The 72089-nt window shown below is 43.2% G+C and overlaps 2 protein-coding genes across 6 annotated transcripts in view; both read right to left on the bottom strand.

Moving 5' to 3' along the window:
* Positions 1–22722: 22722 nt before the first annotated feature.
* On the bottom strand, positions 22723–49964 carry LOC109680550 (peptidoglycan recognition protein 3-like). 5 transcript variants are annotated; one of them, XM_074048074.1, is made up of 9 exons: positions 42736–42970; positions 38822–38932; positions 36688–36795; positions 35262–35463; positions 33269–33387; positions 32058–32210; positions 30524–30722; positions 28078–28196; positions 22723–27418 (listed from the first exon to the last, which is right to left on the bottom strand). In XM_074048074.1, the coding sequence occupies exons 1-9, from the start codon at positions 42806–42808 to the stop codon at positions 27240–27242; spliced, it is 1263 nt and encodes a 420-aa protein (XP_073904175.1). In that variant the 5' UTR covers positions 42809–42970; the 3' UTR covers positions 22723–27239. The 5 variants fall into 5 exon arrangements, with proteins under 5 accessions (XP_073904175.1, XP_073904177.1, XP_073904174.1 ...); XM_074048076.1 differs by lacking the exons at positions 22723–27418; positions 42736–42970 and adding an exon at positions 49669–49964 and having other exon boundaries at positions 27446–28196; XM_074048073.1 differs by lacking the exon at positions 22723–27418 and having other exon boundaries at positions 27446–28196.
* A 21614-nt stretch (positions 49965–71578) lies between these two features.
* Positions 71579–72089, bottom strand: part of Pglyrp4 (peptidoglycan recognition protein 4) — a 13627-nt gene continuing 13116 nt past the window's right edge. Inside the window, exon 9 of the mRNA XM_020179314.2 lies at positions 71579–72089. This exon is cut by the window's right edge and continues 742 nt beyond it. The gene's annotated coding sequence lies outside the window, so the exon portion shown is untranslated.

The following is a 72089-nucleotide window of genomic DNA, read 5'->3' as shown; positions in this document are numbered from 1 at the left end:
GCAGTTCCCAATCTCCCACCTCAGAGACTGCTGTACTGTGCTCTGGGTTTGTTGCTGCTTCCCCTGTCACATTGTAGATCTGCACTACCAAGAATTTCTGGATAAAGCTGTGACTAATAGCAAATCTCTGCCATCCCTCAGGATTCTAACTTTTCTCTCAGGAGGTCTCTGTGAAATGATTGATGTGGTTTTCTCAGTTTCCACCTAGGGTCTTGCCTGACTGGACTAGCAATCTCTGCCACTTGCAGTTTCTCTCACTCAGCTCTGTCTCTACTGCTTTTGGAGTCCCACTGGGCACAGGTCTATGCCCACTACACCACAGCTGGAAGCTCATAGGATACTGATGAAATGAAATCCACTGTACTACAAGCACTTACTTTGTTAGCAATTCTGTAGGGAGTTTGGTGTGAGAATAGCAGTTCAATAAGATATATACCTTGAAAGATATGCTGGGTGATATCACTTAGCTGCCATCTTTCTTCCAACTTTTACATTTTAAATTTTGCATCTTTTTATTTTGTATTTCCATTAACAAATTATTGTAGCAATTTTAATAACTTCATCTTTTTTTCTTTGGTGTTACTAGGGTTTGAACTCTGGGCCTCATGCTTGCTAAGCAAGTGTTAAGCAAGTGTTAAGCAGGTGCTGTAACACTTCAGACATGCCCCCAGCCCTAGTTTCAAACTTTAACCTTCAAAGCAAAGATTTGAAATATTTACCTACAGCCATTACAGTTATAGTGTGCTGAATTCCACTATGTATTTTCTTTCACCAGTGTATTTTATTCTTTCATATTTTTTGTTAATAATTGGCATCCTTCTTTCAGCTTGAAGAATTTCCTTTATTTTCAAAAGTTTCCTTTAATGTTTCTTGTGAGATAAGTCTGGGTCTGTTGGTGATGAACTTCTCTCACCATTTTTATTGTCTGGAAAAGTCTTTATCTCACCTTCATTTTGGAAGGACAGCTTTGCTGGATACAATATTCTTGGTTGGCAGATTTGTCTCTTTACCACTCAAATGTATTATACCACATTCTCATGGTCTATAGGGTCCCTGCTGAGAAATCTGTTGTTAGACTAATGTTATTTGCTTCTTTTCTCTTGCTACTTTCAGGATCATATCTTGGTCCTTGACACTTTGGCTACAATATGTCTTAGCACATTCTTGTTTGAATTGAATGTGACTAGACCCACTGAGTGGACCCATTATTTTTGATGGGGTCTGCTGAGACAGGGGTGGGAGGGGTGGGATTCTTTATCTGTGGGGACTGATCTAGAGCCTAATTCCACAGGAATTTACCTGGCACTAAAGGATCTGTCCAAGCTGACTAGGCTCTAGGATGGGTATGGCACTTGAGTTCACACCTGTGTCCATGGGGGCTAGCCTAGAACTTGCATCTGCAGCAGTAGCCTTGAGTCCTCAACCTACAGACAATGACCCTGAAGCCTCATCTGCAGGAGCAGGCCTGGATTGTGGATCCTCTGAATACAGGAACCACATGTATTGGCCAACATACTGTAGCATTCCTGGTGTTGGAGCCACCATAATGCCTGGGTTTTCAGGGACTAGTCTGGAGTCTAAGATCATGGGTGCTTCTCTGGTGCCTAGAGACGCTAGGGATGGCATAGAGTATGGGGCCATGGGAACTATCCTGGAGCCTGTCTGTGTCTGCTGGGGAACACTAGAGAGTCCTATTTCTCCATCTTACTAATGTCCACCCTTGACTATATTGAATGTGCTTTATTATGGCTGGCTTCTTTTTTCTCTGTATTACAGTTATAAAATTAATTCTTGTACTTTCTTTGAGCAGTTGTGTTTTATTTTTCACTCGTATATAGTTTACCAACATATTAATGTACCATAGTTTTTCTATTGTTACTTGACATTTGGGTTGCTGTTTCAAGTTGTTTGCTATTACAAAATTTGTAACTTCTAATAACTGTCATATTTCCAAAGTGAACTCCAAATCATTGTTTCTAAAGATGATAGTTTAATCTCACCAACACTTGGTTTGTCTGTTTTTGTTATAGTCTTAGTCAATATTTAGTTACGAATCAAATACTGATATGTCATTTCCATTATCATTCATCTAAGGTATATTATTATGTTTTGTGATGTTTTCTTCAACCCATAATTATTAGAAGTATCTCAGCTCATTTCTAAATACTTGGGGATTTTTTCCTAAATATTATAATGCTGTCAATCTCTAAGTGAATTCCATGGTGGTTAGTCTTTGCCTGTTTTCTGTTATTATAACCAAATGTCAGAGACTGAGTAATTTATGAAGAAAAGAGATTTATTTTGGCTCACAGCTGTGGAGAATGGGAAGTCAAAAGCACGGCAGGAGCATCAGCTTGGTTTGTGACAAGAGCCTCATGCTGCTTCCACTCCTGACAGAAAGCAGAAGGACAGGTAGGCACATGCTGAAGACCAAGAGCACAGGAGTGGTCCTGATTCATAAGTACCCATTCCAATGGTAACCAATGTGAAAAGAACTGACCCATTCCTGTGAGAAGGTTTTATCCCACTCATGAAGACTCTTCCCCAGGAATCAAACACCTCCCAAGAGGCTCTTCTTCTGACATTGCCACATTGATGAATGAAGCCTCAACATGGCTGGATATAGGAGCATAAGTCTGCAATCCCAGTACTCATGAGTCTGAGGCAGAAGGATTGAGAATTCAAGCCCAGCTTGGGCTAAATATCAAGACCTTGTCTTTAAAAAAAAGCCTCAAGATGAGTTTTTGTAGAAACAAATCATATTCAAACCATAGGATAGTCAGAGAACACATCTATACAATCTTAATTCTTTAAAATTTAGATGTGTTTTGTGGCCTAGCATATGGTCTGTCTTAGACAGTGTATTATATGTATTTAGAAGGAAAGTGTATTCAATAGTTTATGGGTTTAAGTCAAGTTGCTTATTTGTTAGTTGTATTATTCAGTTTTTCTAAATTTTTACCTACTAAATTCTATTATTTCCTGGGGAAGAGTATTCAAAACCACCAAGTATGATTGTTATTCAGTGTATGTACATTTAAAATTATTGTACTTCCAGATGAAACGTTTTGAAATGTTCCCCTTCATCTATCAATAATATATCTATGTATCTTGACTTGAATTCTGCTTTCTCTGATAGAAATATAGTCACTCCAGTTTTTTTATGCTTACTTTATGCGTGGTGTCTTTTTTGGCAATGCTAGGGTTTGAACTCAAGGTCTTGCACTTGCTAAGCAACCACTGTACCAATTGAGCCACACTCTCAGCCCTTTTTGTTTTTAGGTTATTTTTCAGATAGGGTTTTATGATGCTTTTCACATAGACCAGCCTTGGACTACAATCCTCCTATGTATGCCTCCTGTGTAGCTGGGTTTACAAGTGTGATGCACCATGTCAGGCTTGTTTGTTGAGGTTGGGCCTTGCTAAATGTTTACCCAGGCTGACCTTGAACCACAATCCTCCCAATCTGTGTTTCCCAAGTAGCCAGGATTACAGGTGTGAACCACTGTGCTTGGTAACGTGGTGTCTTCTCTCAGGTTATTGTTTTTTGTGATCTTTATATTGATAATGTATCCCTTGTAAATATCACATAATGGGATCATATTTTACTTCATTCTGAAGATTTCTGCTTATGGTCCTTCCAATGAATGTCATGTGTCACTTTTCTTCAATTGACTTTTAAGTTTTTTCTCCCCATCTTTGGTTTTCTGCACTTTTACTAAAGCAGGCTTAGAAATCCAAAGTATATTCATAGAAGCAGACAGGAGAATGATGGTTGCCAAGGGGTGGAGGGAAGCAGGGAGATGAGGTTTGAAGGGCAGACAGCTTTAGTTATGCAAGATAACTAAGTTTTGCAGACCTGCTATAGAGCATGGTGGTAGAAGATAGTACTAGGGATTGAATGTAGGGCTTTGCACTTGCTAAGGAAACACTCTACCACTGGAGCCACAAACCCCCCAGCCCTTTCTAATTTATCTTTCAGACAGGGTCTCATGCTTTTTGACCAGGGCCAGCCCCAGACCAAGATTCTCCTGAGTAGCTGAGACTGTAGGCATCACCACTACACCAACATGTCCTTTGAGATAGGGCTTTGCTAACTTTTTCCCAGGCTGACCTTGTACCCACAATCCTCCCATTTCTACCTCCTGAGTAGCTGGGATTATAGTTGTGCATGAACATACCCAGCCCAAGAGTCTAGATCTTATGTTAAGTGTTCTTGCCACAATAATAATAGTAATAATAATAAAGGTAACAGGAAGAAATTTGGGGAAGTAGTGGATATGTTTATGGTCTCAACAGTGGTGGTGGTTTCATAGGTGTACACTTACCTTTAAATTCATCTATCTATCTATCTATCTATGCACAGTTTTTATATGTCAGTCAGCCTCAATAGAAATAGAGCCAGGCCTGGTGGTGCATTCCTATAATCCCAGCACTCATGAAGATGGAGGCCAAAGGATTATGAGTTTGAGGTCAGTCTGGGCTACATAGCAAGTTCTAGGCCAGCCTTGGCTAGATAGTAAGACCCTGTCTCAAAAATCAAAGTATTTTTAAAATATGAGTAGATTTTTATATCCTTTGTATTTACCCTGCTGCATTCTCTGAGTTTATCTGGGATTTTACAAGTTTAATCAATTTTTTTTAATCTTTAAGTATGTATCTTCTCAAGTATGAGTTTCATTCCCTGCCCCCATACTTTTATGCTTCTTTCTTTCTGGAACTCCAATTATACTTTTGTTAAATAATTTTATATTGTCCCATGAGTCTTGGACACTCAGTCTACTTTGTTCACTCACTCTCCCTTTCTACTTCAGGCTTGAGTAATTTCCACAGACCTTTTGACTTGACCCATTTTCTGCCAAATAGTTGAGACTATAGCCTAAAGTTAAGTGCCCACACATGGCAAGGGCCTTGTGCTGCATCATAACATTGTGGGAAAGTGGAAGGGCAAGCACTTAGATACAAAAAGATTGAAAACTACATGAATGCCTAAACCTTTTTGCACAAAGGAAAATTTCCTGTATACAGGAATTGCAGATTTCCATATTTTACCTCTGAAGTAAAATCAAGAAATTAACATTTTAATGATTACCAAAGGCATACAGGTAATTGAAGGTCTAGACATTTTGTCTAAGAATACCTCCAGCTCTGACAATCAAAGGTTCTATGATTTTGATCACCATGGGACAGAAGTATTAATCGTTCAAGTGTCTTGTAACTTGGTGGCCAAGGCACAGTGAGATAGCAAAAAGTGCAGTGACTAGGTATCAGAGGATTGGACACATCACTTCATTTTGCTGAAGTTTCTCTTTTATTTAGAAAATGCAGATAATAATTCTTATATAAAAAGATATAAAACTTAAGTGAAATAACTTAGGTACAAAATAGTAAATTACATCATTGATGTCAAAAAATAGTAATTTAAACTAGGCATTGTGGTGCATACCTGTAGTCCTAGAACCGAGGAGGCTAAGGCAGAAGAATTACAAGTTCAAGACAAGGCTGGGCTACAGAGTGAATTTCAGGTCAATCTGTGCTGCCTAATGAGACCCTGTCTCAAAAAAAAAAAACTGTGTGTGTGTGTGTGTGTGTGTGTGTGTGTGTACATTGATTTATCAGAAGACTCTGAAATTTACCATGGGTTACCCTTACCTTTAATCCCAACTTTTCAGCTTGTCACAGGCCCTGTGAAGACCCTCATCGATTTGCCTCTGCTTCCCAACATCCCCATTCACATTCTGTGGCAGCTGTGTTGCATGCTTCCCATTCTATAAAGCTTGATGTTTCCTGCTTCGATGATTAATCTTGCTCCCAAAATACCATCTTTCATCCTCCACCCCTCCACCTAGTTACTTCTTACTACCTCCTCAGCGAGTGGCTTCTAGGAAGCTTTTGCCAATCCCGACCCATCACCTGTGCTCCCTAAGGGCTTCATGTATCTCCATGCTGGTACTCATCAGGCCACGTTGTGTGCCCACTTACATGTCTGCCTTATTCACCAGTTACATATTAAAATTGCAGTATAACTTAGAATGAGAAAACCTGGATTTCCAAGTGAGTGAATGAAAGAAAATTCACACTGACTCACATCAGACTTGCCATGAGAGAGAAGTCAATCTGTTGTTTAGTGCCTGTGATTGAGCCTGTGATTAGAAAATCAATGGCAGCTAGCAAAGCCTAGCTTGATGGGTTCAACTTCAAACCAACACTGTACAGGAAGACATCCAAATGAATATGGGGAAAAGTTTAAATTAGTACAAAAAAATAGAAAGGAGCAGAGATATAACTTTATATTAACAGGTTTGTGGATTGCTATGAACTTAATTATGTCCCCCAAAATTCATATGTTGAAGCTCTACCCTTCAATGTGATGGTATTTGGAGACAGGGCCTTTAGGATATAATTAGTGTTAAATGAGATCTGGTCTGGTGGGATTTGTGCCCTTCTAAGAAGAGACACCAGACAACTTGAGCAAGTGTGCTTTCTCTTTCTCTCTCTCTCTCTCTCTCTCTCTCTCTCTCTCTCTCTCTCTCTCTCTCAACAAGAAGACAATCCTATATAATATATGAAGAGAACTCTTACCAAAATCCAACCATGGTGGCACCCTGATCTTGGTCATCCAGCCTCTAGAACTGTGAGAAAATAAATGTCTATTGTTTAAGTCACCCATTCTGTGGTATTTTGTTATGGCAGTATGAACAGACTGATACACAGACTATGTGACTACTTAGTAAATGAATAAATAAATGACTTCCATAAATTCTGAGCTAGATCCAGAAAAAGCAGCACTCACTGAACAGTTCCCTTCAAACTTACTACCTTTGATTTCCAGAGGTGGTGAATTCACTGTTGCTGCGAAATTTAAATGGTGCTAAATAGGACACAGAAGTAAAAGTGACTTTATTTAGAATGTGTGGCTTTTTTTAAATTGTCAGATCTGCCAAACAGATGGTGTGATTTGCCAGAAAAAGTCCAAAATGTGGGGATTTCAAGGCTTGACCTTGGAATGGTAATTCAATCTGAGCTCCATGAAATGGGGTAACAAAACCTAGCTCACACAGCTGCTGTGAAGCTTACAGCTGTAATCCCATCTAGATGAAAGAAATTCATTGTTACTTTATGGTCTCTACCGAGAGTCTCTGATTCAAAGAACGCCAATACTATCTTCATCCCATATATGGTGAACATGGGCAGACTTCACCTGCCCCCTGCTGGCTAGCAAGAACATTACACCTATGTCTCTTTCAACCCCAAGGTTAAGGATTTCTTTTCTTCTCTAGCAACTGTTTGTTTAGTCATGTGGGTGACCAATATTTACTGACAAAGTTTCACTGGCTTAGTCATAATTCCTACAAGAGCAGCACAGTGTCCCCACATCCCTTATTATCTGTAAATAAATAGCCCAAATAGTAGAAAGTACATTCGCCTTGAAGTCAGACAGGCTTGAGTTTGCAGACCCTCACATGTGTTCTGCATATCTAGGCTGTCTTGGCTTCTTGCTGGAACTTATTGGATACCACCTTTTGTAAAACTTGGTCTTTCTAGAAAATATCAAAATATTAAGAGGTACAAGGCAAAAAGATACAACTCACATTATAAAAAGATTATCATTCCATCACTGTGGGGAACAGAATGGACTTCCCACAGCAATCATCTGATAGGTAGAGATGAATAAATTCAAGTACAGAGAAATTAGTTAATCTACCCAAAGACATTAAGTTTGTTTTTATTTTTGTTTATTTTATCTATAATCATCACCTTAAACTTGAATAAAACCCATTATAATAGAAGAATGATGTTACAGGAATAAGGGCTGAAGGGTGAAAAGATACCAGAAGTCATTTTCCACGAATGAGGGCAATTTTACTACAAGGATCCCCAGTAGAGATTCCCAGTTCCCTGGCTGGGTAGAGTCAAGCTCAACCTGAGCCCCCTACTCTCTAGGAATCATCCAAGAAACTTTCCTCTAAGGACTTCCTCATGTCCGCATCCATGGTGAAATTCATCTCTGACCTTCCCAAGCTATGAAGCAATTCACAGATACTTTTGACCAACTATATTCTATAACTGAGCTAGACTCAAAAGACAGAAAGATTGGTGGTAAGCAGGTCTTATTCCTTTAGGAGTTAAAGTTTTAGTGTGAAACAAACAGATAAACCAATAAAACCATTAGTTCATTAACCATCCCACAAATGTTTACTAATCACCTACTGGCCAGGAGCATATCTCAGAATAAGACAAAATCTCAGGTGGACACCATGTGGCTGATGCTATAATCCTATAGCTATAATCCTAGCTACTCTGGTGGCTGAAAGCCTGAAGATTACAATTCCAGGAAAGCCTGGGAAAAAAGTTCCTTAGACCCAGTCTCATTTCAGCTGTCATTCCAGCACTGTGAGAGGTGTAAATATGGTAATTGTAGTCCAGACCAGCCTGGGGAGAAAGTGAGACCCTATCTCAAAAATAACCCGAGCAAAAAGGGCTGGAGGCATGGCTGAAGTGGTAGAGCACTTACCTAGCAAGTTCAAAGCCCCAAGTTCAAACTCCAGTACTAGAAAAAAAAAAAAACAATCTAAACCACCACAAAGTTCATACCTTCACAAGTGATAAAGAGAAATAAGCCAACATTCCAGCACATCATGAAAAATGAGAACAGTGTCTTTAATTAGGGATCTCTGCTTTTAAGAAGTGAGAGGGAATGAAGAGAAGATATGGTAGTTGTGTGGGGTTTCAAGAGCCATGAGGTTATCTGGTGGAGAAGCACATTCAGAGGCACTGATCTTAGAGCTTTGCAGCATTCAGGGAACAGGTGTGTGGGATGAGTCAGGACAAACGTGGCAAAGAAGTGAATGGATGCTAAAAAGGAAGTCCCAGTGCAAATTGTGAAAGGACTGATGTGCCAAAACAAGAAGTTTTGATTTTATCCTGAAGGCAACAGGGAGAAAAGAGCCTGACAGGTCAGGCTTGTTTTTTGTTTGTTTATAATTGTCTTTTGTTTTTAAAGAAAAGATTGCCACATAAGCAGTATGAAAAACAAAAAGCCAATAACATGACTAACAAAGCACTTTGGTAAGAATGATGAGAACGTAACTCAGGCCATGGCATGGGAAAGAAGGGAGAGATTAGTCAGGAGACATTTCTAAGCTCAAAATCATAAGGTTTGCAACTAATTGGTTGTGAATAATAGTTGATACATATTGATGTCTATTATCCTCTTGGTTGTTCTTGGGCGCTTCATCTACATTATCTCATTTAATCTTTATGATAGCTTCATAAATTAGGTACTTGCATATCTCATCTTGAAGATCTGGAAACAGAGGCATAGGCTTGGCCCTAATTTCATCTGGATCCAAAGTATAAGTGCTGAACCAGTAACACCACTGCCTCTCACACTGGATGTGGATAAAGCAGAGGGGGGAAAGAGAGAAATGGAGTTTTCCAGCTAGAGAAGGCTTTTGGAGAAAGGAGGTACATTCATTACTGGGCATGTGAAAGCTGAGATGTTCATTGCAGAGTCCTTTGCACATATGGATCTGATGCTTAGAGAAGGATCTTAACTGTGCCCACACAGCTAAGTACTGTCAATATGTGGGAGGTTAAAACCCTGACTGTGGGTAAGATAATCTATGGAAAGGTAGAGAGGAAAGAGCAGAGCACAGAACTCTGGGGAATTTTGATATTCCAAGCAGGGAGAGGAAAGGAACTATAGAGGAACATAAGAGGCAGTCAAGAAGAGGAAGGAAAACCAGCAGCAGCACCACTGCCACAGTGGTCCCTGTCAGTTTATGTTCTCTCTGCCAAGGAAAGCTTAGAATTATCTGCAAGCCTGGATTTCAGAATACAAACCCAGAGATCAATAAAATCATCAGTGACAACAAAAAACACCACAGACCTGTTGCCCTTGATGCTTCCCTGCTACCAACCCTCACCCTGGTATAAAATTTCACTGAAAACACTGAAATTCCACTAGTTTAGAGCCAATATTTCAGAACCTCCCCTTACAGAAAAGGTTTGTCCTGTACTTAGGAAAAAGATTCCTGAAAATAACCAAATGTTGTCCCTTAGTGTGTCATTAGAATACTGTCATAATGTGCTTCAAAATCTAACTAAACAGGTGCATTTTCGTAATTTTTTGTGGTACCAGGACTTGAACTTGGTACTACACCTTGAGCTGCTCCACCAGCACTTTTTGTTAGGTATTTTCTAGATAGGGTCTCACAAACTTTTTGCCTGGGCTGGCCACTGGTGCCTAGCAACATTTTCATATTCATGACTTCAGAATGTGTTGATAAATGAGATAAGCTGACCTCCTTTCACCAAAACCTTTTTCCTCCTCCCAGATATGTCAGTTCCCAAGCACATACCTTAGGTCTGAGATGGTCTAGATCACCATGTGCAACAGAAATATTATGTGTGCCACAAACTTGAGATATGCACAGATACACAGAGGTATACAGGTTGAGAAAGAAGAACTGGACCTGTCTGTTTTCACAAATGGCAGAATTGTCTATGTAGAAAATTCCAAAGAATCAACAAAAAGCCAATAAATAAAACTAGGTCACAAAATGCAAGGTTAATGAACAAAAGTCAATAGCTTTCTTACATATCAGCAATGAACACTTCAAATTTGAAAGTTAAAACAATGCAATTTACAATAGCACCAAAACAATAAAATGCTTCAGGATTAAATCTAACTACAAGCATACAAGATGTACATGCAGAAAATGACAAAACTGATGAAATTTCTAAAATCTAAATAAATGGAGAGGCTGGCATTCATAAATTGAAATATTCAACATTGTTAAGATAGCAATTCTCCCCAATTTGATTTATAGATTTACTGTAATCCCAATCAAAATCCCACATAGCTATTTTGTAGATTCAGACAAACTGATTCTAAAGTTGATATGCAAAAATGAAAAAACTAGAAGAGTTAATGCGATACTGCAGGGGAGAAAATAAAGTTGGAAAACTCACACTATCTAATTTCAAGACTTGTTGCAAAAATGGTAAAAAAAAGACTGGAATTGGTGAAATAATAAAAATATGGACTGATATAATAGAAGAGTCTATATACTCACACAAACAGTCAAATCATCTCTAACAAAAAAACAAAGGCATTCAACAGAGAAAATAGAGTCTTTTTAGAAAACTAGGTTAGAGTCATGGGATGGTTTATGTGAAATAAATGAATGAACAAAGGCAGCTTCAACAAAAATTAACTCAAAATGAATCGTAGCCTTAAATGAGAAACCACAAAGAAAACACAGGAGAAAATCTAGGTGACTGGCTCTGAGATATATCACCAAAAGCACAGTTCATCAAAGAAAAATTGACAGGTTGGACTTCATTAAAATTAAAAACTTCTTCCCTGCATATGACAATGCTAAGAGAATGAAAAGATAAGGAACAGAGTGGGAGAGAATATTTATAAAACACATAGCTAATAAAGGAGCTACATCCAAAATATGCACAAAAAAACCTATTAAAATTCAATGATAAGGAAACATACAACAAAATTACAAAATGGGCAAAATATATGAAAAGACCTCTCACCAAAAAAAAAAAAATGCAGATGGCAAACGAGCATGTGACAAGATGCTAAATATTGCTTGTCATTGGGGAATTTCAAATTAAAAGACCAACAGTGTAGTACTACACATCTATTAGAATGGCTAGAATCAAAAACTTATCAGTAACAAATCCTGGATGTGGAGCCACAGGAACTCTCACTCATTGCTGGTGGGAACACAAAACAGTGTACCTCTGGAAAAAATAGTTTAGCAATCTCTTTCAAAGGTAAAATATACTCTTATCGTATAAGCCAACAATCACACTTCCAATGACTACCCAACTGATCTGAAATTTTATGTTCTCTAAATATTCATGCGAATATTTAGAGAAACTTTATTTATAATTGACAAAAGTTAAATGCAACAATGATGTCACTCAATAGAGAAACAAACTATGGTACATCTCACAATGGAATCATTCAGTGGTTAAAAAGAAATGAGCTACCAGGAAAAGACTTTTAAGTGCATATTGCTAAATAAAGAAGCCATCCTGAAAGCGTTATCTACTGGATAGATTCCAATTAAATGACATTCTAGAAAAAGCAAACCTGTAAGATAGTAAAAAAGATCAAGCTGAAAGGAAACAGTTACATAGATAAACCTCAGAGGAATTTTTGGGGAAATGAAAATATTCTATATGATACCGTGGTTGTGAATACATGACACTGCGTTTACCAAAATCCATTGACCTATGGCACCCTGAATGATAGTGTATGGAAACTGTAAGATTATTTGGAAAGTAGGAAGAATTTCAAGACAGAATGCAGAATGTGATTTTAAATGCATGTTTCAGTATGAAAGAACCTCATAAAAAAGAGTAGGAGAAAAGGTAGTGACTTCAGTAACTTTGGAAATGAACAGTCTGTAAAACTAAAGGCAAAAGAAACTGAACATGAGTACAGTACCCTACTTCATAAACTTGTTTCCCACAGGCATGGGTTAACAATTTTCATACTAGAATTGAGCACCTACATAAGTGTGTAGGTGGAAGAAGCCAAGCTTGTCAGTTCAGCTGGAAGTTTACAGACAAGCAAGGGCAGAAGCCTTAAACAAAACATGTGGTAAAAATTAAAGTTGGAGACTTTGCTACAAACTCATGTTTAGCTCACTGTAGATACAAAGGGTGATATGTAGAAATATTTATAGATACATACACGTGTGGGTAATTATACACATATGTATTTCCTTGGGCAGCTGAGAGGCCCTAAAAAATATCCCAATAGTAGTGAGCACACCTAGTAACCAGGTATTGGTTTCAAATACCCTTCTCCAATAAAAAGAACCAGGGCTCCTTGGAGGAACGACTGATTCTAGGAGTGGACAGGAAAAATACAAGGTGAGCCTGGAGCATCTTATTAAGATCAGAATGTAAGGCAGTTCTTTTAAAAAAGATGGTGGGATATATAAAAAAGAGACAGGAGCCAACAGAGTTTCTAATGTCAAAATTGAAACAATTTGAGTAACAAAACAAATGGATTAGTACTGTTTTATAACCCACAGCGTAAAATAAATATCCATGAGCACATATTGATATAAAATGAATGATTGAATAAGTAAATAAATGAGAAAGAAAAGATGTCTTCCAGGCAAAAGAATCCCAAATAATTTATGTGAATATTCTGCCTCAAGGAAGTAGACATAACGTCCCCCTCCTTAAGTGTGGATTGCATACATAACTTCCTTCCAAAGAGAAACATTTAGAAAGTGTAAGGAGGAAAGGGGTAACTTTACAGTGGAGAAACCTGACAGACACTGCATCAAGGTCACTATCAACAAAGATGTCAAGTCAATAGTGTATACATTTGCTATGTTGTGACAAAAATGGTGCTTTATAGATAAATGGGACTTCATAAAACTAAAAAGCTTCTGTTCATCAAAAGAAATGGTCTCTAAACTGAAGAGAACACCCACAGAGTGGGAGAAAATATTTGCCAACTATATATCAGACAAAGGACTGATAACCAGAATACATAGGGAACTTAAAAAACTAAATTCTCCCAAAACTAATGAACCAATAAAGAAATGGGCACGTGAACTAAACAGAACTTTCTCAAAAGAAGAAATTCAAATGGCCAAAAAACACATGAAAAAATGCTCACCATCTCTAGCAATAAAGGAAATGCAAATTAAAACCACGCTAAGATTCCACTTCACCCCTGTTAGAATAGCCATCATCAGCAACACCAACAACAACAGGTGTTGGCGAGGATGCGGGGAAAAAGGAACCCTCTTACACTGTTGGTGGGGATGTAGACTAGTACAACCACTCTGGAAAAAAATTTGGAGGCTACTTAAAAAGCTAGACATCGATCTACCATTTGATCCAGCAATACCACTCTTGGGGATATACCCAAAAGATTGTGACACAGGTTACTCCAGAGGCACCTGCACATCCATGTTTATTGCGGCACTATTCACAATAGCCAAGTTATGGAAACAGCCAAGATGCCCCACCACTGACGAATGGATTAAGAAAATGTGGTATCTATACACGATGGAATTTTATGCAGCCATGAAGAAGAATGAAATGTTATCATTCGCTGGTAAATGGATGGAATTGGAGAACATCATTCTGAGTGAGGTTAGCCTGGCCCAAAAGACCAAAAATCGTATGTTCTCCCTCATATGTGGACATTAGATCAAGGGCAAACACAACAAGGGGATTGGACTATGAGCACATGATAAAAGCGAGAGCACACACAGGAGGGGTGAGGATAGGTAAGACACCTAAAAAATTAGCTAGCATTTGTTGCCCTTAACGCAGAGAAACTAAAGCAGATACCTTAAATGCAACTGAGGCCAATAGGAAAAGGGGACCAGGTACTAGAGAAAAGGTTAGATCAAAAAGAATTAACCTAGAAGGTAACACCCACGCACAGGAAATCAATGTGAGTCAATGCCCTGTATAGCTATCCTTATCTCAACCAGCAAAACCCCTTGTTCCTTCCTATTATTGCTTATACTCTCTCTACAACAAAATTAGAGATAAGGGCAAAATAGTTTCTGCTGGGTATTGAGGGGGGGAGCGGGAGGGGGTGGAGTGGGTGGTAAGGGAGGGGGTGGGGGCAGGGGGGAGAAATAAACCAAGCCTTGTATGCACATATGAATAATAAAAGAAAAATGAAAAAAAAAAAAGATGCCTAAGGGAATAACCAGAAGGATCAAATTCACAATATGAAGACTGACAACTGCCTTCTTTGTACTTGGCTTTTAGAAAGCCGCAAGGAACTAAGTAAGAATGATCCCATGAACCAATTCAGGTTATAATACATATATACATGGAAATGTCACAATGAAACTCCCTGTATAGCTATCTTATACAAACGAAAATGGCTTTTTTCAAAAACGGAGAACAGGAAGGTAAATCAGGTTCTCTCTGGGGGTTGGTACCAGTGGGAGGGGGGAGGATAAAAGGAAGAGGTGTAGGAGGGTAAATATGGTGGAAATATTATGTACTCGTGTACGAGAATGAAAAAATGAAACTATTCCAAGAATGCAGGAGGGGATAAAGGAGAATGATGGAGGGAGTAAATTTAACTATGATATATTGAAGAACTTTCATAAATGCCACAATATATCCCCTGTACAATAATAATATGATAAGAAAAAAAAGGAGAAAGAATGGACAGAAGCTATAAATGAAAAGTGAAGAGAATTACCTTTCTAGAGATGGGAGCAAAAAGATACAAAAGAGCAATTAACAGTAACTCAAGAGAGGTGAGGTTAAAACAGGTTCATTTTTGTTTTTTCAAATTTTTTAGGATAGAAGATTCTTAGGCATATAGACCAAGGATATGAAGGCAGAAGAATGTGTAAATTCAATAAATTTATTCTGTAAATGCTTTTTTGAATACCTACTGTGTACCAGGACCTTTTTGTTGTTCGTTTATTTGTTTCTTTGTTGGTTTTGGGTTTTTTTGCAGTACTGGGCCAGATTCTTTTTTGAGATGCTGACACTACAGCTGGAAATTCTTACTCCCTTAGAGCTTACACTCTTATTGAAGAAGCAAACAATAAACAAGATAAATAAGTAAAAGTACAGGGTGCAATAGAGCAGGGAAAGAAGATGGAGCTGGCAGCAAGGTGGCCAAGGCAAGTCTCAATCAGAAAGTAGCATTGAGTAGAAGCCTGAAAAATGGGGTGGGATGGGGACTATGTGATGTGTGTGATTATGTGAGGGAACAGTACCACAGGCAGAAGGAAGAGCAGAGCAAAATCCCTGAGGCAGAAATACCTCCAGAATGGTCAAGGAAAACCAAGGCCAGTGAGGCTGGAGCACAGTGAGCGAGACAAGAAAAGGCAAGAGAGGCCATCCAGGAAAAGAGCAGAGTTGGTGGTATAAGGCTTTTCAGGCCATGGTAAGGACTTTGTCTCTTACCCTGAGTAACATGGGAAGCCATCAAAGGGTCTTAAGGAGAGGAAAGACGAGATCTGACTTGGATTTTAACAGAATCGCTCTGGTGTCGGTGTTGAGAATAGGACAGGGGACAGCAGAGTCAGGGTGACCAATTAAGAGCCTTCTGCAGTTTCAGGTGAAAGATGTTGGTGACACAAACCAAAGCAATAGCAAGGGGGGTGCTAAGAAGAGGCTGACTTGTGTATATCTTGAAGGCAGAGCCAGATGAAGAGAATGGAAGAAAGGAGTTCATAATTATAACAAGTACTTAGAAACTTTTGCTAAAAGCACTGACTCCTTACTTGGGCACACAAGTTAAATAAAAGCAGGACAAAAGCTTGGCATCCCTGTCTCTGTTTTACATCTGTATCCTTTCTCCAAGTCTCTCTCCTGAAATCACCTTGGGTTCCAGGATGGACAGGAAGACTGATAACATCTTTATGACTAAGGACTGAAACTAATCCCAAGGAAAGGAATAGCAGAGCCTCCCCAGGACAGATCACACCCCCCCCAAATGAGGACAATTACCTATAATGATGAGGCTGCACCTTGGAGCAGAAATAATCATCTCATGGGAGCCAGATCACTCCTCTCAAGTGATGACAGTGATAACTGCTCCAGAACCCTTTGCAGAACCAGAACTGAGATAAATATCAACCAGGCAACAGTTTGACTGGGACTTTTAACTTATGCATATCTCTCTCCCACTGGACCAATTATTTCTCTATTTAAACCTAAAGCTCATGTTTGTACACCAAAAATGGCTGAAGTGCTTACTTTGCCTCATTCCACAGTGGGCCCATCCCACATAATAAACTTTTTTTCTCTGCCATTCACCACTACTCTTCATTTGGTGTACTGGGGTGAGTGGCTAGATCTGACATGTTGGAGAGGCCTAGAACTCTTGGTTACATGATGACCTCCACACTGTTGGATTTGAGCACCTGGAGTGGACCTGCCGTTTCCTGAGCTGAGAGAGAATGTGGTAGGAACAGTTTCTGAGGGAAGATCAGGCAGTCATCTTTGGACCACTACATTGTAATTGTAAGATATTAAAGTGAAGAGAAACACAGACCAGGCTCTCACCTGTAATCTTAGCTACTTGGAAGGCTTAGATAAGGAAGATTATAGCTCAAGGCCAGTTGGAGCACGGAGTTCCCAAGACCCCATCTCAACTAATATCTGGGCACAGTGGAGTGCCCCTGTCTTCCCAAGCTATACAAGAGTCTGAGATCAGTAGGATCCTGATTCCAGGCCAGCCCAGGCAAAAAAGTTTCTGAAACCCCTTCTCAATGAAAAAAAAACTGGACTGGTGATGAATGCATGTCATCCCAGTGACTTCAGGAAGCATAAAATATGTTTGGGCTTACCAGGGCAAAAAGCCAGACCCTATCTTCAAAATAACCAGTGTAAAAAAGGACTGGAGACATGCCTCAAGTGGTACAGCACCTACATAACAAGTGGGAGGCCCTCATTTCAAACCCCAGTGCCTCCTGGGGGTTTGAAATTTAAATTTAGAGGGCTAAAGTCATGAGTTCTTAAAAGGGAGTCCAGAGGAGCCTGACCAGGAAGGAGTAAAAGCTGAACCTTAGTAGAGGAGGGGCTCCTTCTATCCATGGTAGATGTGAAGACAGCTTTGGGAATGTAGTGGCAGGTCATGTTAAAGGTTGCAGGGAGCTTAGAGCGAACTTGCTGATGGCCTGTTTTCTCTGCTGGTAGAAGAAGGAGGGGAAGGAAGCTTGGGGGCAGAGGAGGACAGAGGGGAGCAGGGGTGACCCAGAGCAGAAGGTAACATGCCTGACTCCTCACACGCAGGAGTATCAGGACCCGCTGCTCTGTGCCTTCGCCTCCCTGCCGCTGACAGCAGTTTGGGGCCCGGAAATCCCACAATCCAACACCTGACCCTGCCCACCCCTGCAGCAATTGCCCTAGCAGATTTGCTTGTCCAGCTGTTCTGCCTTCCTGAGTCTGCACCAGCACAGCACCTCACCCAGCAGGTCCAGGCAGTCGCCCACGAAGGGTTTCAACTCCACACCCGCCGCGCCTTGCCCAGCCCCCAAGCCCTGCTCCGGAGCCAGCTCGCCTGCACCACCTACCGAAGCGTTAGGGCAGCACTCCAGCTAGCTTCGGGGATTGGATGACCTAATGCCTGCATCATCTGTTTGAAGCCACAGTTTTACAGAAGATACTGAGAACATTAATTTATTCTTCAAATATTCACTGAGCTACCGCTGTGCGCTAGGATACCTCGTACCACTCAGAAGCTCGGGATACCCTGGGGAAGGTCCTTGCCTTTACAAAGCTATTGAGGAAGACAAATATAAAATTAAAACTACAGAATTAAAGATACAGTTGCAATGTTGAGAAGGGACAGATTTCCGAATGAATAAATGGATGGAGTAGGGAGGGGGGGGCTCTCTCTGAAGACATGACATTTAGACTAAAAACTGAAGGACGACTATAAATTGGCCACACAAATAAATGGAGGTGGCGAGAATATTCTAGATAGTGGAAATATATGAGAAGGCCTGAAGCCCACAGCCCATGACAAGCCCTGCCAGCAAATAGACCTGATGGGAGGAAAAAACCAGGTGAGGCATTTGTCAGTTCCCTGGAGTCTCTTCCTTTCCCCATCCTCCCACCCAGTGTCCAGATGATAGCCTTCCTAAGGAAAGCAATACTTCTTGACCTTAGTTTACTCAGTTTAAGAATATGTGGGTATTTAATCCTTCAACTTATTTGTAATATTGTTACGTTCTCTTTACTTTAACTAGAAAACCAGAGGATTTCCTTCCTTCCCAACTGACAGGATAACAAACCAAGAGGGTTGAACAAGTGCCCTCAGCTTCATTTGAACTAGAATCTAAATCAAGATTCCTTGTGACTTTAAACAACACACCTTTAACTTCCTTGAACACCAGAATTCTATGGATCATGAATCTCTGTTCAAACTCCACAAGTCATGAATCAATTAGAAAAGTTTCTAGACATAAAGAAAATATGCACAATGGAGCATCATTCAGCTATAAATTTAGAAAAAATGAAATCTGTCATTTGCAGCAAAATAGATGGAACTGAAAAACATCATTTTGAGCAAAATAAACAAGACACAAAGAGACAAGTATCACATATTCTCTCTCTTTCTCATATGTGGGAACTTCAAAAAAATCAACCTGAAATTAAAATCATGATTATAAGGCACTGGGAGAAGAAAGAACAAAGGTGGAAGAAGAGTGTTTGGATATGATCAATACATGTATGAAAATAGCACACTGAATTCCATTAATGTGTACAATTAATATGTGCTACTTAAAAAAAGAAAAGTTCTTACACTTGCATACTATATAACTACCATTACTATTCCCTACTTGTCTAGCTCAAGAATAAGGTGGTGTACACAAAGCCAACTAGAAGGGTTAAGGGCTATCTCTGAGTCAATTGGCCATAATACTAGAAAATGCATATTTGATGTGTGAAAATTATTACATGTGTAAAAAGTCTAAGAAAGGGAAAGCAAGTAAGAATGGACTTAAGGAATATTCTTGTCTTTTAATGGAAAGCAACAATAAAAATTCTTATCATCATAAGGGTATTGATGATAAATGAAATGATGATTATGGGTTCTCAATGATAAAAATTATCCACTCCATAGTAATGAACACTGGTGTTAGCACACCATACATGTGCACATGTGCATGTTCATGTATTCAGATTATAGCCAAAAGTACACTTCCCTACAGAGATTGGAAAATGGATAGTACTTGTCAGTGACTTTGTGGCTGGTGCAAAAAATAGAAGTAGATATTTATGGCTAATGATGCCATTAGCCTGGAGGTAGATCTCTACAAAAACTACACAAGGCAACAGTAATACAAGTTAATGAGCCTCTATTGAGTCTGTTGCTCATCTGTAAAATGGGAACAAACAGTAGTTCTCTCACAATAGCATTCTCCTGAGACTCAAATGGGGTAAGCTACATAAAAGTGCCTGGTGCTCATAGCCCAATATACACAGATGTTTGATCGATGGATGATAATACAGGATTTGAATAAAAATGCTGAATGTAGAGAAGTAAGCAATGACTCATAGAGAATGACAAAAATAAAGATTCAATAAGATTTCAACAGGTTTGAATTATAGGGAAGCACTACTAATTTGACTCTAAAGCAAGAAAAACCAGAGTCCTGAGGTGAGGTTGATTAACAGGCCTGCTGAGGCTATGATGAGATGAGAGGTGGGTTAATAGCAGCTGTGATGAAGTGGGGACTGATGGTGTGATGTGGTGGCCAGACAGGTAAAGCAATCTTGGACTACATTGCTATGATTGTTGTTGTTATTCTTGTAACCCAGAACTACACCTTTTGCATAGGGTTTTTACATGTATCACCTTTTACATTGAGGAATATTGTTGTATCAAAGGAAGTAGTTGTTCCAGTGACCTTTGAGTCAGGGGAACCCTAGTACTTGGTCCACTTCTGGTCACTGGCTGTAAAGGCATGTGAGCACCTGGAGGACAGCTGGTGTGACAAAGGAACAGAGACCCAGCTAAGCATTGGCATGCACTCGTGGGTGACCTTAAGGAAATGACTTAGTCCCTCCAAACCCAGCCTGTTTCTTCAGCTGTCAAATAGGAATGACAGCTCCTACTCTATAGAATAGGACAATTAAATGAAATCACAGATGGTATGTGACCAGTCCAGAATCTGTACACACTGAGAAGACAACCAAATGCCATTCAGCTTCTCAGGGACCCTCTGTGGGGATTTGCTCTGTAGGTCTGCTTCAACTTGCTTAGATTTCAGGCCTAAGCAATCAACTGATTCCTTAATTTTCACACCCTGGGTCCTGCCCTACCACTACCCAAGAGGAACTGAGCAGGACGCAGACAAACCTACTATACTTGCCACATGCTCTAAGAAAAGCCAGTAGAGAATTGCAGTGCATGCTCCCCAGAATTTTGGACTCAGTAAATCTGAAATACTAGCTGACCTCCTACTGTACACTGGGTAAGAGCATGAGTTGGATAAGCACAGTCCCCCAGCAGTCTCCAGAGCTTATAATCTAGGGGAAAAGTCAGATGATCAGATATAGATAGATAAATAGATAGATGATAGATGTAAAGAAATAATTATAAATGAACACAATGTCAAAGATCAAAACAGGCAAATCCTAATTTGGGGCCTTAAGAGCCAGACTCTAGAGGAAGTGGCATGTGAACAGAGCCTTAGGGGTGAGTAGGAAATTCCCCAGCTCCCCTTCAGGGTAGCTTCATCACTCTTGGGTACCCGAGATTTCTCAAGTATTCTGAGAGGAGTCCCCAGCTCCTTACCCACAGGGAGATATTTCTTCCTCCAGTCCACTGTGGAAAGTCCCCCAAAAGGTTGTTGCCATACCTTCCAGGAGTTCTACCCCTGCCCACCACTCCTTTTACCTAATAACATCTTCTCCTCTGAGAGTTCAGCAATAATTAAGGCTCTACTCTCAGTCACCCCTCCCTGGCAGAACCGGCTGGGCCAGAAACACACCTGGTCCTGCTCTTCCTGGCTCTAAATTTCTAAAAAACATGTACTTTCCCCAGAGCCACTATGCCCCTGGCCTTCTGCCTCTCTCCCCCCTGTTCCAGAAACCCCAGAGTAGAATACACAGGTGATTTTCAAGGGCAGGGTAGGGATGATTTGTGCATGTCTATGCCCACCACCAAGCCACCACTCCATTCCCCACTATTTCTTTCAAGCTAGCACATTCTAGAGAAAAGGCAAAGGCAGGGACTGGCAGAGCAGAAAGGCAGAGACAGACAGAAAATGAGAAGCACTGAGAAGTAGAGAAGAAAGCAATGTGAGAGAAGGAATGAGAGACAGGTAGACAGGCAGAGACAGAAACAAAGATATACAGAGAAAAAGACACAAAAGTGTGGAAATGAAAAACCCAATGAACAAAGAGCATGGAGAAGGGTGCACAGGAACAATTTCCTGAGTGGTCCATTGGGAGGGATGGTCTACATGGAACAGCAACATGCCATGTGCTCTATAGGACTGCAACCACCACAGTGAAGTCACAAAAGTCTGGAAGGGGGCAGGCTTAGACACTGGAAAACATGTCTTCCCCCATATCTCACTACTGATGAGGAAGCCACCAGAGGGTGAGGATGACAGATAACCTAGAATTAAGAGGGAGTTAACCTGTAAGAAACCTGACCAGTCACAGCAGCAGGCTGGGTTCTAAGACACTGTGATTTTCCACTCTGTGGCAAGTGTCCAAGACCAGCTGAAAGAAAAGCCACCACCCTTCCCCGCCCTTCATTCCACAGACACTGAGGTGGCCCAACAGCATGCCTGGCCTTGCATGGGGCCCTGAAGATGGAGCCTGCAAAGATAAGGCAGAGCACCCAGGGAGGCTAGGGTAAAGAGAGGGGTAAGGGGAGCAGAGATAAACCACCCAGAGGCCTAGGCAAAGTCCATGGGCACTTTTGGCTTGGAGACACAGGGAACATTTTGAAGACCCAGGCTTTGAGAAGCACTTAAAATGCAGGTAGAACTGGAGTGGTCAAGAAGCACAGTGGGGTGGATCACACCTGTAATACTAGCTACTTGGGAGGCTGAGATCAAGAGGATTGTGGTTCAAGGTCAGCACAGACAAATAGTTCATGAGACCCCCCCCCATCTCCAAACTAACTAGATTAAAATGGGCTGGAGGTGTGGTTCAAGTGGTACAGCACCTGCTTTACAAGTGTGAAGCCCTGAATTAAAACCCCAGTCCCACAAAAAAAAAAAAGGAGGAGGAGGAGGAAGAAGACAAGAAGGAGGGTAGAGATGGTGTGAGCAAAGGCCACAGAGAAGTCAAGAGGAGTGATTTCTACCAGAAGGGTTTTAGGAACCATGCCAGGCCTCAGACTGACTCTGATAGCTCATTCCTGTATATACTTTCTAGGAAAACTTGGACAGGTCATCTTCCTCCTTTGCATTTAGATTTCTGTAAAATAGGGGAATTTAGCCAGCTTAGTGTTCACTATTCTGAAATCAAAGAAAACTTCACAGTCTTGGAGTTGGAGTCCAACTCCAAGCCTATCCTACAGCTTATAATTGTGTCATACAACTGAGGGTAAAGCTCCAGAGGCCAGGAGGCCTGAGGAAGACATGATCTCTCCTCTCCTTCACTACAGGCTCCCTCAAACCTGCCATACTGTGAGTGGGTGTGTTCATCCCAAGGCTTGGGCTCAGCCTGCACCAAGCTCCTCAGGCAACTGAGGCTGAGGTATGCACAAAGGGGCACCCTTTCTGTCAGGGTCAAACAGAAGCAATAGCAACAATCACTACAATGCTGGCAATAGAAATAATTAGGTGCAACTATCCTCAACGGAACAATGGTTGAATGTGGAGTATGAGTTCTAAGATCCATGCTCATATTAATCATCCAAAGTGGGTGTTAGTATAATCTCTACTTTATAACTCTTTTTTCTTTTGGTAGTACTGGGGTTTGAACTCAGGGTTTTGCACTTGCTAGGCAGATGCTCTACTGCTTGAGCCATGCTTCCAGCCCTTTAATCCCCAAGTGACTAAAAGAGAGCTAGGAAGAATTTCTCTACAAAAGGACACAGAACAAGAATACTGCATGCAACAGGCTCCCTGAGACTTTTCCTTGAAAGAGCATTTGGTAGCTGAGTGTTCTCATTTTACTTAGATTGCATGTTTCAGATCATAAAAGCAGATAATTTGGAAAAAAAAATCCAGACCAGGCAAACTATGGTTTTGAGGAGGTCTTCATGACTGCTGATGGAGATGAAGGAATCTACAGTAGACTTCAAAGCCTGCCTGGGCAGAGTCTTGGGTGGGGAGAGGCCAATGAGTCTCTGAGGCCTGAAAATGGTGATTAAATCAAAAGAATAGGAAAAAAAAAGGGATAGGACCCTCTACTCTGCAGGATTGTAAAGAAAGCCAGAAAATAAAAATTGGTGTCTTAATCTATTTTGTATTGCTATAACAGAATACCTGAGTCTGGGCAATTTGTAAAGAATGTAGTTTTTTTCTTACAGTCTGAAGGCTTAAAAGTCCAAGGTCAAGGGACCAACATCTGGAAGTACCTTCTTTTGGGGGGGGGGGGGTCAAGGCCCTTTTTATTTATCCTTATACTAATTATATGTCCCTGTTTCCAAGTACATGGCTCAAGTACAGTGAAATTTACAGGGTTACAGGTGCCAGGGATACGGTTAGGGGCAGCTGTCCCTTGCAAAAGAGGGCTGTGTGTTCTGCCCTTTGCCGTGTAGCCATGACATACAACCCCAGTGGGACAGTAATAGGAGTCCCATCATCACATGGCCAAGTGTTGTCTCCCTGGCACATGTGCTTATCATTTGACATATAGTCTCTCTCCCAAGCTAGACAGCCTGTGCCTCCACATCCACCTTGGTCTATGGCCGCACATGCATCAAAGAACACTGACACTGGTTCATCAGGGTTAAACACCTGGGTGCAGCTGACGAGGTTCCCAGGGTTGTGGATGCTCCAGACCTCTAACCATTGCTCCCGAGGGCAGTAGGTGGAGTTGAAGCAGATATGCTGATCACCATGGGAGAATACCAAATATGTGGTACAGTTGTGGGTACATGCCCTGATGACAGAGCCTGCACAGGAATAGCAAGTATGGAAAAGCAGAGTCCTGGTGACAGCACTTCCTGCTCAGGTGATAGCATGCATAGGTTACAGAATGAGGGCTCTGGGACACAAAGGGAAACCAGATCAGTAATGATAAAAAGTAATTATGCATCCTGCCCAAAAGAGGGAGAAGAGAGCTAATAAAAACTTTTCGCCATGGGTCCAGTTGGCAGAGGCAGTTTCTGCCAAACCTATGGCAAAGATTAGGGTGAGAACTACAGCAATGGATACAGACAAGGGGTGACAATGCATTACAGTAAAATAATGACATAGAAAACAGTTTGTTTATCCTGTTTGATAGTTGACTCCTCAAGCTTTTGCTATGCATAGAGTAGTCAGCTTCTTGAGTGACTAGAGCAGGGCTGCCGTCCAGTCGTTCCTGGTCCCGTTGTCTCCCGGGAAGCAGAGTCCTGCCAAGGAAGGGTGCTGATGTTCCGGAGGGTGATATTACATAGTAAAGCCAGATAGGGGATGCATTCCCACTCAAGAGAAGCTGACTTGATTCACCTGTGGTGGATCCAAGGAGCGATCTCTTCTACTTCAACTGCAGTAGGGACAGACAAAATAACAACAAAAGGGCCTCTCCAATGAGGCTTTAATGGTTGGACATTCCATTCCTTTACCCAGACAGCATCCCCTGGCCTATAAGGGTGCATCAGAGTTGCTGACAGGCAGTCTCTCCCAGACCCAGTCATTGATCTTTGAGAGAGTCAACCTGAGAGCCCACATCTGCTGCCTCAAGGTGAGGTCACCCATTTCCTTAAGGTCCCCCTGTATGTCCTTGATTGAGAGGAATGGGTGTCCATAAAGGATGGAAGTACCTTCTTGCTGCATCATCCCATGGCAGAAGGTAGAATAGCAAAAGAGTATGTGCATACATTCATGTATAAGCAAGAGAGAGAAAGAGAGCAGGACAGAGCCAAAATCGTTTTTGCAACAAACTCACACACACAATTACAACATTAATTCATTAATCACCTTTAAAAAGTCTCATCTGTCAACACTATTGCCAATTAGGGATTAAATTTCTAACACATGAAGTATGGGAGACACCATAGCAGCTGGCTTTTTTATGAGACTATTTCTCAGCATCTCACATCTCTCCCTTTGATTACTTCCTGCAGGAAAGGCTATTACATTCACACTTGCTGGGGAAATCTCCTCTGGGAAGTCTGGGCTCAGTCCCTAAACACACAGGAAATACTGGGCTGGCAGGAGCCTCTGATAGAAAGACGTCCTGTTTCAGGTACTTTCCTCTGGCTATATAAATCAGGAAGGCATGACAAGTCTCCCTGGGCCTATTTGACCCTCTAGACAAATGATCCCTTCCCCTGCCTACATGCCCAGGACACCTTAGGGAAAACAATAAATGGACAGAGTTGATCCAATGAGATCTAAAACAAAAAGTATTGAAAAGCACAAAGAGTTGTGTAAATGTAGGACTGTTAAAACCTGCCCTGTTCTAGGAGATATGGAAGCACTCTAAAAGCAAAGACACAGTATGAATACCAAAGGAATATATAGGAAAGAAACAAAAAACAACAAACATGGTTCTGGCTCTTTCTATTTATTACCCCCCACCCCCTTGTTCTCCTTCCCTTGTTTTTGGATCAATACCCAGTGAAGCAAGAACAGAACAGTGTGCTTCTGTTGAACAGCAGTAGGTTGTCTCACCCCTGTCTGCAGGAGGAGCCTGGACAGGGAGACTTGCAGAACACTGACGTTCTGGGATCTCACTCAGCCCAGCTGTGGCCCAACCAGGCAAAGGAAGCAGCAGACACCTTTCAGCTTGTGTGAACACAGTTCTGCCCTGGCTCTGGAGGAGCACATGATTCCATACATCAAGGTGCTTTGAGGGGATAGGGATACAGGACTCTAGACACACAGAACCCAGTGTAGACAAGCCACCATAGCCAGCTCTGAGACTTGGACTGTATAAAGAGAATGCTGGTGGGATGAGGCACTGTCCAGGAAGACTTTTCAAAGAGGGATGACAGAGCAAACTGGCCAGGTAAGCAAGGACTGGGAATCACTCTTGTGTTTATTCATCCATTTATTCAACATCTACAGCATCTACTCGATTCCAGACACTGCCCAGGAACTGATTGAGGATACAGGAATGAGTAAAACTCAGTTGCTCCCTTCCTCAGAGAACTCACAGTCTAGGAGAAACAATAATTCAGTCTTGAAATATGAATGGCATGCAAACCTGCATTTCAATGTGAGAACAGAGGAGGGCTGGGCTCCCTGACCTGGGTGACAAGTGAGGCTGGGGGCTACCAGACAGACCAAGGGAAGGCACATCAGAAAGAGGGGCAGGTACCAAGGAAAAGACATGTATGGCAGGGTTCAGTTCATTATCTCACATGGCCATGCAGGTGGGTGCCCACAGTGGAGGAAGATAAGGAAAGAGGAAGCTGAGTCCAGACTCAGAGGGCTGTGAGTGCCCAGCTTGGGTGACAATAGAGGATGATAGTGGGAGAGGACATGATCTTCTCAAACTGGCAAAAGTGACAAGGTGAGTCTGGCAAGGGAAAGGGACACATGAATTGAGCCAGGGTGGGAGGTGTGGACAGAGACTCAACAGGAGGGAGAGCAGTCTTGGAAGGAGCTGGGGCTCCCTCAATGTTTGAAGTGAGGCCATGACTTGATGATGTTGTACAAAGCCTGTCCAGGGGACAAAGTGTTGGTCACATCACTGTGACCTACCAGCAAGTAGTTGGGAGCCAAGTACCCCTTGGCCACAGCACACTGGATTAGGTCCTGAGCTGCCTCCAGCGCAGCTGCATTTGGAGGCTTCTCTGCAAAGCACATGTACATAACCACATCAGTTATTGGGCCTTGAGGTGACTTGCTTAAGGCCATGACAAACATCTATATTCCACCCCAACCCATCCTATCATCACCATACCCAACAAATTTACATAAATTGTGGCAATCAGGCACAAAAACAAAATAAGACTATTGTGTTCCTAAATTCCACTTGGTCAAAGTTTACAACTGTTTACAAAGTTAACTGCCCTTCAGTAGAACTCTTGCATCACCCATCAGTTCTCAGCAGGTACAGAGAAAATACAGCCCAGTTTATCATTTTCTACTGTGCCATTTCAGGCAATGGTGCTCCCCAGCATTGTTGCCATGGTTACTAAGAAAAGGTATGCATTTATGAGCCATAAAGGTATGAACATTTGCAAAAATTTATTTTTGTCTTTTCCCCATGCTTTCCTTGTGAATGAATATAGTCAGATGGATCTGGGGATGGGGTTGGGTGATTGGAGGCAAATTTTTTGTCTGGAGGGGTTTCTGATAACAGTCATCATATACTGGGAGTCTACTTCAAAGCTAAAATGTCCCATTGGTACTGCCAGGCACCACAATGCTGCAAAGGCAGCCCCATGCTTCCCAAGCATTCCATGCAGTACTTTATCACCAGAACCCTCTGCCCACGCTCTCTCCTTACCTACAAAGTTGCCCATGAAGGCAATTCCTAAAGCAATATCGTTGTATCCATAGGTGTGAGAACCCTGGATATGCCAGCCAACCCCTTCATACACTCCACCATCCTGGCCCACCAGGAAGCTAGAAATGAGCAAAGAAAATGAAGTCACTCTAGGGAGCAGAATTTGCTTCAGTCACTCCTTCAATCACTAATTCAGCCTTTCATCCATTTATCATATATTGACTGGATGTCTCTTTTGTGCCAACGTGCTCAGAGACCAAATACAAAGACACAGTCCATTACAATGTGACTTTGTCCCCACCACTTCACTGAATATGACCCCATGAGTAGCAACCTCCTTGACACTAAGTGCAGTGGACACTTATCTTACGTTTTTAATATACTGGCCTATTGACCTCTCTTCTTGAAACATTCTCTTCCCTGGGCTTCCACAAGCCCACACACATTCCTCATTCTCTCTACTTTGTTGCTGTCCCTTAGGTCCCTCTACCATCCTATCTGCCTTTCTTCAAATGCTATGTTCCTCAGGACCTTAGTCTTCCTCTTTGGGACCCTGACCAAGTTTCTTCTCTCTTCTCTTTCATCATATTCACCCTAAACAATCATTCATTCCCATGGCTTCAACTAGTATCTATAAAAGCCAACATGCCCAAATGAACCCATCATCTTCTGCAGTTTCCACAGCCAGAAAATCAATGCATCAGTGTGAATGACTCCCTCTCCATCTCCCAGCCCTATCCAACCACTAATCATGGCTCATTAATTGTGTCTCTTACATAGCTTTTAAATTCCTCCACCTCCCTCTGCCAACTGCCACTGTCCTGAGTTGCTGGGTTATAGCAACAGCTCCCTGCCCAAAGTTTTGCTTCCCTCCAATCCATTCTTAAAATAGTACTGAGTGTTTTTGCTAACATATGAGTCCTATCATAGGGTATGGCCTTCCAAATAGCCTTCGGTTGCCTTTCACATAGAGTCAGTCTTCAGGATCAATGACAAGGCCCTGGTAATGTGGCTCTTGTAGACCCTTCCTCTTACCACTCCTGTTTTGGAAATTCATTTTTAGGTTTGAATGAAACTTATTTCAGTTAAAGATATATGCTCTGTTCGGACCCCAGGCCATCAAGTATGCCATTTGTCTTTACCTAGAACTCTCCCTTCTTCACTCAGCTAATTCCCACACCTTATCCACATGCTAACATGGATGCACCACCCATAGAAGCCCTACTCTGATGCCAGTCATTCCCCTAAAGTCCTGAGTAGAAGCTTATCTTATGTGTATCCTATTCCTTATCCATCACAATGCTTAACATTTTGCATTACATTATAATTTCATGTTTATTGTCTCAACTCCACAAGGGAAGGGACAATAGCAATTCTGCCTAGCAAGATATAGCAGACAGTTATTAAACATTGGTTAAAGAGTTAGAAAAATGATGCATGAGTAAGTGCTTTGTCCTGGTTACAGTCCATGTCCTGGTACATGATGTTGCTGGAGTAGGGAGAGATTCCATAACAGGTTTTGAAAGTCAAGGGACAGGGATCAAGTTTCTGAAGACTGAAGAAAAAAGAGAAAACAAACACTCCCTCAGCTTCTGTCATTTATCATTTTGGAATGTCTAAATTTGTAGTCTGTTCTCTATTACCTGCACTAAGTAACTGCAAAAAGACTGAAAACTCCTGCAAAGTGAAGCCCATTCTCATCTGCATGCAAAAGCTGCTCTAAAAACAAGTTGAGAGGAGCGAGACAGCCAATCAGAATGGCAATGGCACATTTGCAGAAGCAAACCCACCTGAGACTGCAAAATTTGTTGTGGTTAAGTCCCAAATGAATAACTGAAATCTGTTATTCTCTAACCCTGAATCCCTTCTATGAGCCATGCAGTGCATCTCCCAAATAGCTTCTACTATTCCATTAGTTTAATGTCTTTCTTTATTATAGACCTGGTGTGAAAGAAACCAAAAGAGAATATTTTGATCTCCTTCTCCATCTTCTAAAAGAAAATGTATTGTTGTTCCTTTTGTGGGGATGAGAAGAAAGAGGCCCAGAGAACTTACAGGATCCTGTATAAGAGGGGCAAATAGCATAGAACTGACAGGATTCTACATCAGTGACAGTAAGTCTAGGATTGGGTCTGACAGAGGTAGGGGGTGAGAATGCCCTTTGCTTCTGATTGGTTAGGAGAGATGTCCCTTCTATGGCCTTCCCTAAGGGCCTTTGGTCTTGTTTTATAACTGTTGCTTCTCATGCCTTCTTTCAGATGTGAAGAACATGCCCTAAAAGGAATAACTGACCATAGCTGTGCTCTGAATGATACTCAGTCTAGAACTTTACAAAAATAAAAAACAGTGCCTCTGTGAAGCACCTGGCACAAAAGAAGTTTTATCTCAGCCTCCCTTTCCACAGCCCTGAAGAAAAGGATGTCGTGTTTCCACTGATCCCACTTACTGATATCCAATGTCACAAAAGTCTCGTCTGTCCACATGAAAGGACTGTGTATCTCTGACACGAATCTGGCAGTCAACAGGTACACTGCAGCTTGTCCCAGCAGTGTGGATGATGATGACGTATTTGACTGGGAGGTTCATTTGAGGGCAATGTGTCTCTCTGGCTTCCCAAACAGATCGTGGAGTGATGTTGGGGCAAGCTGAGGTTAGGTGAAAAAAACAAGGAAATGAAAATTTGTCTTTGCCCATTGTGAACAGTCTAACACCCAAGGTTAGGCTATGCGTTAGTCTCTCCCCCAAATCCAGCATCCAGAGGCATATCCTAATGTAAACTTGACTGTAGCAGTCTGAAAGTCCAGTGGGGAATGAGTAGGCTAGGATGTTGGAGGCAAGAGACAGGGTTCTGATAACCATAGAAACCAGTACATGAGCAGAAGGGAAGAGACTATTGGTCAAAGGTATGGTCATTTTCTTCAAAAATCAAAGTGTACCTGCATGTTTATATGAGTATTATACAACAGGACTGATATACAGAACTTTGCTCATTCTTTAAAATGGTCACATGTATATAGAAATAATTTGAAATCTATAAGGAACTACAAATATTAAGGAATTCTCATTGTTGAAGACAGTACCAATCCAAAACTAAGAAAAACTTCTTTAGGGTTTTATAATGTTAAAAATCTAATTTTTAAAATATTACTGATCCTGAAGAAAGGCCTACTTTAACAGAAAAGTTAAATGACTGAAAGTGATTCATTTTACTGTTTTTTTCTCCAAAATAGCTTATTCGCTCCAAAATAGCTCATAATTTTTATTACTCAGTTTTGAGATTTCACTCTGATATCAGAATAACACACTGTGACCATGTGGTAGGTTGGCTGGTTTTTGCATTTAAAAAGGACGTGTGAATGTGTATGTGTGCACTCTCACAAAATACACACAGCTATGTAGATATATTTTATTTTTCCTTATCACCTCCTTGCCATCTAACACCATATATATTCCACTTGTTGTTTGCTCATTTGTCTGCTTTGTTCACAGCTATATACTTAGTACCCAGAAGAATACCTGCTAGTCAGTCAATATTTGTTGACTGAGTTAAATTATGTGTACATATCTATGTATGTTAAAAATGAGTCTGTGGCATGGACAGGCATGGTAGTGTATGCCTGTCATCTCAGCTACTCAGGAGGCATAATAAGTAGGAGGATCACTATCCAGGCCAGCCTAAGCAAAATATATCCTTCCTGAAAAATAACTCGAGCAAAAAGGGCTGGGGCATAGTTCAAGTGGTACAGCCTAAAAAGCATGAGGCCCTGAATTCTAACCCCAGTAAGGGGGGAAAATGAGTCCATGACAATATTGTTCTAGTGGGATGGAGAGGGGACCCTCTCAGAATTTTTCAGATCTCAAAGTCATGATGGTCATGAGATGTCCTTGGTTTAAGAAGACCATGAAAGCACAACAGGAAAGTGCATCCCCAAATATGGTCAGGTGTAAGGAAGAGGTTGAGGGGGTATTGAGGGCTTTACCTTTCTTGGGCATCATTGGATATTGGGGGGTCAGGCAGGTCTCTTCTTTCAGAAGAAGTGGCTGAATATACCTAGGTGACAAGTGACCTTTCTGGATAGCATAGAAGATCAGGCCTTCTGCTGCTGATAAGGCAGCAGGACTGGGACTGCTGCCTTAAAGAGGATGACATGAAATAAGAAATGTTAGTAAAGAACTCCAATCTGGGTAGGCACCTGGAGGAAGTACAAATGACCACATGAGCCTGAGTGGCTGGTGGCTGGGAAGGCAGAAGACTGGTCCAAAATCTAGAAACTAAGAAACAAGAATTACTTAGTCAGAACTCTCAGCAGCCAAGGTCAGCAACATCTTCCAAGCGCCAAGCTAAGACTTTGTTTATTCATTCTATCTCTAGGTGGAAGGGCCGGGAGGAAGTAAAAGACACATATATACCAACTCAGGTATTTTCTAGTGCATGGGAAAGGCAACTACTGAGTAGTTGCCATGATCTGGTATGTGATAAGCTCTTAATATTCATTAACTCATATAAATTTCACAAAACCCCTCTGAGATAAATGCTGCTACTAGCCCTAATCACTAACTGATGATACTGACAGACACCAGTTATTTATCTTTTAGCTCTCAACTCTCTCACTGTTCTGCTGTCTTTTGTTGGTTGGTTGGTTGGTTGGTTGGTTGGCTTGGGGATGTAGGGGGGAGCCTGTCAACTATATCTCCCAACTTCCTTGCCTAGTAGATTCTTGTTAGTTTCTTTTTGTTGTTGTTGTTCATTTATTCACATGTGCATACATTGTTTGGGTCATTTCTTCACCCTGCCCCCCTCTCCCATCCTTACCCCCCTCCCCTCCTCAGTTTCAGGCAGATTCTTGTTAGTTTCTACCAACAGAAGACACTAGAAGAATAAATAAACCATGCTTTCTTCCCCTGGCATTCAGCGCATCCATGTCAGACAACTTCAAACTCCAGAAGTAATGGCAATAACTGTGACCTCAAGCAATGCCCATGGTGGCTTCAGCACTATCACAGTAGTATAGGCCAAAGGAAGAAGACAAAAATTCATGTCATAAAATCCACTGGAGAAAAGAATTTCAAGAGAAGGTGATTATCAGAGAAGATAAGTATGATAGAGGTTGAAAAAACAAGTGCTGAGATTAGGGAGGGGAGGAAGAAGGTAGACTACTCTTTGGCAGAGTCCACAGGGAATGACCATTACCTATCTTATTGCCAAAGAAGGCGATGCCCAGGGAGACATTGTTGTAGCCTTGGGTGTGTAAACCTTGGACATGCCAGCCAACACCTTCATACACTCTGCCATCATTCCCAACCAGGAAACTGCCAAGCAAGGAAATATGGGTTTAATGGTAAATCTGTAACAAAAAACGTCTCTGAATTTTCAAAAGGTAAACAGGGTTTTTGAGGTATTTATGCTTATTTATAAGTGCTATGCTTCATAACATAGTAATAGGGGGCAGAATAACCAGTTCTAGACCTCCAAGAGACATGGAAATATACTTCACTTTTGGTTGTGACTTCGCTTATGTGCCTTTTCCAGAATCTCACTTTAAAAATACTCATTTGATTCAAGGTCGAATTTGAATGTGTGACTCTTTAAAGACCTGAGGACATTGTTCCACATTTTCAAGGGCTTGAGAATTAATTCATCATGTTTTTAAATTACAGGACCACTAAGCCCTTGGAACAATTCTTTAAAACAATTCTCTGAAATTCAGGAGTTCTTTTATATTGACTTTTCCCTCAGTTTTTCCTTTATAACTCCCTTTACTTTTTCTTATCACAAAAATTTATTTAGAATGTCCCTTTTTTCCAGTTTATCTTTAAATGCAATGCATACATTCTTTTACTCTGTGTCTTTTATTTCTGTCTCTTTATCATTTCTCACTCTCCACCTTCTAATCACAGTCTTCCAAATTGATGTTTTCACAGCTCAGCTTTTCACACTCATATTCATTTTCATGTTCCGCTTTTACTAAATCACGGGTTTCCAAAGCAAGCAGAACACAGAAAGAACACTTTCTAGAGGTCCAGTAAAGACCCTGAACTGAGTCAGGCTGACTTTCACCTCATCCCAAGGAACGGGGATGGGCACCCACACCACACATGTTCTCCATTTCACTGGCTTTGTTGCCAGTACTTTCAGCAGGTTCCTCTGTCACTTTTGCAGTCACCTTTGGTTAGTCCAATGTGAACAATCTCTTTGTGGCTATAGTCAGCTCCATTATAGAAACTGGATATTGTTGTCACTGCAGAAACCTGACTTACAGGTTCAGCGATTGAAGTCACTTAGAAAGTCATTTAGGAACACTGTGACTGGAACCAGGCATTGTAACCTACACCTACAATCCCAGATACTTGGAAAATAGCTTTGGAGGATCAAAGCCAGCCCTCGAGGCCAACTTGGGAAAAGACTCAGCAAGACCCCTCCCAACCAATAAATCAGTGGTTTCACATCTTAATCCCAGCTATGTGGGAAGCATAGGTAGGATTTTGGTCTGTTCTTGGCCCCCAGAGGAAAAGTGCTAAACTCCATCCAAACAATAATTAAAACAAAAAAGGGGTGGTAAACAAAAAAAGTTCAAGTGGTAGAATACATGCCTGGCAAACACAAGGCCCTGAGTTCAAACCCCAGGATCATGAAAAAAAGGAAGGAAGGAAGGAAAGGAGGGAGGGAGGGAGGAAGGGAGGGAGGGAGAGAGAGAGAGAGAGACAGAAAGAAAGAAAGAAAGAAAGAAAGAAAGAAAGAAAGAAAGAAAGAAAGAAAGAAAGAAAGAAAAAAAGAAAAGAAGGAAAGAAAGAAAGAAGTGTGGCTGAAGCAGGCAACACTACAGTAACAACCACCAACCACAGGGTGGAGTGACAGGGACAACAGATGAGCTGTATTCAATATAGCACCCACAAAGGGTGGGCCAGGAAACCCTGCCACCCTAGGAGCACTGGCAGCTACAATCCAGGTCTCCAGATGCCCTTATTTATTTGCATTTAGAAACAAAAAAAAGTGCATGGTTTATACTTTCCAAAATGGATAATTCAAAAATCATTTCTATTTGTCCTTAGAATTCTGTAGAGGAAAGCCCCATTTCTACTTTTTCTCTTTATTTATATGTTTATGTATATACACACACACAAACACACACACACAAATATCTGTATCTATATATAGATACATATGTACCATACATATATCTTACTTGAAGGCCACATCACACCAGCCTTTGTTGTAGACAGAATGAGACTGTAGAACCCGCAGTGTCTGGCTACAGGTGCTCTGCTCCTGGCACTCCATTCCCATGAGCTGCTCTGTGATGAGATAGGCCACAGGCGGGCTCAGCAGGGCTCTGCAACTGAGTGGTCTTGCTTCCCACTCCTTGCGGGAGACTATAGTGGGAATACCTGCAGAGGAGATGACAGGATGACATTCAACTCAGGGCCTTGCCTGCCTCATTGTGGGATAGGGGTCCTAAAGGAGGCCTTCTCTACCCTCAGCCTCCCCTTCTCATCTCCATGGGCCCATTTGAGCTCAACAGCCATCCAAGCAGACTCTGTATTCAGCCTTCTCAAGTTGCCTTGTTCTCCAAACATTTTCTCCTGACATTTCCCTGAGGACAAACTTCATCTTCACCTCCTCTCAGGTCTGCATGATCTTCCCTCCTTCAGAAAGCATCCCCAGCTGGGTGCTTGTGACTCGTGCCCATAACCACAGCTCCTTTGGAGGAAGAGCTCAGGAGGATCACAATTCCAGGCCAGCCCAGGTGAAAGGTTTGTGAAATGGAAAAAAGCTGGCTATGGTGTGACACATCTGTCATCCCAGTAACCAGGAGAAGCTTAAAATAGGAAGGTCTCAGTCCAGGCTGGCCTCAGCAAAAAACCCAGACCCTATCTCCAAAATAACTAGATCCAAAAGGGTACAGCACCTGTCTCTCAAGCATGAAGCCCTGAGTTCATACCTCAGTTCTGCCAAACTCAGTACCACCACCACCGAAAAAAGAGCATCTCCAGCTGACATGCCACACCCAGTTATTCCCAGGGTTCTGAGCTGCTTTCTCTTGAGGCATCTTTGCATGGATGCCTTAGGATGCATTTTCCTCACTGGCATTAGACCCTGGGTCTCTGGCTGTGACTTTGATCTTGGACTCCACTCTGAACAGTGACTCTGAAGGAAGCCCTGCCAGTCTCCTCAACTAGGTGCTCCAAAGCTTACAGGAAGTTTCCTAAATATAGGGTATAAGTCTCTGTCTTCCAGATGAAACTCTCCAGGGGCAGAGCTCAGAGATCTCCACAAAGGGCTCAGGCTCCTAAAAGGCTCCCTTTCTCCATCCTCATTTCGAGAGCCCCAAGAGTTCTCTGAGGGATAAGATGTCTCCACTGTAAAACTGGGAGACAGGGAGTAGGGCATGTCTTCTCTCTCTGGGTTTTTTCTCCTTTCTTTCTTCTCCTAAATTCTCTCTTCTTCTTTTTATGTCCTTAGGCAAAGGAATCCACCTTTGCCTAAGAACTCGTAATAATCCATGGGAATAACTGGCAGGTGAGCCTTTTGGGATTCTACCCCAGACAGTCACTCTTACCCAGACATAATCAAGCCCTGAGAAACATCAGCCAGTCCCCAAAATGCCTCACTATTGTGACTCTTGTGAATGAACTGTGAGATGCTGACAAACAGGTCCAGAAGCTTCTCCGAGATGCCTCCAGCATGGGTTTCATTCCAGGATGAATGTGGGACATCCCCTGCAAAGGAGCAGCATGCTGGTTCTTGGAGAGCACACAGCAGCATGCTCAGAGGCACAGATCAAATACCCCCACCCCACAGTCCACAGCCTTTCAGACCCCCAAGTCTCCATACATCCTGTGGGAAGCAACACAGGAGAACCATAGGCATCTCTGGTCTCAGCCTGCCACTGCCTTCCACCTCTGCCCAAGGAGGCCTCCATGCTCATACAAAGAGACCTTCCCTTCCTAAACCCTCTCCATTCCAGAGCATTACAGCTTCCCCTGCTACCTTATCTGAGCAGTGCTGCCTTTCCTTGTTCACCTGTGTATCTAATAATAGATCCAAGGGTACTTATCAGAGTATATATACCAAGATGGCTGTCATTATTTTGAGCAACACTCAATGTATACTTGAATACTCATTAGTACCGTGCAAAATTCTTGAAACATAGAAATACATGGATTATTGTGACTGCCCTCAGAAACTATGTATTTTAGACAGGGTTTATTAAAGAATTAGTCATCACCAACATACTTCCAATCAGTACCAGACACCATGGGAACAATAGGCACCAGCAGCAGCATTGCCCCAAAGGTCACCTCCCACGGGAAAGCTCTGTTTTGGCCTCCTCAAGAAGGCTAAACAGAATTGTGGCTTAGAATGACTTAATGTGATAGGTAATGCAAAATAACTACTCCCTCTACACAGATGAAAACTGAGGCTCAGAGAGTGACTTTCCAACATAATACAAGTTTTAAACATTGGACTTAGATTCCCACCAGACTCCCTGACCCCATAACTTTTATTATAACCACCACCCTTGGCCTCCCCAGAGTTGTCAATCGAACTTGAACAAGTCACTGCCTCACTCGGGCATGTTTTTCTGTCTATAAGACAAGGTCAATGAGGATTTCCACCATGTTTCTAAGATTCTGTCATTCTTGGAAATCAAGAGAAAATACATGACCCTGACACAGATGTTACAGTGTGTTTGGTAACCAGAGAGACTGCTAAGGTCAGGAGCCCATCTCTAAGAGGAAACACAGGACAGGGGAAGTTGAGCCTGGAGAGGGTGATACATAAACGATATGCACAGAACTCAGAACCCTCAGAGCTAAAGAACAGCCATCAGGCCCAAACCAACACCAAGTAGACAAAGGACATGTGCATAGCAGGAACCAGGAGACTGGGGTGAGGGTCAGGGACAATTCACTGCTTCACTTGAGCAAGTTACTTCCCCAGTAGGGAGCAGGGCCTCAGTTTCCCCATTCATAAAATGAAAGGTTAAGCTAAATATTCCCTGATCTGTGAGTTTCTCCAACACTAACTTTAAATCATCCCATTAAATTCACTGCAGAGGGCAGAAATAGTTATATTACTGCTTCCAAACAGTAACTATGTATGTTAGATAACAGGAAAGCATGTCCAGTATCTAAGGAACTGCAAAGATGATCCCTGAAAAATATAGTCTTTGTCTAGTATTTAAGAATCACCAAACCAATGTCCATTTCAATTCAACAGCACTAATGTATTGAACATTTGCTTTGTGTATAATCATACGTATAAGAAATATTTTGATGTTGTAAAGGGCATCACTACTCTCAAGGAATTTGAATAAATTTATAAATGTAGACCCTAGGGTTTGGTTTAACTTTGATTGGTATAATAATGATGAGATAATTAAATCATAACTACATATTACTTAGCATTTTTTTAACTTGAGCACTGTGCTAAATATCTTACACTTAGTATCTAAGTTAATCCTTAAAACAATTCTAAGATATGAGTATTAAATATTATTCCTAAATTGTGGAAGCAAATAAAACTCAAAGAAATTAAATAACTTGTTTAGGATCACAGCAAATGCCAGGACAAGGATTTGAATGGAGATCTGTCAACTTCAGAACAGTGCTGCAAATTGCTAACAGCGGTAGGGAGAGAACTAGAGGTATAAAGAGAAATAGGAGTGTTTCTGCTACTCAGCTTAAGGACAGTTGTTTGTCACTCACAAAAAGCACTTATGATGCAAAAAAGAAAACTTACCCCAAACTTGGAGACCCAGAGCAGAGAACACAAGAAACCAAGGCAACATCCTCACGTGGTCCCAGAACCGATAGGAAGTATGTGTATGGTGGCCCGAGGAGGGCAATGACCCTGGAGAAACACTGACAGTTAACATGACTGTTCTCACTGTATAAGCAGAGCACCCACTACTGAGTGGTGCCTCTGTCTGACTCCCCACCACACTGTGGGCCTCTTGATGGTCAGCACTGGCTTAGGCTTCTCAAAGTCCCTGCACATGTTAATGTGTATGTCTAGCCATCCCTTTCCCCAATCTTAGACCTTCCAGGGTGGATGAGAACAACTTCAAAATCTTTTAGTAGCTGTTAGGAATAAACCCCACATAGATATTTTCACATCTCATGCGGCAATTTTGGTTTTAGCCCTTACCAAGTCCCTTTAACGTGAGTATTCTGAACCCCATTTTTTTGTGGTACTCACAGCCTTACACTTGCTAAGCAAGAACTCCACCCCTTGAGCCATGTACCCAGCTCTTTATAGTTTAGTTATGTTTTTCAAATAGGGTCTTTGTTTTTGTCTGTGCCAGCCTGACAAAACAGCAATCTGTATGCCTTTGGCATTGCTGGGTGATGGGTGCATGCCGCCACACCCAGCTTTCTATTGGTTGAGTGTAGTCTTGCTAAATTTTTGCCTAGCAGGTCTCAGTGATCTTCCTGACTTCCACCTCCAGAGTAAATGGGAACATAGGCATGTGCCACTGTGACTGGCCTGAACCTCATTTTCACAGATGAGAACCCTGAGGCTTAGATGGAGTGAATGAGAAAAAGAAGCAGGCTTGGACATTGTCCCCTGTACTACTGGACAGGCAGAAGCATGTAAAGTCATCTAATTCAATTCCCCACTCTATAAAGATCCCTGACAGATGCTCAACTAACCTGTTCCTGAACAAGAATGAGGATAACAACAGCAGTTACCACTTACTGATCACATTCACTTGTCCAGGTATTTTCTGAGGATTCCATGAACATTTCATTAAGTCTCACAGTGACCAATGAGACACGTACTGAAAGGAATATGAGGTTTCAGCGGGCCCCAACCCCCTTGTTGGAGAAACCAGTACCAAACATCCCATGTAGATAAGATATAGAGTGTGAGGAATGCAAGATGTGAGGTACGAGCAAGATGTGCGGTACGTGCAAGATGTGAGGTACGTGCAAGATGTGAAGTACGTGCAGGATGTGCTCTGCCTGCTTGCCTAATGTTGATAACGAAAATATGCACGCCACTGCAGTCTATATAAGATTTCCCCTTAAGAGGCTCAGGGTCTTGTTTCCTAACCGGTCCTGCGTGTCCGTGTGGGAGCTCGACCCTGGCTAGCCAGCCCAATAAGCTCTGCTTTGTTGATTGCATTCACGCCTGGCTCTCTGTCTCTCGGGGAAATTGGAATCCGGGTCCTAACATTTGGAGGCCCCAGCGAGATTCCATTTTCATTTTCTCGAGAGACAGAACTTGCCTGCGAGAAAGCAGGGGCGATCCCAAGTCCTAGGCATAGGGAGGGGATCCCAGACCCTCATTTGGAGGAACTTGAGTGTTCCATTTGGGCCGCGGCGGGGATTCGGCCAATCCCCAGGGAGATCCATTCTGGGAATCTTGCAAGGAGGACCACAGGGTCCTATTGGGAGAGGCTTTCCTCTCATTTGGGCTCGAGCATTTTAGGAACCCTGGCACCAGGTGAAGAACTAATTGAGCTAGTCGACCGACCACCCATCAAGTGGACGCCTTTCGGCCTGATATCCCAGTTGGATGGTTAGGAGGTTAAATGGGGTGCGCACCAGTGTGAGAGAAGGACCGGTCCGAGCGAGTGCTGGAGAGTGTTATGTGTGTGTGAAATTATTGTTGCCTTTACCCTTTTTGTTCTATCTCTCTTGGTGTTTGAGTCTCCTTCCACAATGGGACAGGGACAAACAACCCCAAAGTCTCTGATCCTTTCTCACTTTTCAGAAGTTAAAGAAAGGGCCTTAAGTGCGGGTCTGGACATCAAAAAAGGTAAGTTCGACATCTTTTGTTCTGCAGAGTGGCCCACTTATGGAGTCGGGTGGCCCATTCAAGGTTCCCTCTCCCTAGACCTGATCACTAAGGTTAAAGCAGTCATTTTTCAGCCAGACAATCGAGGCCATCCAGACCAAGTTCCTTACATTTTGGTTTGGGAGGATCTGGTGAAGAGCCCTCCCCCTTGGTTAACAGTTTTTCTGACCCACCCCTCCAGTTCGGCCCCTGGGGCTAAAACCCCAGTCATGCCCGCCTTGGTCATAAAGGAGGAGGAAAAACTTCCTCTTCCCACCTTGACCGGTCCTAAAATTAGGGCATCTCCTTTACCATCTCCGGTCTTACCAGAGAGTTCCCCCCTTTACCCATCCCTCGCAGGGGCAGAGGAAGATCGGCCGCCTCCATATGTGACTCCCCCTGGCCAAGCCAGTGCCCCGGAGGAGGAAATTTCCTCATCCTCCTCAACAGGACTGGCAGCAGGAGGAGGAATGGGTCGAAGACTTCGCCCCCGAGGGATCCGGGAAAGGGAGGGGGAAGACGGGCCCTCCTCATCAACCCATGGGGAGGAAACTGTCCCTACACTTCCAGTCCGGATGGTAGGCCAAGGGGGACCGGGAGGGGGGCAACAGTTTCAGTACTGGCCCTTCTCCTCCAGTGATCTATATAACTGGAGGACGCAGAACTCGCCCTTTTCTGAAGACCCCAAGTGTCTCATAGATCTCTTGGAGTCCATCATGCATACACACCGCCCCACTTGGGATGACTGTCATCAGCTGCTCAATACTCTTTTTACGACGGAGAAACGAGAGCACATCCTCAACGAAGCGAGAAAAAACGTCTTGGGGGATAATGGGAGACCCACAACTCTCCAACCGGCCATAGACGAGGCTTTTCCCCTACGCCACCCTGATTGGGATTTCAGGACCGCAGAAGGTAGGGAGCGTCTTCGGATCTACCGCCAGACTCTTATGGCCGGTCTCCGAGCGGCCGCTAGAAGGCCCACCAATTTTGCAAAAGTAAAAGCAGTCATTCAAGGGGAAAACAAAAGCCCAGCCGGTTTCTTAGAGCGCCTCTATGAGGCATACGTCAGTACACCCCTATTGACCCTGAGGCAGACCTCCACCGGTCTGCTGTGGTACTTTCATTCATTAATCAGACAGCCCCAGACATTAGAAAAAAACTCAATAAACAGAAAAACTTAGGGGAGATGACTATAAGAAAAATGCTACAGGTAGCGGAAAAGGTCTTTACCGCTAGGGAAACTCCAAAAGAAAGGGAAAAAAGACAAAAAAAAAAAGACAGGAAAGCCCAAAAAAAATTAAAAAAGGAGGACCGAGAGTTCTAGGCTAAGGAAAACCGAAAGCAACAGAGAAAAATGGCTCGTATTTTCCTAGCAGGTGTCCGGGACCAACCCAGGGGAGGGGGCCACGCCAGGACCCCGGATAAGGAACACTGTTTTTACTGTAAGAAAGCGGGGCATTAAAAGAGAGAATGTCCTAAGCTAAAAAAAAAAAAGAGGGTTTGGAAGGAGACCGGGGGGAAAACAGGGAAAGGGAACGAGCAGTAGAGCAGGCCAGAGTCTTCCTAGCCGGAGAAGAGGACTGAAGGAGACGGGGCTCGGACCCCCTCCCCGAGTCCTGGGTAACAATAAATGTGGAGGGGAAGCCGATGGGGTTCATGGTGGATACCGGCGCCCAATATTCGGTTTTAAACAAGGCACATGGACCTTTAAATAAGGCATGAACAAGTGTTGTTCAGGGGGCCACCGGTACGCAATTATGTACATGGACTACCAAAAGAAAGGTAAACTTAGGAAAACACCAGGTCACACACTCCTTCCTGGTTGTCCCTGAGAGCCCCGCTCCCCTGCTCGGACGGGACCTACTCACCAAAATAGGGGCCCATATCCATTTTGAACCAGATGGAATAATTGTGACTGATCGAGAAGGGAGCCCGATTCATGTCTTGTCCCTATCATTGGCTGACGAGCATCGTCTGTTCGAGAGTCAACAGGAACCAGGAGGGGACATGACTCATTGGGTAAAAAGATTTCCCACGGCCTGGGCGGAGACTGCGGGAACCGGCCTCGCCAAACACCTCCCGCCCGTAGTTATACAATTGAAGGCTTCTGCTCTCCCCATTCGGGTGAAACAGCATCCTATGCCTGGGGAGGCCCGAAGAGGCATAGCCCCTCATATCCACAGGCTAATAAAGGAAGGAGTACTGCGGCCTTGTCAGTCTGCCTGGAATACTCCTCTGCTCCCCGTCCGAAAGCCGGGAAGCGGGGACTATAGGCCTGTGCAAGACCTACGAAAGGTAAACGAGCGGACGGAGGACATTCATCCCACCGTTCCGAATCCCTATACCTTGCTCAGCCACCTACCCCCCTCCCGAGTATGGTATACAACCCTTGATTTGAAAGATGTGTTCTTCAGCATTCCATTGTCAGAAATTAGTCAGCCGCTATTTGCTTTCGAATGGCAAGAAGATGGGGGGCAATCCGGACAGCTCACTTGGACCAGACTGCCGCAAGGATTTAAAAACTCTCCCACCCTGTTTAATGAGGCCCTGAGCCAGGACCTGGAATCTTTTCGTCGGAGTCACCCACAAGTCACTCTATTACAGTATGTTGATGACTTACTATTAGTGGCAGAAACCCGAGAGGAGTGCATCAAGGCTACTAAACACCTGCTAACGGAATTAGGTGAGCTGGGGTATCGGGCAAGTGCCAAGAAAACTCACATCTGTAAAAGGTCAGTGACATATTTGGGTTATCGGATTGCAGATGGAGCAAGATGGCTGACTGATGCCATGAAACAGACTATTCTAGCTATCCCATCCCCGACCTCCACTAGGGGGGTGAGAGAATTCCTGGGCTCCGCGGGGTTCTGTAGACTCTGGATTCCAGGATTTGCGGAAATAGCCAGACCCCTATATGAGGCCACCAAAGAAACTCCGGATTGGAGTTGGGGAGAGAGAAAACAACAGGCTTTTGTTCAGCTAAAAGACGCTCTTTTGCAGGCCCCTGCCTTAGCCTTGCCAGATCCTACAAGACCATTCACTCTGTTTGTAGATGAGAAAAAGGGGGTAGCCAAAGGAGTCTTGACCCAACAGCTAGGTCCCTGGAAGAGACCAGTGGCATACTTTTCCAAAAAATTAGACGCAGTAGCGGCAGGATGGCCCCCCTGCCTCCGCATCATAGCGGCCATTGCCATTCTGGTGAGAAAAGCAGATAAACTAACCTTTGGACAGGCCCTCTGGGTAACAGCCCCTCACCCGGTGGAGGGAATCCTTAAACAACCCCCTGGGAAATGGATGACGAATGCCAGGCTCACTCACTACCAGGGGCTCTTGTTGGATTCCCCTCGGATCACATTCACAGATCCCGTAATCCTGAACCCTGCCACCTTGCTGCCTAACCCAGAACTGCGGACACCTGTCCATAACTGCAAGGAATTTCTCTCTGAAGTTACACAGGTACGGGCTGACCTAAAGGATACCCCCCTGTCCGACTGCAAATTAAACTGGTACACGGATGGAAGCAGTTTTTTCCAAGATGGAGCCCGAAGGGCAGGGGCAGCTGTAGTCGACCAAGAAGGAAATACGGTATGGAGTAGCGCCCTCCCACCCGGAACATCAGCCCAAAAAGCGGAATTAATTGCCTTGGCAGAGGCCCTGGAGAGGGCAAAAGGAAAGCGAGTCAATATCTACACTGATAGCCGCTATGCTTTCGGTACCATCCATGTTCACGGGGCCATCTATCGCGAAAGAGGATTCCGCACAGCAGAAGGAAAACATCTAAAGAACCTAGCTGAAGTCCAGCGTCTACTAATGGCAGTGGAAAAACCGAAGGCAGTGGCAGTGATGTATGTCCCAGGCCACCAGTCTGCCAAGACGCCGGAAGCTGTCGGTAACAACAGAGCAGATCAAGAAGCAAAGAGAGTAGCAATGGAGAGTCCTCTCATGGAGACAGGGCAACCTTCCACGGTTGCGGCAATAGACGTGCCGGTCCCAGAGCTCCCTCCGCTACCCCCCCCCCCGACCAGAATACTCCACAGAGGATTTCACTTGGATGAAAGCCCACTTCCCCTTTAGAGAAGGGGAAGACGGATGGAAAAGCGACTTGGAAGGCAAGTTAATTCTGCCTGAAAAACTCGGACGATTCCTGTTGGCTAACTTACATAAGTCCACTCATTTGGGGCAGAGAAAATTACTAGACTTGTTGACATCTGCGCAGCTCCGATTTCCGAACCAGTCCATAGCAGTCCGCCAAATTGTGGAAGATTGTGCCAGCTGCACAGTCATGAAACCGGGACGAAGGGAGGGGCACCATACAGGTACTCGGGAACGGGGGAGGGCTCCGGAAAAAAATTAGGAAGTAGATTTTACTGAGGTAAAACCGGGGAAGTTTGGGTACAAATATTTGCTGGTATTTATAGATACCTTTTCAGGCTGGGTGGAGGCTTTTCCTACAAAAAAGGAGACGAGTCAGGTAGTGGCAAAGGCTTTGCTGGAGGAAATCATACCCAGATATGGGGTGCCCGAGGCAATTGGGTCAGATAACGGTCCGGCTTTTGTTAGTAAAGTCCTGCAGGGACTAGCCCAGGCTATGGGGGCCAATTGGAAGCTACATTGTAAATATAACCCCCAGAGCTCAGGGCAAGTAAAAAGGATGAATAGGACACTAAAGGAGACTTTAGCCAAATTGGCCCTGGAGACTGGCGGTGATTGGGTGACGTTCCTTCCCTTGGCCATCTTCCGAGTCCGGAACTCCCCCTAAGTCCATGGGCTAACTCCCTTTGAGATCCTGTATGGGGCTCCACCCCCCATCATTCAGAGGACCTTAAGCCCAGAACTAGGTGATCTGGCCCCAAATTACCTGACCATGTTGCAGGCTTTAGCTAAAGTGCAACAACGGATTTGGCCTTTAATTCAAGCATACCACGCTGTTAAGAGGGACTCGGCTCCGGAACATGGCATAGTCCCGGGTGACATGGTATGGGTTAAAAGACATCAGTCCAAAACCCTAGAGCCTAGATGGAAAGGACCTTATGTTGTACTGTTTACTACCCCTACCGCTCTTAAGGTTGACGGCATCGGACCTTGGATCCATTACTCCCACGTGCATCGAGCCAATCATCAGAAACACGAAGAGGCCAGAGAGTGGACTATACGGCGACACCCAGACAACCCACTAAAGCTGAAGCTCTTGCGGCCCCAAAAACATGCAGAGTCTTCAGGAACCAACACGAATAAACTGGATGATCTCCCTGATCTTGCTCACTGCCCAGAGCGGGAGCCTTGTGGAAACCAACCCTCACCAGCCTTATAAACAAACCTGGATACTTACCGATGGGGAGACACACACCACCCTCAACGAGACCACTCACATCTCCCCATTGGAAACTTGGTGGCCAGAACTACAATTCTGCTTCAAAGACATCAATCCTGCCTACAAGGCCGCCGCCCCGGACATAGCTCGACGCTGGGGTTTTTATGCCTGCCCAGGGCACCAAAAGAACAAAGACTGTGGGGGGATACAATACTCCTTCTGTAAGTCATGGGCATGCGTCACATCTAACGATGGTGACTCGAAATGGGCAGTATCAAAGCCAGACCTGCTCACATTTGCATTTGTAAATGAGGCACCAAGGATAACACCCTGGAGAGGCAGCGGGGGGGGGCCCGATTTTCATGGGGGGCACAGGTTTTGGGGGCCAAAGCCTTCCGAGTTCCAACCGGGGTTGCTGGCCCACAGATCTAGATAGAATCAAGGTCACTTTCACTAAAGCTGGCAAAATGGACACCCCTGGGTGGATACAAGGAAAGGTATGGGGACTTGTGTTTTATACAACTGGATATCCTGGTTCAACCATAGTAGTCAGATTAAAAGTTGAGCCCACAGGGCCGCCATCCACAGCGTTAGGCCCTAATAGGGTACTTAGGCCACCCTATGTAAAGCCACCTCCCCGACCTTCTACAACTCACCACCTTTCCTTTACCACAGCTCTGGTTAGTGTAACAACTCCAAAACCATTAAAAACCCGCCCTTCCAGGGGAAACCCAAAACCCAGTCTCAGGACTGGGTCTAAAGACCCCCTCTGGGACATGGTGGACGCTGCATTCCTGACGTTAAACCACACCAACCCTAGCATGACTACCTCCTGCTGGCTGTGCTACAATGTGAGGCCCCCATTCTATGAGGCAATAGGGTTAAATATCACTTATGATAACTCAACCAGTAACAACCCCACCCAATGTGCCTGGGGAAACCGTAAAAGAGGTCTAACCATACGACAGGTAAGTGGCCAAGAAACCTGCTTAGGGAAGGTGCCAAGGGATAGACAAGGTTTGTGTACTGTTGTTACGAAAGAAAACAACAACTGGGGCAGCACTATTAAATGGATAGTTCCAAAGGGCGAGGGATGGTGGCTATGCTCACGGTCTGGGCTCACCCCTTGCCTATCAACTAAGGTGTTTAACAGCTCCAAAGAATTTTGTGTCATGGTGGCTGTGCTGCCCCGCATCCTCTATCATTCAGAGGAGAGTCTATATTCATACTAAAATACAAAAATGGTTAAAGAAAAAAAGAAAAAACGAGAGCCTATTTCTACTTTAACCATTGCTACCCTGCTTAGCTTAGGAGTGGCTGGGGCAGGGACTGGCATAGCCTCCCTGGCCACTCAACATAAAGGGATGTCTTCGCTGCACGCAGCCATAGACAAAAATATAAAAAGAATAGAAACCTCCATTAGCCACCTGGAAAAATCCCTCACTTCTCTGTCCGAGGTAGTACTTCAAAACCGACGAGGTCTGGATTTGCTGTTCCTCCAAAAGGGGGGACTATGTGTTGCTCTAGGAGAAAAATGTTGTTTTTACACTGACCATACCGGAGTTGTTCGTGACTCCATGTCTAAACTTTGAAAGAGTCTGGAACAAAAAAAACGAGAAAGAGAGGCCGGGGAAAGCTGGTTCGAGTCTTGGTTTAACCAGTCCCCATGGTTGGCTACCCTTTTATCTGCATTAGCAGGGCCAATAATAATCATCCTATTGCTTGTTACCATAGGACCCTGGATTCTAAACCGACTTATGACTTTTGTCAAAAGTCGAATTAATACTATCCAACTTCTGGTCCTCCGCCAACAATATCAGGCTCTTCATCCTCTTGAGAATGATTCCTCAATTTAGGCCGTAAGAAAGGGGGGAATGAAAGGAATATGAGGTTTCAGCAGGCCCCAACCCCCTTGTTGGAGAAACCAGTACCAAACATCCCATGTAGATAAGATATAGAGTGTGAGGAATGCAAGATGTGAGGTACGAGCAAGATGTGCGGTACGTGCAAGATGTGAGGTACGTGCAAGATGTGAAGTACGTGCAGGATGTGCTCTGCCTGCTTGCCTAATGTTGATAACAAAAATATGCACGCCACTGCAGTCTATATAAGATTTCCCCTTAAGAGGCTCAGGGTCTTGCTTTCCTAACCGGTCCTGCGTGTCCGTGTGGGAGCTCGACCCTGGCTAGCCAGCCCAATAAACTCTGCTTTGTTGATTGCATTCACGCCTGGCTCTCTGTCTCTCGGGGAAATTGGAATCCGGGTCCTAACAGTACTTATTAGGAAACTGGGCTTCCAAGAGTTTAAGTCACTTACCCAAAGTTCCCAACTAGTAGAACCTACACCTACTACCTGGGTCTATCAGACTCAAGGGCCTCTGCCTAGAACTCCAAAGTCTGCTTGCATTTCTGATAGTACAGATTCCCAAAGTGGGCCTACAGGTTGAACTAGAGAAATGCTAAGGTCCTCCCCAGTTCCGAGAATCTTTCTGCTTTTTCAGGCAGAAATGAATTACATGCTCACGCTTGATCAACATGAATATCAATTCCCTGCTCTGTTAATCAAAGTGTCAACTTTTCCCTCAGTTGATAAACTGTGGATGGGAGTAAGAGAAGATGGGATAGACATCATCCTCCATTGTTTTGATAGTACAATCAGAGTCATCACATGGAAAACTTTGAAAAACATAGCCTAAGATTTGAGCATATGAAAGCTTTCTGGATCAGATCAAGCAACCTCTTAGTGAATAACACCCAAGATTCAATTCATTCAGGAAAACTGTGCCCTGAAGACAAAATAAGCCCATCACAAAAGAAGCAAGCACCAATAAGTGTGTGGGAAAGAATTCAGCCTCTCTCGTTAGCTAAATGAGAGTTAAGAATTAACTTGCCCAAGATGAAGCCCTGTTGGCTAGCCTTCCAGAAAAGTTTCTGGCCTCCTGAAAACTACTGGAAGCCACTGTTACTCTTGGTCAATAGGAGATTTGAATGGATTTAATCTTGCTGCTTCCTCAACCATGAATGCTAATGCCTCAGACTTTGCCTCAAGATTGTCGCATACATCTGAAGTTTGAAGGCTGAATTCAGACCTGATCTTGCCAGGGGCAGAAATGATGGTGTCTCCTGCTCCCACCCCATCTGCAAACACTGAGCTGGAAGCACAGGCTGGAGCCCTGACTTGAATTGCTGTGTATCCTTTACACTTAAAAAAGAAATATCAGAACAGGAGACAGGGATTCAGGGCTAACAGAAAGTGAAGAAATTGTATAGAAGTAACTGCAGGACAAGTTACTTTGCAAGTCACAGTCTTGTAAAGATAGATCAAGGTATGCTAGTACCAAACTCATTTAGAAAAATGGGGAATAGACAAAGTTTGGAGGGGGAATCAGGGGAACTTTCTCCACCATGTTCACATTTTAACCTGAAGGAATTCAGTTCTTTCTTTGGGAAAAGTCTTCGTGAAAAAGAAACACATTCACACTCAGAAATACCTGTGGGTCCTGTGCAGTCCCAGCCCAGCAGGTCAGGGTGCAGTCTCCTCGATACTCATTGGCTGGCAGTTCCTTTCCTTCAGTAGGAGCACTGCCCCTTCTCAAGGTACCTCCTTGGCCTGCCTCTGCTCTCCCTTACTAGTGGGCTCTGCCTTCCTGGGGAATGGAGCACTCAGGCTCTGCCTTCCCAGAGAGAAAATGACACCTGGGATCAACAAATGATGGAAGGCTAGGAGCTGGCTCTGTTCACACCACTGAGAGGAATTCAGGTGAAACCAAACTCAGGCTGAGAGCAACTGGGCTCCACCCTGTGAATAAGCCCAGGTTTCTCCTCCCTGGGAAAGGGCACAATTACCCAACCCTTCCTGTACTCCTTTCTTATCCCAGTACTCAATATGCCCTGCCCATCTGGGGATACCTGTGGAGCCTGGGAACTGTATCCCTGACATCAGGGAACTTCCTGCCCATGGAGACAGGTCAGCTACAGGAATTTGAAGAGTGTAGATTCAAGTCACTTACCAACACTCCTAGCTACCCGCTTCCAGAAAGGTCCTCAGCAGGGGTTAAGATGGAGGGAGAAAAATAGAAAGCTACATTCTTAGGAGGCAGTTAACAATATGCCACCAACTAAAACTCTTGAGCCATAACCATCAAGACCACTCATACTCCACCTCCACTTTAACACCAAACTGTTCCTGAAACAAACCAAAGCTGCTTCCTCACTCATCCCTAACAGTGTCCCTCCATCTTCAACTCAGCAACCTAGACTCCACGTTCCCTCTTTAAAGAGGTTTAGCCATAAGATTTTTCTGTAATGCTCCTCCAAGGCACCCTTGAAGTGGATAAGCTCTGCCTGGGGGACCTGGAAAGCACTTGTTAGGACCCGGAATCCTATTCCCCCGAGAGACAGAGAGCCAGGCGTGAATGCAATCAACAAAGCAGAGTTTATTGGGCTGGCTAGCCAGGGTCGAGCTCCCACACGGACACGCAGGACCGGTTAGGAAAACATGACCCTGAGCCTCTTTAGGGGAAATCTTATATAGACCGCGGTGGCATGCATATTTTCGTTATCAACATTGGGCAAGCAGGCAGAGCACATCTTGCGCGTACCTCACATCTTGCACGTACTTCACATCTTGCATGTACCCCCCGCTCACATTCCCCACATTCTATATGCCCTAACTGAGCCCTGCCGCATTGCTTATCTTATCTACATGGGATGTTTGGTACTGGTTTCTCCAACAAGGGGGTTGGGGCCCGCTGAGACCTCCTATTCCTTTCATTCCCCCCTTTTCTTACGGCCTAAATTGAGGAATCATTCTCAAGGGGATGAAGAGCCTGATATTGTTGGCGGAGGACCAGAAGTTGGATAGTATTAATTCGACTTTTGACAAAAGTCATAAGTCGGTTTAGAATCCAGGGTCCTATGGTAACAAGTAATAGGATGATTATTATTGGCCCTGCCAATGCAGATAAAAGGGTAGCCAACCATGGGGACTGGTTAAACCAAGACTCGAACCAGCTTTCCCCGGCCTCTCTTTCTCGTTTTCTTTGTTCCAGGCTCTTTCGGAGTTTAGACATGGAGTCACGAACAACTCCGGTATGGTCAGCGTAAAAACAACATTCTTCCCCTAGAGCAACACATAGTCCCCCCTTTTGGAGGAACAACAAGTCCAGACCTCGTCGGTTTTGAAGTACTACCTCAGACAGGGAAGTGAGGGATCTTTCTAGGTGGCTAATGGAGGTTTCTATTCTCTCTATATCTTCGTCTATGGCTGCACGCAGCGAAGACATCCCTTTCTGCTGGGTGGCCAAAGAAGCTATGCCGGTTCCTGCTCCCGCTAACCCTAGGCTGAGTAGGGTAGCAATAGTTACTGTGGAAATAGGTTCTCTCCTTTTCCTTTTTTCAACCATTTTTGTATTCCAGTATGAATATAGACTCTCTTCCGAATGATAGAGGATGCGGGGCAGCACAGTCACTATAACACAGAATTCTTTAGAGCTGTTAAACACCTTAGTTGATAGGCACGGGGTGAGTCCAGACCGCGAGCATAGCCACCACCCATTGTCCTTTGGAATTACCCATTTAATAGCATTTTCCCAGGTAGAACTGGCGTTAATAACAGTACATAAGTCCCGTCTGTTCTTTGGCACTTTTCCTAAGCAGGTTCCTTGGCCGCTTACCTGCTGTATGGTCAGACCTCTCTTACGGTCTCCCCAGGAACATTGAGTAGGGTTTTCCTCAGATGAGGTATCGTGAGTGGTGTTTAGCCCTATTGCCTCATAGAATGGGGGCCTCACATCATAACATAACCAACAGGAGTTAGTCATGTTAGGGTTGGTGTGGTTTAACGTCAGGAAGGCAGCACCCACTAGCTCCCAGAGGGGGTCTTTAGATGCGGTCATGAGACTGGGCCTCACCAGGGGAGGGCTGGTTTCTGATGGTCTTGGAGTTGTAACATTAGCCCGGGCTATGGTTGAGGGAAGGTGATGAGCTGTGGGAGGTCGGGGAGGTGGCTTTACATAGGGTGGCCTAAGTACCTTATTAGGGCCTATTGTTAGAGTAGAGACTGGTTGTTGCACACGCCGCAAAGTAAAAAGGGCTCCTGGATGATTTGTTTTGTAGAGTCTGACTCCCCAGGATTTACCCAATTCCCAATTCGTTGCCTTTTTTCCTAAATCAGTGAAATTTATCATAATGGGATTACAATTGGGGGGAGTTGGGCATCCCTTATTTATAGGTCTAGGTTGGTGGTATGTAATGCCAGATTGAGAGACTCTACTTAATTGAATAAGGTCCCCCTGTTCGGGGGGTGGCCACCATATATCCCCTGAGCTCTCACAACCCCATGACTTACAATAATAGTCTGCAATTCCTCCACATTTTTTTCTGTGGTTGGGTTGGGGAGCGGGGCAGACATAGAAGTAACTTTGGCGCAAATCCCATTGTCCCCTGCCAGTGAATAAGGCCCTTAAGTCAAAGTATAATTCTGGGAACCAGGTGCTGGGAGGGGTCACCTTGGAGGTCTGGTTAAGAATGTCTCCTGTGGACACATCTACAATCATCCAGGTCAGGTTAAAAGGTTGATGTGGATTTGTATGCCCCCAGCAAGTGGTGGACAGGGTTAGAAAAAGGAATAAAGTTACCGAGGTCCAGTATGAAGTTTGAGTTTGAAAAAATTTTCCTTGTGGTGGGACACCCTTCTTGTTGGCAGGAAGCCTTTCTTCATAGCTACCGGATCTGCCGGTCTGATGTGGGTGTAGTGGACCCAGGTGATAATCCCATTCTAGGAGGGCTGCGGAGCATCTGGAGTGTTCTCGTTTTTCGGAGCATCCCGTATCAGCCGGAGCTTGAGTGGGTTTGTTGGATGCTTCCGTGCGGACCAATTTTCCTGTTTTTTCTCCGGAGGGTGAGCCCGTCTTACATGGGAATGGTGTACCCATGCTGCAATCCCGTCGACCTTGAGGGCGGTAGGGGTAGTAAACAGTACAACATAAGGTCCTTTCCATCTAGGCTCTAGGGTTTTGGACTGATGCCTTTTAACCCATACCATGTCACCCGGGACTATGCCATGTTCCGGAGCCGGGTCCCTCTTAACAGCGTGGTATGCTTGAATTAAGGGCCAAATCCGTTGTTGCACTTTAGCTAAAGCCTGCAACATGGTCAGGTAATTTGGGGCCAGATCACCTAGTTCTGGGCTTAAGGTCCTCTGAATGATGGGGGGTGGAGCCCCATACAGGATCTCAAAGGGAGTTAGCCCATGGACATAGGGGGAGTTCCGGACTCGGAAGATGGCCAAGGGAAGGAGCGTCACCCAATCACCGCCAGTCTCCAGGGCCAATTTGGCTAAAGTCTCCTTTAGTGTCCTATTCATCCTTTCTACTTGCCCTGAGCTCTGGGGGTTATATTCACAATGTAGCTTCCAATTGGCCCCCATAGTCTGGGCTAGTCCCTGCAGGACTTTACTAACAAAAGCCGGACCGTTATCTGACCCAATTGCCTCGGGCACCCCATATCTGGGTATGATTTCCTCTAGCAAAGCCTTTGCCACTACCTGACTCGTCTCCTTCTTTGTAGGAAAAGCCTCCACCCAGCCTGAAAAGGTATCTATGAATACCAGCAAATATTTGTACCCAAACTTTCCCGGTTTTACCTCAGTAAAATCCACTTCCCAACTTCTTCCCGGAGCCCTCCCCCGTTCCCGAGTACCTGTATGGTGCCCCTCCCTTCGTCCTGGTTTCATGATTGTGCAGCTGGCACAATCTTCCACAATTTGGCGGACTGCTATGGTCTGGTTCGGAAATCGGAGCTGCGCAGATGTCAACAAGTCTAGTAATTTTCTCCACCCCAAATGGGTGGACTTATGTAAGTTAGCCAACAGGAATCGTCCGAGTTTTTCAGGCAGAATTAACTTGCCTTCCAAGTCGCTTTTCCATCCATCTTCCCCTTCTCTAAAGGGGGAGTGGGCTCTCATCCAAGTGAAATCCTCTGTGGAGTATTCTGGTCGGGGGGGGTAGCGGAGGGAGCTCTGGGACCGGCACGTCTATCGCCGCAACCGTGGAAGGTTGCCCTGTCTCCATGGGAGGACTCACCATTGCTACTCTCTTTGCTTCTTGATCTGCTCTGTTGTTACCGACAGCTTCCGGCGTCTTGGCAGACTGGTGGCCTGGGACATACATCACTGCCACTGCCTTCGGTTTTTCCACTGCCATTAATAGACGCTGGACTTCGGCTAGGTTCTTTAGATGTTTTCCTTCTGCTGTGCGGAATCCTCTTTCGCGATAGATGGCCCCGTGGACATGGATGGTACTGAAAGCATAGCGGCTATCGGTGTAGATATTGACTCGCTTTCCTTTTGCCCTCTCCAGGGCCTCTGCCAAGGCAATTAATTCCGCTTTTTGGGCTGATGTTCCGGGTGGGAGGGCGCTGCTCCATACCGTATTTCCTTCTTGGTCGACTACAGCTGCCCCTGCCCTTCGGGCTCCATCTTGGAAAAAACTGCTTCCATCCGTGTACCAGTTTAATTTGCAGCCGGACAGGGGGGTATCCTTTAGGTCAGCCCGTACCTGTGTAACTTCGGAGAGGAATTCTTTGCAGTTATGGACAGGTGTCCGCAGTTCCGGGTTAGGCAACAAGGTGGCAGGGTTCAGGATTACGGGATCTGTGAATGTGATCCGAGGTGAATCCAACAAGAGCCCCTGGTAGTGGGTGAGCCTGGCATTCGTCATCCATTTCCCAGGGGGTTGTTTAAGGATTCCCTCCACCGGGTGAGGGGCCGTTACCCAGAGGGCCTGTCCAAAGGTTAGTTTATCGGCTTCTCTCACCAGCACGGCAATGGCCGCTATGATGCGGAGGCAGGGGGGCCATCCTGCCGCTACTGCGTCTAATTTCTTGGAAAAGTATGCCACTGGTCTCTTCCAGGGACCTAGCTGTTGGGTCAAGACTCCTTTGGCTACCCCCTTTTTCTCATCTACAAACAGAGTGAATGGTCTTGTAGGATCTGGCAAGGCTAAGGCAGGGGCCTGCAAAAGAGCGTCTTTTAGCTGATCAAAGGCCTGTTGTTCTCTCTCTCCCCAACTCCAATCTGGAGCTTCTTTGGTGGCTTCATATAGGGGTCTGGCTATTTCCGCAAATCCTGGAATCCAGAGTCTACAGAACCCCGCGGAGCCCAGGAATTCTCTCACCCCCCTAGTGGATGTCGGGGATGGGATAGCCAGAATAGTCTGTTTCATGGCATCAGTCAGCCATCTTGCCCCATCTGCAATCCGATAACCCAAATATGTCACTGACCTTTTACAGATGTGAGTTTTCTTGGCACTTGCCCGATACCCCAGCTCACCTAATTCCGTTAGCAGGTGTTCAGTAGCCTTGATGCACTCCTCTCGGGTTTCTGCCGCTAACAGTAAGTCATCAACATACTGTAATAGAGTGACTCGTGGGTGGCTCCGACGAAAAGGTTCCAGGTCCTGGCTCAGGGCCTCATTAAACAGGGTGGGAGAGTTTTTAAATCCTTGCGGCAGTCTGGTCCAAGTGAGCTGTCCGGATTGGCCCCCATCTTCTTGCCATTCGAAAGCAAATAGCGGCTGACTAATTTCTGACAATGGAATGCTGAAGAAAGCATCTTTCAAATCAAGGGTTGTATACCATACTTGCGAGGGGGGTAGGTGGCTGAGCAAGGTATAGGGATTCGGAACGGTGGGATGAATGTCCTCCGTCCGCTCGTTTACCTTTCGTAGGTCTTGCACAGGCCTATAGTCCCCGCTTCCCAGCTTTCGGACGGGGAGCAGAGGAGTATTCCAGGCAGACTGACAAGGTCGCAGTACTCCTTCCTTTATTAGCCTGTGGATATGAGGGGCTATGCCTCTTCGGGCCTCCTCAGGCATAGGATACTGTTTCACCTGAATGGGGAGAGCAGAAGCCTTCAATTGTATAACTACGGGCGGGAGGTGTTTGGCGAGGCCGGTTCCCGCAGTCTCCGCCCAGGCCGTGGGAAATCTTTTTACCCAATGAGTCATGTCCCCTCCTGGTTCCTGTTGACTCTCAAACAGACGATGCTCGTCAGCCAATGATAGGGACAAGACATGAATCGGGCTCCCTTCTCGATCAGTCACAATTATTCCATCTGGTTCAAAATGGATATGGGCCCCTATTTTGGTGAGTAGGTCCCGTCCGAGCAGGGGAGCGGGGCTCTCAGCGACGACCAAGAAGGAGTGTGTGACCTGGTGTTTTCCTAAGTTCACCTTTCTTTTGGTAGTCCATGTACATAACTGCGTACCGGTGGCCCCCTGAACAACACTTGTTCGTGCCTTGTTCAAAGGTCCATGTGCCTTGTTTAAAACCGAATATTGGGCGCTGGTATCCACCATGAACCCCATCGGCTTCCCCTCCACATGCATTGTTACCCAGGACTCAGGGAGGGGGTCTGAGCCCCGTCTCCTTCAGTCCTCTTCTCCGGCTAGGAGGACTCTGGCCTGCTCTACTGCTCGTTCCCTTTCCCTGTTTTCCCCCAGTCTCCTTCCAAACCCTCTTCTTCCCTTTAACTTAGGACATTCTCTCTTCCAATGCCCCGTTTCCTTACAGTAAAAACAGTGTTCCTTATCCGGGGTCCTGGCGTGGCCCCCTCCCCTGGGTTGGTCCCGGACACCCGCTAGGAAAATACGAGCCATTTCTCTCTGTTGCTTTCGGTTTTCCTTAGCCTGGAACTCCCGGTCCTCCTTTCTCAATTTCTCCTGGGCCTCCCTGTCTTCCTTTCTCTGTCTTTCCTCCCTTTCTTCTGGAGTTTCCCTAGCGGTAAAGACCTTTTCCGCTACCTGCAGCATTTCCCTTATAGTCATCTCCCCTAAGTTTTCCTGTTTATTGAGTTTTCTCCTAATGTCTGGAGCTGCCTGATTAATGAATGAGAGTACCACAGCAGACCGGTGGAGGTCCGCCTCAGGGTCAATAGGGGTGTACTGACGGTATGCCTCATAGAGGCGCTCTAAGAAACCGGCTGGGCTTTCGTTTTCCCTTTGAACGACTGCTTTCACTTTTGCAAAATTGGTGGGCCTTCTGGTGGCCGCTCGGAGACCGGCCATAAGAGTCTGGCGGTAGATCCGAAGACGCTCCCTACCTTCTGTGGTCCCGAAATCCCAATTAGGGCGGTGTAGGGGAAAAGCCTCGTCTATGGCCGGTTGGAGAGTTGTGGGTCTCCCATTATCCCCCAAGACGTTCTTCCTCGCTTCGTTGAGGATGCGCTCTCGTTCCTCCATCGTAAAAAGAGTATTGAGCAGCTGATGACAGTCATCCCAAGTGGGACGGTGTGTATGCATGATGGACTCCAGGAGATCTATGAGACACTTGGGGTCTTCAGAAAAGGGCGGGTTCTGCGTCCTCCAGTTATATAGATCACTGGAGGAGAAGGGCCAGTACTGAAACTGTTGCCCTCCTCCCGGTCCCCCTTGGCCCACCATCCGGACTGGAAGTGTAGGGACAGTTTCCTCCCCCTGTGTTGATGAGGGGGGCCCGTCTTCCCCCTCCCTTTCCCGGATCCCTCGGGGGCGAAGTCTTCGACCCATTCCTCCTCCTGCTGCCAGTCCTGTTGAGGAGGATGAGGAAATTTCCTCCTCCGGGGCACTGGCTTGGCCAGGGGGAGTCACGTATGGAGGCGGCCGATCTTCCTCTGCCCCTGCAAGGGATGGGTAAAGGGGGGAACTCTCTGGTAAGACCGGAGATGGTGAAGGAGATGCCCTAATTTGAGGACCGGTCAAGGTGGGAAGAGGAAGTTTTTCCTCCTCCTTTATGACCAAGGCGGGCGTGACTGGGGTTTTAGCCCCGGGGGCCGAACTGGAGGGGTGGGTCAGAAAAACTGTTAACCAAGGGGGAGGGTTCCTCACCAGATCCTCCCAAACCAAAATGTAAGGAACTTGGTCTGGATGGCCTCGATTGTCTGGCTGAAAAATGACTGCTTTAACCTTAGTGATCAGGTCTAGGGAGAGGGAACCTTGAATGGGCCACCCGACTCCAAAGGTGGGCCACTCTGCAGAACAAAGGGTGTCGAACTTACCTTTCTTGATGACCAGACCCGCATTTAAGGCCCTTTCTTTAACTTCTGGAAAGTGAGAAAGGATCAGAGACTTTGGGGTTGTTTGTCCCTGTCCCATTGTGGAAGGAGACTCAAACACCAAGAGAGATAGAACAAAAAGGGTAAAGGCAACAATAATTCCACACACACACAACACTCTCCAGCACTCGCTCGGACCGGTCCTTCTCTCACACTGGTGCGCACCCCATTCAACCTCCTCACCGTCCAACTGGGATATCAGGCCGAAAGGCGTCCACTTGACGGGTGGTCGGTCGACTAGCTCAATGAGTTCTTCACCTGGCGCCAGGGTTCCTAAAATGCTCGAGCCCAAATGAGAGGAAAGCCTCTCCCAATAGGACCCTGTGGTCCTCCTTGCGAGATTCCCAGAATGAATCTCCCTGGGGATTGGCCGAATCCCCGCCGCGGCCCAAATGAAACACTCAAGTTCCTCCAAATGAGGGTCTGGGATCCCCTCCCAACGCCTAGGACTTGGGATCGCCCCTGCTTTCTCGCAGGCAGGTTCTGTCTCTCGAGAAAATGAAATCTCGGTGGGACCTCCAAATGTTAGGACCCGGAATCCTATTCCCCCGAGAGACAGAGAGCCAGGCGTGAATGCAATCAACAAAGCAGAGTTTATTGGGCTGGCTAGCCAGGGTCGAGCTCCCACACGGACACGCAGGACCGGTTAGGAAAACACGACCCTGAGCCTCTTTAGGGGAAATCTTATATAGACCGCGGTGGCATGCATATTTTCGTTATCAACATTGGGCAAGCAGGCAGAGCACATCTTGCGCGTACCTCACATCTTGCACGTACTTCACATCTTGCATGTACCCCCCGCTCACATTCCCCACATTCTATATGCCCTAACTGAGCCCTGCCGCATTGCTTATCTTATCTACATGGGATGTTTGGTACTGGTTTCTCCAACAAGGGGGTTGGGGCCCGCTGAGACCTCCTATTCCTTTCACACTCTACCCACTTGAGAGGGTCCTTGAACAGCCACTGTTGTCTATATACTGATTGGCCACACCATTCTGTAGGGGCAGAAGTTGGGAAGGTCTCTCCCTGAACCTGGAAGTTTATATATGCCTGTTGGCCTTTACAGAAGATATGTTTAATGAGCTCCATCCTGCACAGGTACCAGGGATCTTGGGTACCTGAGCATTCTCCTCAAGGACAGACATACAGCAAGGGGATTGGGAATTGAAATTAGTGAAAATGACAAAGAACATCTTATACATTTCCTAAACCTTGGTGATATCCTCATGTCTGAAGTTTTAATTTACAACTGGATGTTTCATCATCATGCTAAGTAGTTTAACAGTTAAAATGCAAAAGGTTTGTGAGCTCATCTTTGGAACAGCAAGTTAGGGAGAACTAAGAAGTCTGTCTCACTCTGAAATCCAGACTTGAAAGAGAAGAAATTCAGGGGAGAAAGAGGGTGGTTGCAGCCGAAAGAGGAAAAGGAAAATAGATACAGCCCTGTAGTTCCTGACTATAGATTAAAAGACACCTAGCAATTCACAAGTAGAAATTCTGAGGCAAGGCTGCTAGTAGCCCAAACTTACTTTTATAAGAGTTAAGAAGGTACTCCTTCTACAGGTAAAAATGGTGGTTAATGTGTTACATATTTCTCAGTAAAAACAATTATAATAATCATTCACTTTTGCATCAATTATGTAAATCAAATTATTACACATTACACATAAAATAACATTTTGGATTTTTATCCAATAACTAGGAACTCAAAGTCAATGAGGTATGATACTTCATTTAGTCAGCTTATTTTCTGAAGAAAAAGATGCACCTACTTTAACAGTAGGCTGCCATGCAGTGACAAGGTTTATGAAGGGACCCAAAACAAGGGCCTGAGGGAGGGCTTTGGGGACTCTTAGAGTGCTTCTAGGCCAACAGCCTCAAGGAAATGAATGATGCCAAACCAACTAAATGAGTGTGGGAGCTTTCCCAGTTAAGTCTGAAAAAAGCAGAGCCCTGCTAACCTTAACTACAGCCTTGAGAGAACTTGAGCAGAAAGCACATGTAAGCTAGATCCAGATTTCTGACCCAGGGAAACTATGAAATAATAAGTGTGTTTGTTTTAAGCCAGAATTTATGGTAAGTTGATAATCACCAATAGAAAATAGAGTGGTAATGTCGTTCAAGTGGTAGTGTCTGCTTTGCAAGTAATAATAATAAAAGAATAAATAATGCAAACACAGTATCTAGGATAAGCATGTCATCTCCTGTCCATATAGGAGCATGTCAACAACTTAGAATGAATCTCTGATTTATCTTCCTCATACTCATATAAAAGTAAAAGAAAAATTAACTTTTTAAAACCCTGTACCTTAGCCAGATGTGGTGGCACACACCTGGAATCTCAACATTCAGGAGCCTAGGGCATGAAGATCATGAGTTCAAGGCCAGCCTGAGCTACCTATGGAATTCCTAGCCTGTCTGGGTACATAGTAAGACCCTATCTTAAACACATGCATAAACACCCTAGTGCACAAACATACATGCACTCTACACCTTAAATAAAATTGGAGGACAAAAAATCCACTTTCATGGAGAGATCTCCCATGCACATGGACTGGTAGAATCAACATAGTAAAAATGTCGATACTCCCAAAAGTAATCTACATGTTTAATGCAATTCCCATCAAAATTCCAATGACATTCATTAAAGAGATTGAAAAATCTACTGTGAAATTTATATGGAAACACAAGAGGCCACGAATAGCCAAGGCAATACTCAGTCAAAAGAACAATGCAGGAGGTATCACAATACCTGACTTCAAACTATATTACAAAGCAATAACAATAAAAACAGCATGGTACTGGCACAAAAACAGACATGAAGACCAGTGGAACAGAATAGAGGACCCAAATATGAAGCCACACAACTATAAGCAACTTATCTTTGACAAAGGAGCTAAAAATATACGATGGAGAAATAGCAGCCTCTTCAACAAAAACTGCTGGGAAAACTGGTTAGCAGTCTGCAAAAAACTGAAACTAGATCCATGTATATCACCCTATACCAAGATTAACTCAAAATGGATCAAGGATCTTAATATCAGACCCCAAACTCTTAAGTTGATACAAGAAAGAGTAGGAAATACTCTGGAGTTAGTAGGTATAGGTAAGAACTTTCTCAATGAAACCCCAGCAGCACAGCAACTAAGAGATAGCATAGATAAATGGGACCTCATAAAACTAAAAAGCTTCTGTTCATCAAAAGAAATGGTCTCTAAACTGAAGAGAACACCCACAGAGTGGGAGAAAATATTTGCCAACTATACATCAGACAAAGGACTGATAACCAGAATATATAGGGAACTTAAAAAACTAAATTCTCCCAAAACTAATGAACCAATAAAGAAATGGGCACGTGAACTAAACAAAACTTTCTCAAAAGAAGAAATTCAAATGGCCAGAAAACACATGAAAAAATGCTCACCATCTCTAGCAATAAAGGAAATGCAAATTAAAACCACGCTAAGATTCCACCTCACCCCTGTTAGAATAGCCATCCTCAGCAACACCACCAACGACAGGTGTTGGCGAGGATGCGGGGAAAAAGGAACCCTCTTACACTGTTGGTGGGAATGTAGACTAGTACAACCACTCTGGAAAAAAATTTGGAGGCTACTTAAAAAGCTGGACATCGATCTACCATTTGATCCAGCAATACCACTCTTGGGGATATACCCAAAAGACTGTTACTCCAGAGGCACCTGCACATCCATGTTTATTGCGGCACTATTCACAATAGCCAAGTTATGGAAACAGCCAAGATGCCCCAGCACTGACGAATGGATTAAGAAAATGTGGTATCTATACGCAATGGAATTTTATGCAGCCATGAAGAAGAACGAAATGTTATCATTCGCTGGTAAATGGATGGAATTGGAGAACATCATTCTGAGTGAGGTTAGCCTGGCCCAAAAGACCAAAAATCGTATGTTCTCCCTCATATGTGGACATTAGATCAAGGGCAAACACAACAAGGGGATTGCACTATGAGCACATGATAAAAGCGAGAGCACACAAGGAAGGGGTGAGGATAGGTAAGACACCTAAAAAACTAGCTAGCATTTGTTGCCCTTAACGCAGAGAAACTAAAGCAGATACCTTAAAAGCAACTGAGGCTAATAGGAAAAGGGGAACAGGTACTAGAGAAAAGGTTAGATCAAAAAGAATTAACCTAGAAGGTAACACCCACGCACAGGAAATCAATGTGAGTCAATGCCCTGTATAGCTATCCTTATCTCAACCAGCAAAACCCCTTGTTCCTTCCTATTATTGCTTATACTCTCTCTACAACAAAATTAGAAATAAGGGCAAAATAGTTTCTGCTGGGTATTGAGGGGGGGAGTGGGTGGTAAGGGAGGGGGTGGGGGCAGGGGGGAGAAATGAACCAAGCCTTGTATGCACATATGAATAATAAAAGAAAAATGAAAAAAAAATCCACTTTCAGTTAGTCAGGAGGAATAAATTCAGGAGGTTCATTATACAACATGGTGATTATGGTTAATGATAATAATGTACTGTGGGGCTGGCAGACTAGCTCAAGGGGTAGAGAGACTGCCTACCAAGCGAGAAGCCCTGGGTCCAACTCTCAATACCACCAAAAGAAAAAAATACAATTGGACAAAATGATAATGTATTAGGTAACTGAGAATTGCTAAGAAAATAGATCTTAAATGTTTTCACCACCAAAAATAAGTATGTGATATTATTAAATTGAGTTAACAATTTCACTATATGTACATTTATCAAAGCATAATATTATACACCATATATACATAATTTTTATTTGAAATAAAGATTTTTAAATCTGCAGGTTTCTAATTACATGAAAGTAAGTAGGGGAAACCATCAAAACAATGCATGGTGAGGGAGTGGAGTGGGAAAATCTGGGGGCAGGAAAAGAGACCATTAGTAGCAGAACATGCAGAAATAGCAGCAGATACTCATCACCAGAACATCAGAGGGGGAATTGCTGTGGACAGGTCTAAGAATGAATATAGAACAGGACATGACAGATGGTAGAAGAGGACAGAAAAGATGGGAAATTTTATTTTATGTGTATTTTACCACATTTTTAAAATTGAGGGTAAAAAAGATTCAAGCAAAAGTGACATGATAAAAGCGAGAGCACACAAGGGAGGGGTGAGGATAGGTAAGACACCTAAAAAATTAGCTAGCATTCGTTGCCCTTAATGCAGAGAAACTAAAGCAGGTACCTTAAAGCAACTGAGGCCAATAGGAGAAGGGGACCAGGAACTAGAGAAAAGGTTAGATCAAAAAGAATTAACCTAGAAGGTAACACCCACGCACAGGAAATCAATGTGAGTCAATGCCCTGTATAGCTATCCTTATCTCAACCAGCAAAACCCCTTGTTCCTTCCTATTATTGCTTATACTCTCTCTACAACAAAATTAGAGATAAGGGCAAAATAGTTTCTGCTGGGTATTGAGGGGGGGAGCGGGAGGGGGTGGAGTGGGTGGTAAGGGAGGGGGTGGGGGCAGGGGGGAGAAATGAACCAAGCCTTGTATGCACATATGACTAATAAAAGAAAAATGAAAAAAAAAAAAGTGACAGATCCTAGAAGACAGGAAAAGAAGATCCAACATACATATAATTCACATATCAAAAGAAGAAAATTAAACAATATAAAAGTGTAATATTTTAGTATCTCAAGAAAAGTGTATTGAAGTTAGAGAAGATAATAACTTTACATATTGAAAGGACACACTTTTTACCTGGGAGAATTGATCTGAATTTATAAACACTAAGATGTATTATCTTATATTACTTGACATATATTCTTAGCATTTACTAGATGGTACTTAAAATATGAAGAAAAACTCTTTTCAGCCAGCCATGAAGACAGGTGGAGTCATTTATAAGGAAAATATCAAGTCAGCATTAGACTTAACATTCACAGCCCTATTGGAGTCGCTAGGTAAAAATTGTTTCTCCATGAGCCCTGCTATGTATGGTTTGCCAGCATTCCCCAGAACTCATATATGGGAAACTTAATCTCTAATGGACAGTGTTGGTCAATCACAAGCACTCCAGCCTCATGAATAGATTAGTGTCATTATAAAAAGGGCTCGTGGAGGTGGGTTCCTTCTCTTGCAGTCTTGCCCATCCTCTTACCACCATATGAGGGTGCAGCACAAAGACCCTCACTAGACCCTGGACAGCCTCCAGGGCTAGAAGCTGACATATTCCTGCTTATTTGTTACCTAAGTCTCAGATGCTCTGCTATAGCAGCTCAAGAAAGAACAAAGACAATTTACTAGAAGACAATCTTAATCAAGAGTAACTAGAAATTTTGACAAAAGATCTTATGGTGAAGACTTAATGTATTTACCAGCACAACTTGGGCAAAAACATGTCTAAAAGACACAAAAATAGATTAAAGAAAAAGGTAAACATTTTCAATAAACAGTATTGAAACAACTGGATAGCTCCATGGAAACAGATAAATTTGAATCTATACCACACACAATATGTCAAAAAAAACTCTAATAAATCAAAAAAATACAAAAAATAAAACATTGAAGTACTTGAGAAAACATAACCGATTTTTTTATTAAAAGTGATAAATTGACTAAAAATTTTTAAAAACTCCTTGCAAACAGCAAAAAACAAGTTAAAAAACTTGCAATTAGTTTTTCAAAAAACTAATTTTTTTAATATATGTACGTTATATGACAACTCTTAGAAGCAAAAAACTGACAAACAGAGAAGTGGGCAAATGAAAAAGAATGAAAAGAGAAATACAAGCCTCCCATAAACATGCAAGGTTTCTTATAAGAAAAATGTACATTAAAACTTCATGCACATACCATTTCTAACCTTTCATATGGACAGTTACTTTTAGAAATCTTACCTTCTCAGAAATTATAGATCTTTTTAAAATTCTGCATATGATTTTTGTCTTGTATATGTTTTTTCAAATATTTTCTTTAACTGTGGCTTGCCTTTTGCTTTCTTAATAATGTCTTTTGTTAAAGGTTCTCAATTTTTAATTTAGTCCAATTTGTAACATTTTTTTATATGGTTAATGTTTTTGTCTATCATTCTTAAGTCTTTTCCCACCCCATAAAAATAAAGATAATATATTATCCTCTAATACATTTATGTTTTACCTATCAAATGCAGATCTACGATTCAACTAGAATCGATGTTTATGTATGACATCAAGTGGAAGATAATGTTTTATTTTCTTCTATAGGAAAATCCAATTATTTCAGTGTCATTGTTATAAAGACAATGCCACAAATATGCAACCCCTTTACTTTCCAACAGAAGTAAAGTATATCTCCCTGTCTTAGTAGTGTTACAGTTGGCCATGTGACTTGCTTTGACCTATGGAACTTGAAAGTGAGAAGCAAAGAGCCACAAAATAAATACGCATGTGGCTGATCAATGTCTAGTCTGGAGCAAGGCGTTAAACCCAGACAGAGTCACAACTTTGAAACAAAATCTACCAGTCCAGTCTGAATCAAGTTATTCACACTTGTTCTGCAGACTCATAAGTGCAAGTATAAATGCTTACCATTGTGTTCTGCTAAGTTTTTAGCTAAGCAGCATTACTGTGGCCAGTGCTACACTGGGGATCCTATTCATTACTTTTTTTAAAAGAATCAAATCTTTGTTCAGTTTGGGATTGGGGGATATTCTTTTTTCTGACTCACCTCTATCTTGTGATAACCAAATGGCTGATAAGGAGAATATACTTTTTATAAAAGCATTCCAGGTAATAAATGAAACCAGAAAGATTGAACTATGATATTAGCATTTCATCATGTTTAATAAGTTACTAGACATGATTATCAGTGGCTGTTAAAAAAGAAGAATCAAGGACATTCAGACACTTTGTACTTCTTAATTAAAGAAACTAACCCTACCATTAACTATTCTTGCACCCCTATACACAAACAAACTTGAGCCAAAATATAATCAATCCTCTAGAGTTCACAGATACCAACTTACGGAAATTCCACATATGTCAAACTGTACCATTGGTATGCAGTTTGCAAAATCCATTCTGTGGAAAACTATAGCAAAACAAATAAACTTCTTCAACAAATAAACTTCAAGGAAAAAAAGGAAGATGCCAGGACCCTATAGATAAAGGGAGTCTTAAGACTTAACAGATACAATAAATGGACTTTATTTGGATGCTAATTTTAACAAAGTATAAAAGGAGTGAGAGAAATTTGAACAAACTCAACATTTTATGATATTAAGAAGTCATTGCTGATTCTCGATTCTTTTAAGAATAATAATGATATTGATTATGTTCTTAATCAGAGATGTTATCTTTTTGAGATAGATAATACAGTATTTATAGATGAAATTTTATGATAGGAATTTCTTTTGAGGAAATGGCTGTGATAAAAATAAGTTAAATTTAAATTAAGAAAAGATTACATCAGTTGGATAAAAAGAATCTTCTTCTTAAAGAAAAAACAAAAAGAAATGACTGTGAAGTGTATTTGAATTATAAATAGCCACGAATTGATTGCTATTGAATCTAAGGGGTACACATAAGTTAACTATATTAATCTCTCTATGTTTGTGTAAATTTGAAATTTTCCATTACAGAATATTTTTATTATGTTGCCTAGTAGAACAAATTGGAAAGTGTCCCTCTTTTTCTATATGAAAAAACTGTTGAAAATTGACATTATTCCTAACTTCTTATTTTGTAGAATTCACCAATGAAACTATCTCAGCTTGAAGTTCTTCATTGTTGTTGTTTTGTTTTGTTGTTTTCAGAGGGTATTAATTACAGATGCCATTTATTTAGCAGTGATAGCACAAGTCAGGTTTTCTGTATCTTCTTGTTAGGAACTCATTTATTTTAAGTTTTCAGCTGTATTGAACAATGCCGCCCCTACTCTTCTCTGACCGTCTCCTTACTGATCTTCAGTAGCATCCCCTTCTTTAATTCTTGACACTAGTTATGTATGTTTCTCCTCTACCCTTTCTTTTTCAGTTAGACTCATTGGGAGTTTATCAATTAATATTTTCTAAGAATAACTCTTGGATTTCATTTCTATTTCATTAAATTCTTCTATATTCATTATTTACTTCCACTCACTTTCTTTGGATTGGCACTACTACTTGTTTTCCAACCTCTTATAATGAAATCTTACCCCGTTGACTTTAGTTTCCTCTTTTTTTAGTGTTTGCACAGAAGGCTGCACTTTTCTGTAAGTACTGCCTTAGCTATATTGTTCAAGTGTTTTAAGAAGTATTTTTTTACATTCAGTTCAAAATACACTTTAATTTTCATTGTGATTTCTTCTTTGACCCAAGATTTCTTTCTTACCTGACCAACTCCTACTCATCCAAAGTCATCGCGAAACATCACTTCCTCAGAGACTGCCTGTGTACTCCCTATATAACATTGCCCTTTAATATCACCTCATAATGTATCAGGTGAGTCAGTTCATATCTGATAGACGTTAGCCTCCAGAGGGGCACGAGCCTTTCATTAACTGCACCCCAAGTGTTATCACCATGCCAAGCAAAGCACACTAAGAAAACATTTTGAAATAATGAAAGGGTATGAATAAGGTCTACCTGATGAATCATCTCCAAAGTTAACAGCTGTCTTGATTGATTAGCCCAGAAGGTGGCAGTGTAGACTTCTTTGGGGACTTTTGAATCTATTTTTTCCCTTACTAGGAATTTCCCAAGTCTCCCAGCTGCTTCAACCCTCTGAATTCCTTCAGATCAAAACCATTATTCATTCCATTCTCCTGCCCACAAACTACCACGGTTTGCTTTATGTGAAGCTCATCATTCAAAACTAAGTAACACAAGAATTACTTCATTTCCTAAGAGTTAGTGATATTCTGTGGGCCACAAGCTCAAACACCAATAATTGTTACAACAATAAGGTGAAATATGGAAACTTGTGTTTTATGTGAAAAGATAGACAAAAGGAATTTTAAGGAGGAATGAGGAGGCTGAGAATGGATTACTAAGGCAAGAATGGAGACTATTAAATGGACTATTAATCTACTGTCCTGTGGCTTAGCAAGAAGTGAAATGCTGGGAGAGGTGCAAATGTTAGAACAAAATGGAAATACAAAAGAAATGTACAGTATTCTCAGTTAAGAGGTGATACATTTCCCATCGATGATAAGATCTGGGACTAGGGACAACTGAGATGAAGTCAGGGGAAGGTATTTGAAGTTGAGAAGATTAAAGGAGCCAAGATAACAGGAGTTTTCTCAGTGTGAGGGAAGCCTAGAGGCCAGAGAGGTAATCAGGCCTTGGTGTGGACTGAACCAAAGGGCAGGACCTTTGAGCCATGCTGATAAGACACACATGGGAGTGAGTGAACAGAGAATGTGTTAGAAGGTGTCAAGAAAACCAGGCACAGTGGAATTGTCTATAATCTCAGCACTTTGAAGGCTGATTGACTGCAGGTTAAGAGGTGGATATCCGGAGAATTAGTTTGAGACCAACATAATCGAAAAGTTAGTGAGGCCCCATCACAGGTGGGTGTGGTGGCACGCACCTGTCATTCTAGCTGTTCAGGAGTCATAAATAGGAGTCTCATGGTTCACGTCAGACCTAGCAAATGAGACCTTATCCAAAAAAGAACTAAAGTCCAAAGGGCTGGGGTGTGGCTCAAGTGTTAGGGTGCCTAACTAGCAGGCAAGAGGCCCTAAGTTCAAAAGCTAGTACTATCAAAGAAAATGAAGAAGGAGGAGGAGAAGAAGAAATTAAAATATCAGGAAGTTTGCAGACAATAATATAAAGTAATTTTATGGGTGCAGAAAGCATCTTAGAGGTGACAGAGTATGAAGGGAGGGGGTGAGAAGGTAGCTGGGGGGAATATATAAGACCTGAAAATCTACGACCTCTGTAGACTTCAGATCCTGCAAGTGAGGAATCAATTTCAAGAACAGGGGCTCTTCTGCTGGTGGGGCAGCAGGTACACTTGGATTTTCAGGTAGGTACACGTGAAGGTTCATAACACTCTTGTATCTGAAAACTCAAGTCAACTCTAGAAATAGCCAAACTCCTCATTCCAAAGAAAAGAATACTAAACCTCAGAGAGGGAAAGACTTTATCAACACCACAGACTAGGTCAGGCAAAATTTAATCTAGAACCCAGTCCTGGTCCACATTTTCTAGTGAGCACCTTTATCAAGGAGTCTATAATTGTTCAGAGCTAAAGGAAGAGAACCTGGGGCAATCACTCTGTGTAGCTGATGTGTCAACCCTCTATCACATCCTATTGATTAGGGGAGGATAAAACCAAGTCCCTAAAGCCATCAATTGTCATCTAAACAGAAAAAAGTTCCCTCCTAGAAGCATCATCAGAATGTACAGATGGAAAGGGACATAGACTCGTTCTCTGCCCTGGGATTAGGAACAGAGTACTGATTTGACTATATGCACATAAGTCTCTGTTTTGCTTTGCTTTATTTTTATGTTTAAATAACCCATCTGAAGAGACTTCAGTGGCCCCCACCTAGTGACCACAACAGCACCGAAACCTAGTCAAGGTTAGATAAATCTGTTATATTTACCCAATTATAACTTCCTTCTTGTGTCGGGCATGGTATCACATACCTCTACACTTAGTGACACAGGAGGCTGCAGCATGAGGATCTCAAGTTTGAGGCCAGCCAAACTTAGTGAGACCCTGACTCAAAATAAAATCAAAAGGGCCAAGGTCATCTCTCAGTGGTACTGGGTTCAATCCCTAGTACCACAAATAAATAAATAAATAATAATAATAATAATCCTTCCTTTTATTGGTTATTTATAAAATGATTGTTTTCTTTCTTATCTCCCCTGAGTTCTACTGCCTCAATTTCTGAGCATCTATGATTCTCAATAATTGTTCTTTCATTTTTCAGGGAGGAACAGTACCTGAAATTGAACTCAGGGCCTCTCACCCTCTACCTCTTGAGCCATGCGCCAGTCCTTTTGCTTTTAGTTTGATTTTCAGATAGAGTCAGCTTTTTGCCCAGCAGACCCCATGATCCTCTGACCACTACCTCCTGAGTAACTGGGATTACAGGTACCACCACATCCAGCCCTAATTGTTCTTCCTTATCTTGTATCATTTTACTCATGTTTTAGCTTAATTTGTGATACTAATTTACAGTTTTTATCCATAACTACGTCATTTTTAAAATTTATTATCATTTTATTTTATTTTTGTGGTGCTGGAGATTGAACCCAGGGTCTTGCACATGCTAGGCAAGTACTCTACAGGTACACAGAAGTTAGAAGGGCACAGTGAGATTAGAGAATAGAAAAATTCCCTTTGATCTGGTGGGTATGCAAACAGAAGTAAGTTTGAACTGGGAGAAGATCTCTATTGCCACTTCAAGAAGAAATTATGTTGTATTGGAAAAGAAGCCTTAGAAGATGTTTTATTAAAGCAGCAGCAGAATCAGAGGGATGCTACTGGGATTACATGGGACTTGCATGTAATCTACATTGTGTGACTCACTATGTGATCTTGACATAGTTGGCTTGCCCTTTCTTACTATGGATCTCAAAACACATGTAATTTTCAATCCAAGTCCATGTAAATCCTCACCTGAAGAAAACATTAAAATTTTGAAAATCATTGACTACAGGCTCTACAAATCTCTGCTACCCCATAAATCCATAAAGAGGCAACCTCAACTATCTATCCACCTGTCATTATGGATGTCTTCATACCTGCCTCTCATGTCTGGGTCAGGCCCCTTCCTCTTTCCTTCTACTTCATATAAGGGTCTCAGACCCACTTGTACCATACTACACCAAACTTTTACAGAAAAGCTGAGGTTACTGCTCAAGAAGGTACACCCAAACTGCCAGAGCCAAATAGGAATATGACAAAGTGATGAAGATGACAGTCATAAAATAGTAACAGCTGTCACCTATTGAGGGGTTACTATTGGTCAGGCACTGATTCTAAACACTTCACACACAGTAACACACTTAATCCTACAAACCCCATCTCAAAAACAAAAACAAAACTCTACCTCAAACAAAATAAAAACCAAATGGCTGGGGGCAAAGCACTTGCTTAGCAAGTTCAAGGCTCTGGGTTCATCCCCAGTAATACAAAACAAACAAACAAAAAGACCTCCAGGGCTGGGAATGTGGCTCAGTGGGAGAGCACTTCCAGCATGTGTGGGTATTGACATTGAATCCCCAGCAGCACAAAAATGAAAAAGAAAAGAAATATTAAAGTTACATTTATTTCTGTTATTTTAAGACCTGCAGAAACAGACTAAAATAAGACAAAACATGATGATGTAAAAATTTTTAACATAAAAAAACCACATATTTTATTCCTTTATTCATCCTTCCTGTTTTCCTCTTATTCTTCTTTCCTTTTTTGTAGACCAAAACCCAGAGAGAGCAAACATTTGTGTGTTTCCAACAAGTAGGATGAAAAACCAGGGGAGGGAAGCTGTACAGCATCCAGACTCTGTGCTCTTTCTTCACTCATCATGGCCTAGCCAAGCACAGACAGCAGGCACTGGAAAGCTAGTATGGACACAGCTCCTGGTCCAGGTGGAGCACACGATGCCCACTCTCAGAGTAGTATGGGAGTACAAGGACACAGGACTGTAGATGCACACACAGCACCCAGTATAGACAAGCCTCCACAGCCAACTCTAGACTCAGACTGAGAGGGAACAGGATGAAGAGAAGTCACACTGTACAGGAAGGCATCCCAAAGAGGGATGGTGGAGCAAACTGGCCAGATGAGCAGGTACTGGGATCCAGTCTTTCATCTGCTCATTCATTTTTCTTCAACAAATGTCTCTAGTACCTGCTAAATTCCAGGC

The sequence above is a fragment of the Castor canadensis genome, chromosome 11 (assembly GCF_047511655.1).
Source record: "Castor canadensis chromosome 11, mCasCan1.hap1v2, whole genome shotgun sequence".
Classification (NCBI taxonomy): domain Eukaryota; kingdom Metazoa; phylum Chordata; class Mammalia; order Rodentia; family Castoridae; genus Castor; species Castor canadensis.
This window is presented reverse-complemented; position numbering and strand designations above follow the sequence as displayed.

Excerpts from the sequence above, each read along its gene's own strand:
- LOC109680550 (XM_074048073.1), bottom strand. The coding sequence starts at position 42,808 with ATGAATCGGGCTCCCTTCTCGATCAGTCACAATTATTCCATCTGGTTC. Across the intron at positions 38,933-42,735 it reads GGATATGGGCCCCTATTTTG|GGTCATTGCCCTCCTCGGGC; the intron begins GTGAGTAGGTCC and ends GTGTTTCTCCAG. Across the intron at positions 28,197-30,523 it reads TTTTGTGACATTGGATATCA|CTTCCTGGTGGGCCAGGATG; the intron begins GTAAGTGGGATC and ends GCTCATTTCTAG.